This window comes from Nuphar pumila, chromosome 13 (genome assembly GCF_984573655.1).
Source record: "Nuphar pumila chromosome 13, dmNupPumi1.hap1.1, whole genome shotgun sequence".
Lineage (NCBI taxonomy): Eukaryota > Viridiplantae > Streptophyta > Magnoliopsida > Nymphaeales > Nymphaeaceae > Nuphar > Nuphar pumila.
The window spans coordinates 11,801,881-11,873,969 of NC_143261.1; the positions used below are offsets into that span (position 1 = coordinate 11,801,881).

Consider the following 72,089-nt stretch of genomic DNA (forward strand, 5'->3'; position numbering starts at 1 on the left):
TCGAGGGCTAAGTTTGGAACCCGGTAACAAAATACAAATTGTGTGTGAAGCTACCCCGGGAACCCTACTTGACCTCGGAGATTATACCCGTTTGGTGTATCCGCGGGCAATGATGAATTAAAAATAGGAACTTAAGGATTGTGTGCATTTAATAGGACATGCATATGGAAAGAGGAAAACTTAAATAGAAGATAATAAATGGTTCATGCATTGCACATAAATCATGCATATTCTTGCTCTACATTAGTTCATGCATGTTTACCTGTTCACTCGGTTGTTATATTTTGATCATTGTATGATGTTGATCTCTTTTGCCTTCAAATGCCTTTATTGATTAAATTATAATCACTGTTACTTACTTAGAGTTCTCTTATGCTTAATGTTCATTTTATTGTTGCATAACTGGTTAATTGCCTTATAATTTGGTTATAATAATATCCTTCTAAAATATTACATGGATCTTATTTATGCTCTTTTTCTTATTTGATTCATTAGGGAAACCTGTACGCAGAATTCTTCGGATTTCTGACCCTCTTATTTTATTGGTTTTTTCCAGGCACAGGTGATCAGTGAAGTCGACTCGCTTCTGAGGGATACGAGGGTCACATTTGTTTCAGACGACTTCACTTACGGACAGAGTGGCTCTACTGTTATTTTCTTTTAGTTCTTCTGATTTCCTGAAATTTGATATTTCACTTTTGACATGGAACATATTACTCTTATTGATTCATTAATAAAAGAATTCAGTGGATTGGTTATGATTGATAAATGTAAGTTGGTTTGTGGTGTGTGGTTATCCAACTGAAATTGGAACTGTAGGGACCCCAGGTCTCTGGGAAGTTTTTCGCGACTCTTAGAAAAAAAAATATTCCGCATTTTTCAAAGGTAGGAGTTGGGGTCGTTACAGTGTGTGTGTGTGTAGGCAGTGACGGCTATGTACACTTGCAGATCTGAACCAATCTGTTGATGCACATAGTGTGGACAGATATGCTCAGGCTACTTTAAGTGTGTTAGTTGAGTGCTTGGGGGTCAGTCCTCTAAAACAAACTACTTAAATCAACATTTTGGATTCTTGGCCTTGAGTTGACTCTTATAAGGTTTTCCCAGTATTATTATGCATATAATTATTTGCTATCAGTTGGTTGTTACAGAACAATGTTTGTTATCCAATGCCTTTGACTGCATGTTTTTATATGAGAAACACGCTGCCAACAACATACTAATGTTGTCATATGCATTGTGGCAGCTATATTATGTATCTCGATCAACGTAGTATGCCCAGATTTATTCTCTGAATGGCAAAAGTGTTTATTGATTATGATATAAATTGGATTATCATGCTTATGTCTTACACATGTTAACTTATGAAATTTATTACATCATGATCATGTGCATATTTGAAAGTTTATACATATGATGGAATTGAAAAATGCATGTTGCAAGCATTTGTTTGTATGCATATGCAATTTGTTTTACATATACATTCTTGTTGTATGTGTATGAATGTGTATTGTAGATATGTTTCAATATTTACGTGTACATGTTCACTAAAGATTTTGCATAAAATGCATTGGCGGTCATATGTGAATCATTGTAGGTCATGTGGGGAAAGAGCATGTGTTGCCCTAAGATTGTATTTATGCATTGCAAAATTCATTCTAAAATTATTAATTTTTTAATTTAATTACATTGTTAAATTGTAACAGGTCAGGTCCCGTATTTTGTTTTGCATGTTGATTTGCAAAATAGTTCTTGTGCAAAGAATTTTTGGTTCTTACCTAGTATTTTCAATATTTTTTTCAAGACCTAGAGTTTAGTGAAGGAGGTGACTACTACATAGAACCTGCGAGATTGCGTGACTTATTTATGTTATTCTTGATAGTGTAGCTATGAATTATGTTCTTTATTTTATTTCAGATCTATGATGTTTATTTATTGATTAATGATGATTGGTTTAATGTATTCTTTTCAGTTTACCATGTTTCATTATGTTGTCTTCTATATTATCCATCCTAGGTAGTGACATTTTTTTTTGGATTTATAACCCGAAGAAACCGCACTCGACACGAAGACCTGGTCACGCTGGTTCAGTCTGCCATACCTACAGTCATTGTGCCAGCAGCGTAAAACTCCGAGGCTAGTGCTATGTGTTGGCTTGCATTGAGGGTCGCGCCCATGGGATTCGAACCTTGACCACCCCATCTAGCAGCCAAGGCCCCACCCCAAGAATCACATCTCGCAATGGTCAGCATGGGGTTGAGTTACAGTTAAACAATAGCACAGAATAAGCCAAACTGCTTCATATCCTAACATCACATGTTCCTAACAGTAGTTCTACCACCCAAAAAGTCCATTTTCTAAAAACTAGATGCCTTATACATCATGTATTCCGGTCTTAGCAATTTCAACCAATACTTCCTTCAGTTAGGCACCTGTGCCACCTAATTAACAAAGCAAACCAAATAGCAATGTATGGCAGAAGGTTCTAACCTAGGTTCCTACAATCATATATTGCTAATATATATGATAATATGACCGTTTTTTCCCATTTTATAAAATTAAAGCTAAATTAAATCTGTATATATTGCTCCCAAATTGTTTTATAACTCATTTTTTATGTATTTTTTCTATCCACCTTAAATGCAAAACCTTTTAAATCGTGTTTGGCATTTTAGAATTTTTGTGGTTTCACATATTACTATCAATGCTTTGAGGCCCTGCTCACTTGGTAGGGGCGACTGGGACACAGACACGTCCTCTTAAATTCATGAATGCGATCACCAAGTTGAAAGATCGTTATGAAGTCAAAACTCACAGTCAAAGGGGCAACGTTTGGCATGAGGCTGAGAATGGATATATACTTGTAGTAGGAAAGGAGACTTGGGCCTCTTTTATTTCATGCAACTTACAATGAAACAAACATTGAATCATCATAGTTAGAAAATCCCATGCTGTCACAAGTGGACTCTCATTTTTAACACCACCTACCACTTTTTACGTTAAAGGGCACGTTTGGAAGAGATAAAAACTCTCATAGGAAAAGAAAGTTTTGCCTACCAGAGATTTTTATATGAGAAGTTTTTCAAAAGAAAGTTTTTCCCTTGTTTGTGTAGCATGAAAAAAACAGAAAGAAAAAAATGTGAAAAAATGAGAGAGAGGAGGAGGGTGGTGGTGGTGAGATGGTGGGTGATGAGATGTGGTGAGATGAGTAGTAATTAAAGAGTGTAAAAAATAAATTTTCTTTTGGTAGAAAATATACCTCCACCTCTCCCATGAAAGAATGTTTTTTTATCAAAAAATATACATTTTTAGAAAAACTCTTTAAAGAAGTTTCTATCGTTTGGAAGGGTAGAAAAATCAATACAGATTTTTCATTTAATTTGCATCACTTTTCCTACATCTTTCTCACTTCCAAACGTGCCCTAAATCCTTCATACTTCTCCTATGAAAGCTTTCACATGAAAAGGTTGAGCTGACCAAATTTTTTAGAAGTCCTTATTCATTTTCACTTAAATCCTTTCCTTTACATGGGAATGAAACAAAAAAAGTTTTAGGGTTTTTACACCAATGAGCTAACGAGTGAGTCAGGTAGACTCTCATTGATTATTCAAAAAAAAACATGCTGTAAACTTGGCCAAGCATGTGCATATGTGTGTGCCCTGGGCTCAGTCATGTGAAAGGCTCAACCCAGTGAATGACTTAATGAATCAATCCTAATTATCGCGATAGCGAAATAAACAGCATTATTATTCTTGATTGGGAAGAATCATATTCGTGGGAACAACAACATTTAAAACAGGTGGGGGTGATCTACCATGACATGTAAAGCTGAGACAGATAAAGGTACTGGACCCACTAGACAATTCTTACATGGCGGAACTCGACCCAATGTGCACTCAAAGGAGCTGTTTCTCTAGCCTATGTTAGACTCAGCAGTGGCAAAACCATACCGACCCAAGACCGACCGCTATGACTGTTTGTTGTTCCTACTGTCGAGTCATTTGACACACATCCAATTACAGGAAAGTCTTTTTCCACACGGAAAGAGCAGATAAGATTATAACCATCACTATTTTACCGACACAAAGCAGTAGGCCACACGGCTCACATACTATAGTCCGGCCAACCGTCACGATGGTGCCACGTTGCCCACCTCTAGATTTTTTTATCCATTCTGGGCCATCACTGTTTTACGGACAAAAAAGCACCGGACATCATGGCCCCACACGTGGCAAACTCTCATTCGTAAGATGGCCGGTAGGCCCCACTAGGCCATACGGTCTGTAGGCCCCACTAGGCCATACCTTCTGTCGTGGCAGGGGGAGGGGGGCCAAGGTTGGCATCTCTCTTTTTCTTCACCGCGTAGACAACGCGTTCTCTACATCCATTTTTGTGTCTATAAAAGCAAGGGCGATTGCACCGTCTTCTCCTCACCAAGTGGCTTCTGTGTGTGTGTTTGTCTCTTCACTATATTCTCTTTGTGGCAACTTAAAAGAGAGGGCTTTCTTTGATCACCTAATATGTCTGAAGGTCACCCCCGTAACAGTGAGAACGTTGTTACAGAGAGGGGCTTGTTTGATGCGTTTGGAAAGAAGGAGGGTGAGCATCACCATGATCATAATCACCACTATGGTGATGCCCCCCCAGCTGTTGTGCCAGAGGCGGTCCTTGTTTCAGAGGTCAGCCAAGTAAGTGTGACGCCTGTAGGTGAGGAAAAGAAGGGGGAGGGTCACCATCATGGTGAGGTCCTTGTTTCAGAGGTCGGCCAAGACCAAGTGAGTGAGACGGCTGTGGAGGAGGAAAAGAAGCAGGGTCACCATCATGGTTTGGTGGAGAAGCTCCATCCATCACATAGCTCAAGCTCCGTAAGTACCATGTTTTTTTCCTTTTCTTTTTTCTTCTCCTATCTCTATATTGATGTTTGAAAGACTGTGTCTAGATTGATGATTGGTAGAAGAAGTATCCAGCTCTCATTTTAATGTAAAAGGCTAAAGAATAGTTCGCTCTTTTTTCTTCTCCTATCTCTATATTGATCTTTGAAAGACTGTCAAATGGCGTTTTCAACCTTTTTTTTCTGATAATGGGAGAAAAAACGCTTTCATCATCAAGTTCATTAGCATAAAACCTCAGGTCCCCCTTGCCCACCATCGAGAACACCCAACTGCCTCGAGGCAAAGGAGTGTAGGTTTCGAACTCGTGGCATCTCATCGACTTGGTGAGTTTCACAGGTACCCCTACCAGATGAGTGTCTCGTGGGCAGTGTTTTCAATAACCTGTTATTTATTTTCTGTCAAACAAATAACTTTGTATTATTTAATAGGAATGATCCATTAGGGCGGTCAAGATCCCAACTCTACAACCGTTCAATTTACACGTTATTCTGTGGTCGGTTATTTTGTATAGGTTGAGATAGATGTGATATACATGGTTTATTTATTTATTTATTTTTCTTTGTCGCTTTTCAGTCTAGTGATGAGGAAGGTGGTGAATCAAAAGAGAAGAAAAAGAAAAAGAAAGAGAAGGGCATGAAGGACAAGATCAAGGAGAAGATAACTGAGTGGGAGAAGCCTAAAGCTGAAGCTGAATCGGTTGTTGTGAAAGAGGAGGAGAAGAAAGAAGAGGTGGTGCAAGATGTGGAGGTGGAGGGGCACCCCCCTGAGAAGGGCTTCCTGGAGAAGATCTTCTCCAAGGAGAAGCTGCCTGGTGGTCACTGTGCTCCTGCATCGGTTGTTGTGAAAGAGGAGGAGAAGAAAGAAGAGGTGGTGCAAGATGTGGAGGTGGAGGGGCACCCCCCTGAGAAGGGCTTCCTGGAGAAGATCAAGGAGAAGCTTCCTGGTGGTCACTGTGCTCCTGCACCACCGCCGGTGGAGGCGGTGCATGCTGAAGGCCACGGCCATGAAGATGAAGGGCCAGCCAAGGAGAAGAAGGGCATTCTGGAGAAGATCAAGGAGAAGTTGCCTGGGTGCCATCCTAAGAGTGGGGGAGAGGAAAGTGCCAGCCACTAGGAGTGCCTACTGCATGCTTTCTACCTAATACTGTTTCTGTTGCATTTTTGTTTGTTTGCTACCCTTTTGGCATGGTTTGATAAGGTTTTTTGTGAAGATGATGGTATTGTTGATTTTGCTTTTATTATAATACATAATGTTAGTTGAGTTTGTTTAACTTCATGGTCAGACTTATTGATCATTTCTATTGAGAGAGAGAGAGACAGTATGTTGAGGTTATAGTTGCCAAAACAACTACAAGTACCTATTTCTACTGGTACTCGGAGGTTTTAAAAGTTTCATGTACAGTTTTATTTGAAATGCACATTGATACGGCATCAAAAATTTTAATACAAGCTTTTATGATATGGTTTCTAAAAGTACTTGTACAAATTTCTAAATAACTGATACAAAGAATGCATTTTCATAAAAATACCTGCAAACTAAAATAGTTAAATATGCATGTTTAGTCGATCACTATTGTGTTATAATTTCTTTAATAAGTCCTGATATTTAAATGTCTTCACGAAAATGCTATCTTTGTGACAACGTCGTTGTGGTTTGTATTTATATAGAAACTAGTTTGATACTCATTCTTAATGCAACAGGCACACGTTTCATGGCAGCCCCGATTGGTTCAAATTGAACCAGGCTCTATATTTTGCTAGAAAGATACAGTGGACACTTGCTTGTATCTCATGTGACTCAAATCTCATGCGATTTTGAAATCATATGATTCCAAGATAAAGGGTGGACAATATAAGTTGCAATGACAAGAGAAGAGAGCAAATTGGTACCAAATGTGATTTCAAATCTCATTACCCCGTTTTCTCATGTTTGCTTTGAAGTGAGAAATTGGGCAAATGATAATAGCTCTCTCACCATTGTGTGAGAAAGGTTCTTCTTTGGGGCCAAGCAGAGAGGCCCACCAAAAAAATAAGAACCATCTTGTGCCCATTGTTACATCCCTTAAACAGAAAAGGAAAATGCACAATTTATTGCCTTAATTTATACAGAGGACTTTTTTCTCCTTTTCAGTAAAGTTGAACAGACATATATAAGAGTACAATCTGTACCATGGTCCACATACTGTCTTAAAACACTATGTTGTTAGAGGTAAGCATACCTGTGAAATTCCAGATCCCATACCAGCATATCGCTTAACAGCGAGTAAATAAATTGTTTACTGAATTTGAACTTGAAAAATCAATTCGAACAATTATCTGCTGCCACATGTTAAAAGGTAGTTTTCTCTCCAACATCAATCTTCAATTTTTATGTTGATTTGGAAAACAACTCAATGTAATTAGGTTAGAATGAGTTTGCCAATTTTCTAGTAATTACATGGTTATCTGATGACCATAAAAAATAATTTCTTCTCTTATATGGGCAAGATAAACAATCCTATCCATCAGAACAAAAAAAAATATGAAAGGAAAAATTTTCTCAAAAGTGTCCAAAGCTTTTCTTATTCAAGATCTGCAATTATGGCTTCCCGTGAAATTCAAACGCAGTTTTCCCAACATCATGTTACCATCCAACCAACAAAATTTCAATTCAACTTGTCTCAAGGGCTTTATCCATTTCTTTTATAAAGGGTCATACCCTCTGCAATCCTGTGATCTGAGATGCTATGGAAGTGCACTCCGGTCGGTCCTAACGTCCTGCTTTTCTGCATGATGTGGCCACTCTCATGACTCAAAGCTGCATCTCCATGCTGACAGGCCGAGAACTTATCATCACACCAAGGGATGACACTTCTTTTTATTTATCAACATCAGATTCTTAACAGCTTTTACTTCTAGTCTCTTTATCCTGTCATCAAGTTTGAAACAATTTCCACAGAAGAAAGATGGAATAATGTGGTAATTAAGCAATTTGGATTATCACAAAGCTTTTGGATGTCAACTAATGGAAAGATGGTGGACGCCAACCACATAAAGGCCATGGCAGTAGTAATATATCAACTAAAGAGACTTGCCAGTTGTTAAAATCTTTATCAACTTTTCATGTTTATGATGGAATATGAGCAACTGAAATTTGCATTTCTACAACTTGGCATTCTTTAAGGACTGGCTTTTTCCTCGTGTATCATCACCACCAAAACTTTTTTGTTCAAGGTAGTGATTGTTTTGACTGCTTTTGGTTGTTTCTTAACAGATTGTTGGGACCACACCCTAAGAGCATGGTTGTTTCTTAACAGATTGTTGGGGCCACACCCTAAGAGCAAAAAGCTGTTGATGCAGAAAAAATACATAAGAATAAAGAACCACGTTAGCACGTCCATAGAACATTTCAGCCAGAAGGAAACATCAGCTCACTCAATATGAAACTAGATAAGTTATCAAGTGATGGCATCGTTTCTAGCTCTTGGTTTAGCAGCCTGTTCAATTGCCTACCATGTATAGCTGAATTGGTATTTTGAAACCTGTCAGTGCATGTTACTCACGAGTCTGCTATATAAGCACTGGTTATTTTGTTAAATAGGACTCTCCCATCATACAGGGTAAATATTTGTTTTTCTTTTGAAACGTACCACATTATCCAAAAGACCTTATTAATTTTCTAGCAACCTATTGAACCAGTAGTCCCAAACCATCCTAGGAAACTTGTTTTGAATCATGACAAGTAATTATGTTTTTAAAGGAATCCAAAAGTCAACGGCCCACAATGTGCCAAAATTACATAACTCAAAATATCACATTTTTACATCAGAAAAGCACGATCCAAGGCTTGATCCTGAGCAAACAAACCATGTTGAACATATCTATGTGGTTAGATTGAGTCGATACAACTTGCATCTATGATTTCTAGCTCATTAGTTCCTTACCTTTTTTTAGTAGCAAATATTTTCCCTATTTAATGTGTAAGATAAGTTAGATAGTAGAACTTTATTCAAATTGCAACTGACCCGAATGAAAATTAGTAATTATTTCTTGAACCTTGAAAAGATAAAACTTGACAACAGACTGCTGTCACTTTCAACATATTGAATGTTTTCCCAAATTACCACCACCTTTTAATCAGTTTAATAACTACACTGGAGTTTTTCAGAATAACATCGATTCCTCTATACATTGCAAAAGTTTATAGTACCCTTGCAAAAACAACTATGATCATTGCACTTGTATGCAAATGTGAAGGTCAAGCAATTTGAGCTCAAATTAAAGAAAATGACGGGTGGTATTCATTGTAGATATTAGAGGACTAGATTTTTTCATCTCGGTAAAACCTGCTAGATGAATTCATGAAACAGATCCATCTGCAACGCATCTACCTGATGCTCATCCCCACCATGCCACCTACGAAAAATGTATGAAAGGGTTGCTTATACTTATCACAGAGTGGGATAGGCCACTTAAGCAATTTATGACACTTATTTGATAGTCAAATTCAAGGGGCAAAGCTCATGCCAATTTTTCCATCTTCAGCAATTGCCTAAGAGCATTCAAAAGTAACACGAGTACATTTGTATGATAGGAATCTAGGCAGCTGGAGCTAAGGAAATGGCATTTGACTTCAGCAAAATTACTAGTTTCTTCCAAAAGATTTCATTACCTACATTGAGCACATTTCAATCTTCTACAGCACCATTCACCACCAGGATAGCATCCCTCCTGTAGGAATCGATAATGCCATCGTTGCCTTTGTTGGTATAACTGAAAGATGGAAAGCTATCACGGAGCAGCAGATAGCATCTGCCTTCTTCTCAGAGTTCCCTACTTCCCCTAAACAAAACAATGTTGTTTCCTGTCGTGGAACACAGAATTAGTATTGGCTTGACCTAGGATTAACAATAACAACTCATATCTTTTTACCATCAACAAGTGTCACACTGAACCACTCTCTAGGGGAGTGACACGCAGAAACATAATGCTGTGTCATGCATTATCATCAAAATGTGATAGGAAGAAAAAATGCCTAGTAAACCATGATTTGATCATTGCATGCAAATTGTAAACACAGTAGCAATGCAGAAATCTAAGAATTTCTTGTTTCTATGAGCTCCAAGAGTGTGGTCTCAAAGAAAATTGACTGATTTCATCGATTAATTTGGGATATATACATGACTACTATCCATGAATGCAATTGAAATTAGAATTAAAATTATTAGAATATATTAGAATGTGGGCTGGATATGGATCCATTCAATAAAGGACCCATATCCGTTCCAGGTTTTGTATTTTAATGTAATATAAGTTACTAATACAAGGGCACTTTTGTCCATGTACACATTATTGTAACCCTATTAATGTTAATAGAGTATTAACGCAGCCTTAGAGCTGCCGATTCCCAACAACAGCAAATCTCTCTCCCTCTCTCTCTCTCTCTCTCTCTCTCTCTCTCTCTCTCTCTCTCTCTCTCTCTCTCACGTCTTTGATTTATGCAGGAAATCTGACATGGTATTAGAGCAGCGGCAGGTCTGGGCATAACACGCTTCCACCTCCTTCAGCCAACTGAGTCATAACACGAGGGCATAACACGCTTCCACCTCCTTCAGCCAACTGAGTCATAACACGCCTCCATCTTCTTCCGCCAGCCGAGTCCTTCTCTTTCAGATTCTTCCTTTTCAGCCGAGTCCTTCAGCCAAGTCATCTTCATCCTCTTCAGCCGAAACAAGTCAAGTTTCAGATTCTTCAGCCAAGTCGAACCTTACATCATCTTCTTCAACAGATCGTCTTTGGTTTTCTCTATTCTTTATTCTTTCTTTCTTTTATTCCCACTTTTATTTTCTGTTTCACGACAGATCTGGGTTCCTTTCAGATCTGGTTTCTTTTATTCCTGCTTTTAATCTACTTCTTATTACCATTTATTCTTTTTCTTTAAGGACAGATCTGACGTGCTGCATCTGGTGTTGTTTCTCTGGTGCCTCTTTCTGTTCAAAGAACAGGTCTGATCTGACGTGCTGCCTTCTGTCTAAAGAACAGATCACGTCAGACCTGGGGCTGTTTACTGTTATCTCTAGTTTCTGTCTCTCTTTCTAGTTTCTGTCGTGATATTGATCTGCCTATGATATTGATTAGTCTGTGATATTCTCATTTATTTTCCTGTGATACATATAAATATTCTTTTGTTTCATGTTGATACATTTAAAATCTATTCTTTTGATCCCTTATTCATCTTATGTCAATCTTCCATACACTTAAAAAGGGGGTATATATATATAAATATATATAGAGCTCCCATTTCTCTTGTCGTGACCTTGTGCCGATTTCTGTCAACTGTGTCAGTTTATGATAAAACAACCAAGTTTCTGCCACTAGTGTTTAAAAAAAATAAAATAAAAAAAAGAAGGTTGTCAATTAGCCTACAAATGGATACTTCAGCTAATTCGGGCCTTTCTTCCAATTTCCTGGGGCAGCTAGTTTCGGAAAAGCTAACTACAAACAATTATCTGACTTGAAAAAGGCAAATTGCTCCTTTCATTCGAAGTCAAAACCTTTCAGGTCACTTGGATGGCTCCATTACAATGCCTCCAGAATTCATCACAACTGAAGCCAAAGAGGATAGGGGATTGCCGAATATTGTTCGCAATCCTGCATTTGTTTCTTGGATGAAGCGCGATCAGGCCCTTGTCGCATACATCACTTCCACGTTATCACAAGAAGTACTGATCTCCATTCCTGATGATTGCACATCCAAAGTTTTGTGGGAGAATTTAGCTCAGACCTACTCTCAGATATCAGAGGCCAAAGTGTTGTTTCTCAAACGCGAATTTCAAATGTTAAAGAAAGGGGCAATGAGCATCATTGAATTCTTGAATCAAGTCAAAAGCATTACAGATCAGTTAGCCATGGTTGGATATCCAGTGTCAGACAAAGAAAAGGTGCAATAGACACTGAATGCTCTGGGGCCAGAATATCATGTTCTTCTGAAGTTTTTATTGTGCCTACCTACACTACTCAGTTTTGAAGAATTACGTGTCAAACTCTTTCAGTACGAAATGACTCTGAAAAGCATGTTTGATGCTTCAGCAGGACAACCATCTACGCATGAGGTTCTTGCCACAGGAATAATAACTGATCGTTCACGAGGAGGACGTGGCAGAGGCAGGGGAACTCTAACCCAGGGTGGACGTGGGTTACTACCTACACCAAGTTCAAATGTCAGTTTTTCAAGGAATGTTCCCACGTGCTACCAGTATAACAAACGTGGTCATATCAAAGCCAACTGCTGGTTCAATCCACAAAATCGGAATAAAACACAAAATAATAGAAATGCTGCTTCAGGAACTGCAGGTACATTTCGAGTCAGTGATGATGCTAAGGATCTTCTCTTATCTGCGATGGCCAACTTGAATCTAAAACAGAATGATGATGGAATATGGTATGTTGACTCTGGGGCAGCAGCACATGTCACTGGCAATGCAGGTAAGTTCTCTACTTTGACTCCTTATCTTGGTAAATCTAATATAGTAACTGGAGATGGGACTCACCACCCTATTTCAAACATAGGCAATGTTCTCATTCCCTTGTCTGAGTCATCTATTCCTTTATTTGATGTTGTTCATGCACCAAATATAAAGAAAAATATTATCTTTGTTTCTAAGCTTGTTGACTCTACCAATTCATCTGTGGAATTTACTCCTACTTCTGTCTTTGTCAAGGATCTTCAAACGAAGGACATGTTCGCTAAAGGAGAGCGACGTGGAAACATGTATGTCTTCGATGAAGATTTAGCCTCCAGTGTCCTGAAGCCCAAGTCTGATCATGTCTCCAAAAGCGTCTTAAGTATATCCAAATGTAATAAGCCAGATCTCTGGCATTCCCGTCTTGGTCATTGTAGTCAAGTCTTTATTGACAAGTTAGCATCCAATGGTTTTCTTTCAGAGTCTGTTTCACCTTCATTGAAGGATAAAATGTGTCCCAGTTGTCAGGTCTGCAAAAGTCATGTACTTCCTTTTCATCAAATAAATAAAAGAGCCTTCATGCCATTTGAAATAATATGTTATGATGTTTGGGGTCCAGCTCCCAATCCTTCCTCTTCGGGAAGCAAATATTATGTATCTTTTATTGACAGTTTTTCTCGTTTTACCTGGTTATTCTTTATGAAACACAAATCAGAGGTTTTTCCCATCTTCCGTCACTTTCATGCCTATGTTAAAACTCAATTCTCCCAAAACATTCAAATTCTTCAATGTGATGGAGGTGGTGAGTATTCCTCCAAAGAATTTTTAGATTTTCTTCAAGATAATGGGATACATCGTAGAGTTTCTTGCCCGTACACTCCGCAACAAAATGGAATTGCTGAACGTAAATATAGACATATTGTGGAAAGCGCAATGAGTATGATGCATGGTTGTAATTTGCCCATTACTCTTTGGACAGAAGCTTTTCATACTGCCGCTCATGTGATAAATCGTCTCCCTATGCCTATCCTTGAAGATTTGTCTCCCTATTATGTTCTCTTTGGTGCACATCCTAATTATGATGAGTTACGAGTTTTTGGATGCACATGTTTGTTAAAATGTACTTCATATATATATATATATATATATTAAATCAATACCCGATAGGGGTATTTTTGTAATTTCACATAGTTGTTTTAGAAAAAACTATTTTTGAGTTTTGCTAAAATGTATTTTTCTTTTTTTCTTTTTTACAGTTCTTTTTTGTAATTTTTAGAGACCAAAAGGGGCTCCAACCATAGAGTCGTTGGGGACTCCCAACGACTCCATGGGAGCCTCCTTTTGGGCTCTCCTTTTGAGGCCTTTTGGCCTTCCTTTCTCTCATCTCCCTCTTGTATAAATAGGGGTGAACCCCTTGTATATTTTCATTCTTGAGAGCTCTCTCTCTTTTCAATAAGAGGCTTTTTATATTGTTGCCTTCTTAAAGGCTTGTGCTTGTATTGTCCCTTAGTGGACTTGTGATATTGTCTCTTTTATTCATTGTTGTAAGTGCGTATAAGCACTCTTTACATTTCCGCAATATCTCATTACAATGTTATGTACACATTGACAAATCCATGAGAACTAAATTTCAGGACAAAGCCTCTATATGCCGATTTGTTGGTTATGCAGATGAACATAAGGGTTACAGGTGCTATGACCTTGCCAATAAGAAGATTAGAATTTCTAGAAATGTTGTTTTTGATGAAAATAGTTTTCTGAAAAGTAAAGCAAATCACAATCGAGAACATGATGACGCAACTGGTAATTGGTATGATCCATGGCTTAGTGCTGAACTTATTTCATATACTGCCGAAAATACTATTTTGCCTCCTGAGGGCATACATGGTGAGACAGTTTTAGATGATGCATCACAAACAACGTGTCTGAGATACAAAGGTAATGTGTACACCATGAGACCCAAAGAGCAAACGAATGCCCCAGCTGAAGAACACGTTGCATTGCCTGATAACAAAGAAGTACCAAGAAGATCAGGCAGGATAAGACATCCTATTGAAAAATGGGTTAGTTATGACAACTTTTCTATGGACTTTCAAATTTTTCTATTCAAGATTGAGAAACATGATGAACCACGCAGTTTTCATCAAGCAGTTCAATCCAACAAATGGATTAAAGTGATGAATGAGGAGATCGAGGCACTTCATGAGTGTCAAACATGGGAGATAGTTGGTCGTCCTCCAAATAAGAATGTTGTTGGTTTCAAATGGGTATATAAAATTAAATATAAACCGGATGGTAGCATTGAACGGTACAAGGCACGTCTTGTAGCCAAGGGTTTCACTCAAGAATACGGTCAGGACTACGATGAGACATTCAGCCCAGTGGTGAAAATGGGTACTATTCGCATCATACTTGGCTTGGCAATTGAACATGGTTGGATCCTTAGTCAGCTTGATGTTAAAAATGCATTCCTTCATGGAAACTTAAAGGAAGAGGTCTACATGGAGCAGCCTCAAGGTTACACAGAAGGAGACCCAAAGGATTATGTATGCAAATTAACCAGAGCCTTGTATGGTTTGAAGCAAGCTTTCAGGTCATGGTTCGAAAGCTTCTCCTTAGAGATTCAGAAGCATGGTTTCTTTCGTTCCCAACTAGATCATTCTCTGTTTATATACAGGAATGATACCACCCTGGTTTTCTTACTTATATATGTTGATGATATTGTGATCACTGGTAATGCTCCTGACCACATTCAACGAATTAAAGCTTTATTGAGTATGCAATTCAAAATGAAAGACCTTGGAGAACTGAGATACTTTCTTGGTGTAAAGGTGGATAGACGAGATAGCAAAATGTCATTAACTCAACACAAATACACTCTTGATCTTCTGGCTAAAGCAGGAAAGACAGATTGTAAACCTCTATCCACACCCAGTGTTGTCAACCAAAGGCTCAATATTTGTGATGGTGAGTTATATCCTGATGCAGTCAAGTATCGCAGTTTAGTGGGTATGTTGCAATATCTTACCTTTACTAGACCAGACATTGTATATTTTGTTAATCAAGTATCTCAGTTCATGCATGAACCAAAGACTGGTCACATGGATGTTGTCAAGCGCATCCTCCGCTATCTAAAAGGCTCGATAGGTGATGGACTTACATATACTCAATCTTCATGGAAGTCACCAAAACATAACATACTGGCCTATACAGATGCAGACTGGGCAGGGGATCCAGATGAGAGGAGGTCTGTTTCAGGGTACTGTATTTTTATTGGAAGAAATCTTGTCTCATGGAGTAGCAGAAAACAAAAGGCATTAGCAAGGTCTAGCACAGAGGCAGAATATAGATCTATGGCAGCTACCACTGCAAAAGTAACCTGGATTAGGCATCTACTTACAGAGATGGGGGAGGATATCTCAAATTCGACACTTATGTGTGATAATAAAAGTGCTATACAAATTGCATTCAATCTCATTCATCACAGTCGCACTAAGCATATCGAGATTGATCAACATTTAATCAGACAAAAGATAGCAGACAAAGAGATTGAACCAGTTTATGTGCCTTCAGAAGACCAAGTTGCTGATCTATTTACAAAAGGACTTACAAGTCAACGTTTCTGGTATCTGAAGAACAAGTTGCACATGGTTCATTCCCATGCTCAACTTGAGGGAGGATATTAGAATATATTAGAATGTGGGATGGATATGGATCCATTCAATAAAGGACCCATATCTGTTCCAGGTTTTGTATTTTAATGTAATATAAGTTACTAATACAGGGGCACTTTTGTCCATGTACACATTATTGTAACCCTATTAATGTTAATAGAGTATTAACGCAGCCTTAGTGAGAAAACAGAGCTGCCGATTCCCAACAACAGCAAATCTCTCTCTCCCTCCCTCTCTCTCTCACGTCTTTGATTTATGCAGGAAATCTGACAAAAATTGCTATTGTACATATATACATTCAATATTGAAATTCATTGAAATTGACTGATTTCAGTCAAATTAATTTGGATTACAGGATTCAGAATAGCCAACATCCTATATGCATCGAACTGGAACCAAGCATACCAATGCTTTTAATACTAACAGAGGAAGCGAATGAGTCGTTGAATCGAATGCATTTTCATAAATTCTCTGAGATTACTGTTGAAAGAAGCACCAAACCCTAGATAGAGAGAGATAGAGGGAAAGATAGAAGAGAGAGAGAGAGTGAGAGGGAGAGACGGCACAGAGAAAACACTTTTCACACTATTATTAGGGCTTCTCTCTATGTTAAATAGAGAGAGGCTAAAAGGAATAATTACATCTAAGCCCATTATGAAAAAAATAATTTCAAATAGCCTCTAATATAAAAAGACTTAACTAAAACCACCTATTCACAACAATATAAACTTAAAACTTAAAACCTCTCAATCTCAACACTCTCCCTCAAGCTGGAGCATAGATATCAATCATGCTCAGCTTGTCACAACATTTTGAGAAATTTGGTCTCGCCATAGCTTTGGTAAAAACATCCGCTACTTGATCTTCGGAAGATACATGATCGGTGCAGATAAACCCAGCTTGAACCAGGTCACGAACATAGTGACAATCAACTTCAATATGTTTAGTCCTTTCATGAAACACTGGGTTGTTGGCAATATATGTAGCAGTCCTATTGTCACACATCATCAACATAGGAAGGGATACTTTCTCCTGAAGCTCGGTCAAGACTGATTTTACCCACATAATCTCAGTTGTACAGTGCAGGAAATTACAGCATCACGGCAGAGATAAACTCAGCAAGGATCACGGCAGGGAACCACAGCAAGGAATCACGGCAGGGGATCACGGCATCACAGCAGAAAATCAGGGCAGAAAATCTCGGCAGGGATAAAAACTTGGCAACTGGGAATCTCAAAAAGAAAAGAGGAGCTACCAGAACTGCAGGGGGGACACGCATCTTGCTTCCTTAGATATGATGACAGGTCTCCAGATCTGTCATCAGATCTTACACAGAAACCTAACCAGCTGACCTTATTAACAAACGCTTTTCGATCACGCTCCCACGATAGTTTGATCACGATCAATCACGCTCCCACGATCGATGGCTCTGATACCATGTTGAAAGAAGCACCAAACCCTAGATAGAGAGAGAGAGATAGAGGGAAAGATAGAAGAGACAGAGAGAGTGAGAGGGAGAGACGGTTGCACAGAGAAAACACTTTTCACACTATTATTAGGGCTTCTCTCTATGTTAAATAGAGAGAGGCTAAAAAGAATAATTACATCTAAGCCCATTATGAAAAAAATAATTTCAAATAGCCTCTAATATAAAAAGACTTAACTAAAACCACCTATTCTCAACAATATAAACTTAAAACTTAAAACCTCTCAATCTCAACAATTACATCATAGAACATTAATCACCCCCTCTTAGAGTCTGTTGTGCAGTTTTGGAACCCAACAACCAACACATTCCAGTTCAGAGATCTTGAGATGACCAACACATTAGAGGACGTGGCACGAATCACCTGACTGAAGTGTCATGGTGAGCCAATTAGTGGATATTAATGGAAATTTGCAAGCACTTGTGTGATATTTATTTGTAAGCAAAAGATAATGTGTTTGAAGCCAATAAAATCAAATTTTCATAGATTAAGAGCTACTATGACCCTAGTAAGGCGAGGAGAATCAAGGCAAAACTACCATATGTTAGAGAGAATGACGGTAATAGGGTGGACAAGATGGTGAGAGCATTCTTGCTATACTTCTTTAGCTCATGCTTATTCATTAACACTGGTGAGAAGTTTGTATATATATTGTAATGAGATATTGCGGAAATATAAAGAGTGCATACAAGCACATACAACAATGAATAAAAGAGAAAATATCACAAGTCCACGAAGGGACAATACAAGCACAAGCCTTTAAGAAGGCAACAATATACAAAGCCTCTTATTGAAAAGAGAGAGGAGCTCTCCAAGATAAGAATACACAAGGGGATCACCCCTATTTATACAAGAGAAGGAGGAGGAAAAAGGAGGGCCAAAGGGCCTCAAAAGGAGAGCCAAAAGGGGGCTCCCATAGAGTCGTTGGGAGCCCCCAACGGTCACATTTGTGACCGTTGGGGGCTCCAACGACTTCTATGTTGGAGCCCCTTTAGGTCCTCAAAAATAATAAAAAAGAAATGAAAAAAAATAAAAGGTAAAAATTACATTTGTTCAAAAAAGAAAAAATAGTTGTTTTCTAAAACAACTGTGAAATTACAAAAATACCCCTATCGAGTATTGATGTAATAAACAGAATTTATATATATATATATATATATATATATATAATAGGTACATTTTAACATATATCGTACATCAAACTGTTAGAAGACTTGGATCATGTCGATTAATACGCATGGAGAGAAGCCACACTTACACACCTGTATGCAAGTTTGAGTAGCATGGAGAGCGGAAGAAAAAACCTTACCGAGATGTTGGTGTTGTTGAATGTAATTATTTATATTCCTATATTGTGTTTTGATACATACTGTGTATTAATTCTTGTTATGTTGGTTTGGATAGCACATATCCATTGAAAGACCCCAGATGCATGGCGTTGCCCATGAATTTTTATGTATCGTAATGTGGAATCCGTCATGCAACAAAGAGGGTCGTGATCGAAGATTAGTGGGTCCTTGCATGTCACATGCCGAATATGATGCATCGCTTCGCAAGCTTACTAGGACAAACACAAGTATTGTTGTTGATATTTCATATATTTTTTAATAAATGTATGCTTGTAAACCTAACCATAAAGAAAATGTAGGTAAACTGGTGCCCCTGTGAAGGCGCGTTGGAAGAGGAGAATGTTGATGTGGTTGTGTGGGAAGGATATTTGGTTGCACATGATAAATGAAGTTGAGCACCTAATGGCCAGCCCAGTCATTTGGCAGTTTGGGTTTGTTTAGCAACCAACCAAGCACCCTTGTGCAATTAGCAAATTTCTAACACATGCCATGAAGGATCGAACGAAGCATTACCCCACGATATTCTTCTCTAAACATCAAGATTGACGCGAGGACAATGAAGACATCGACTTGTCATCCATAAGACATGCCACCCGTGACGATTGTGTAGGTACCCAGTAGGTTGCATGTTCTTCAACGACAAATAGGGCCTTTTAGGGAGAGGAGAAAGTTGGAGAGAAGCACAAAAAGACTATAAGTGGATCAGAAGAAGAGTTTACTCTTGTACTTGAAGAAATTTGCATGCTAAAGAATATGATATGTATCCAATAGGATATAAATACTCAAGATAGTCTTTTGAAGAACGTAAATAAGGTCATCGAGGTGCTATGATCGTAGCAATCACAACATCCTCAATAATAAAAATTCTTTTGATTGTTTTTGGTTTTTGCTTTTATGTATGTATTCGACGATCAACATTGTAATTCATTGATTTATATATAATGTCATTTGAATGTTTATATGAATAAATTTTTATATAAAGTTATTTGAATGTCATTGATTTGTATATAATGTCATTGTTTAAATGATTTGAATGTTTAAACTAAAAGTGTAACGACCCCAAACTGACCTTCAAATAATGCAAAAAAAAATTAAATACTGCAAAAAATATTCCAAGGACACGAGGCACATTATAGATTTAATATACACAATTCTATAATAATTTTAGACATAGAATAAAATCAAATCATGAACTGAAATTGAATTTATTTAAATCAAATCATCTTCATTGAGCGTTCACATAGTTTGCAAAACAAAATCTCTTGAACACATCAGAACCCTGGCTCCCATATCATAATCCTCGATCCCTCCAGTAAGTTGGTCCCTCCATCTCTGTGCCTCAGTACCGAAAAGATTTTTAAAAATGGGTAAAAACCAAAGTTCTCGTACAAGACCCTCTCAAAATCCAACCGTAAAAAAAATTAGCATAGATTAAATCAAACATCAATTTAAGAGAGCTCAATAAACAACACATATTCAAAACAAACTTGCAAGACAAGTTGTTCAATTCAGACAACCAACAATCTCATGCTAAAATGCATATTTAGGGATGCATGAATCAATGTAATATGCATGAATAACTTTTTTTAAGTTCAATTATCAATATTGCTTATGCATGCATGTCCCTATTTAATGCACATAATTTAATTTTCACTTTTTTAAAACTTATGGATACTAAAAATGTGCAAAATTCTCGAGGTTCAAGGTAATTCCCAATAGTAACTTAACACACAATTTATATTTTATTTATTAGATTTTACACATGTTTCTTGACCGATATCAGGAATCATCATCATTAATCAGAATATTGAAAATCATCACCTAATGTCGGGATGACAAAAAAATCAATATCCATTGATGTCACTTTCTTAGTATATCAATAACTACAACTGGGTCTAACACCACCACCCCGAGGAAAAGTGGTGGAAGTTTCCTACAATCATGACCAGAAACATGAACCATACATCGGGTTCAATGAGAAAAATATGCACAGCGTTTAGTATCCTCATGGTGCTCCATGACAGTCATCCATGTTTCCCACCCTTTCAAAGGAACACCAAAAAAGAAAAGCTATGTTACAGGGATTCGGCTAGCAGGGTGTCGCACCCGCATCGACGCGACTTGACGCGGGTGCAGGTGCGGCACTGGGTGCGGTCAACCTGATCCTGGGTGCGTTCACCGCACCCAGGATCATTTAGGTCCTTTTTTTTTGGATTTTTTTTTTTTAAATAATTGCCCTATGAAATGGGCTGCGGAATTTTTTTTTAAAAAAAATCTGCTGACAGCTACTGTTGCTCCTGCCTTTTCAATCCAGATCCTTCTTTTTCGTAAAGGATTTTCTCTCTCCATAATAAATGATAATGATGGTGGTAACCTTGCTGATCCTTCTTTTTCGTAAAGGATTTTCTCTCTCCATAATAAATGAAAATGATGGTGGTAGCCTTGCTGATCCTTTTTTTCGTAAAGGATTTTCTCTCTCCATAATAAATGATAACGATGGCGGTATCCTTGTTGGCTATTAGTATTCATTGTTCTCCTGACGAGATGGGTGTGTTGTCGTCCAGCTGTATATAAAATGAAATTTGAAGAATCCTATGGCGTGGCAGTGGAGTCGTAGGCCTCATGAAGACTCTCTCTCCAACAAACCACATCAAACCATGCGCTTATATTTTTTTTCGTGAAGACCAGGGAGTTTCAGACATGATTGAATCATGACAGTCAGCAGAACGCAACAGGCTGTTGTTGGGTCGATCAGATTGTCAATCCTTTCGTTTCATCAATTTTGTCCTGTTGCCTCAAAGTACACAACAAGCAGAACGTGGGTAACGAGTCTTCAAACAAACACACCAGCAAAAAAAATTAGACCCCCAACCCGCGTTGGGGGAACCCACGGACCCCCTTATATATATATATTACATTTTTGCCCCTACCGCACCCCCGCACTCAGGTTTTTTGGAAGTGCCAAATCCCCGCACCCGCACCTGCACCCATGTGACATAGAAGAAAAGTTATTACATTGTTTGAACTATTTTATCAGTCTTAATTAATTAACAGTAATGCAAATCATCTTGCAATAATAGATTCAGGCCCTTGCCCTATCAAATCAACATTGTAATTAATTTCAAACAAAATCATTTTGCAATGCATTCACAGTTTACTCTCTCATGAGCAATACATGCTCCTAGCCTTCAAAGACCTATCGGTGATACACATATAACCACTATATAATTTAATAAGATTTAAATGATATTGCAAACTTCAGTGAACAGAAATCACACATAAATATTCAACTATTTATTCTCACAATAAAACCACAACGTATATTCACAGCAATTTAATGAATACACATTGAACCAAGCAAAACATATTTACCATGACAATAGAAAAACCAAAACTTTTATAACCATTCCAATTCAACATCTAAAATTCCTCAGATTTACTAATTGTCCAAGGCAGAACAATTTTAACTTTTTCTAATGAAAAACAAAGTTCTAAGCAGAGTTACCGGAAGCGCCTAGGTAAAAGGGGAAGCGCGCTTCCCCGAAGCGCGAAACGTCGCGCTTCCGAAGCGTGAGGGGAAGAGTCCCCCTTTTTTGGGAAGCGCGCTTCCCTTTTATGGGAAGCGTGTTTCCCATTTATGGGAAGCGCGCTTCCCCCACGCTTCCCCATTTTTTCCATTTTTTTCGCTTCCCCCTCGATTCCGGTTCGCTTCCTAGGTCGCTTTCGGTTCGCTTCCTAGGTCGCTTCCGAGACGGTTCGGAATTTTCTTCTAAGTAGTCCCACGCTTCCCCGCTTCCTAAATTTTTGAAAGTGCCTCGCTTCCCGTATCGCTTCCCGCTTCCTCGACTGGTAACTCTGGTTCTAAGCATATGAAAGATTTATATTTCAATTTGATTTTTCAGACAGAATTCAAATTTTTATGACATCGAAAATTAGATTTTTATAACATGTCAAACTTACTTTTAGAATCAGATTTAATCAAATCAAAATTTTCAGCACTTTCAAAACCTTTTTTCGAAATATGTTTTAGTATATATATACATATGTACATATATGGCTCGATATATATATATATATATATATATATATATATATATATATATATATATATATATATATATATATATATATGTTGATCAATTTGTATACATGATCTGTTATGCATATATATATATATATATATACCTTGTTTAGTATATATATGTGCTTAAGAGTCATATATATATATATATATATATATATAAAATTCATCAAGCCCTTAGTTGATCAAGATAATCAAGAACCCAATGCTTGGTGAATTAAAACAGGCATAGCAAAGAACTAAGATCATACATGCATAGATACATGCACAATAAAAGAATTTACAACATACATGCACAGAAAAAGAATTTACAGCATGATAGACAGAGTATGGAATTGATACATACAACAGCATGATGGTTGCTGAATCAGGAAAGAAAGTCAACTATACATGTTTTATATTGTTATACCAGGTTGTATTTATCATGTTTTGAATTTGACCTTTAGGTACTAGTTTAATGCACCAGCTTATTAAGTTGAACAAGATAAGCTATATATATATATATATATGATATACATATTTTGATCAGCATATATATATATATGTGTGTGTGTATTGGCTGATTCAAGAACCTGAATCTGTCGGCACAAGAATATGTCTTAATCCACAAGACTAATTCTTGATTCAATAGATTTCAAACTGGTGTAACATAAAGAAATTACAAGCAAATCAAAAATGCAGATTACAAACTGGTTTAACGTAGAAAGATTACAGGTTAATCAAAACACAGAATACAAAATGATTTAACATAAAATGATTATAGGTTAATCAAAACACAGAATACAAATTGGTTTAACATAAAAAGATTACAAGGTAATCAAAATGCATATTGCAAACTGGTTTAGCATAATAAGCATAAGATTTTTAATCAAACACAGATTGCAAACTGGTTTAATATAAAAGAACACAGATTAATCCAAAACGTAGATTTGCAAATTGGTTTAACATAATAAGCATACAAATTTTTAATCAAACATAGGTTGTAAACTGGTTTAACATAAAAGAACATAGATTAATCCAAAATGCAGATTTCAATCAGCAAAAAATATGTATATACCAAGGTAAAACAAGATTTGTATTTCCAACCTTAAACCCATGCCTGAATCAACCTAGGCTAAATCCCACCAAGCTGGATTGAGAAAATCTTGTACCTTTTCTTGTGATTCGAACACTGAAAAATAAGAGAAAGAAGGAAGCGTTGAAGAGGTGTTGCAGATCACATGATGCTCTCTCTTTCTCTCTCTTCCTCACAATATAACCCCCTTTCTCTTTTTTTTTTAGAATGCAGCTTACTCCCCTCTCTCTCAAAATAGTGAGAGAGAGGGCTCACACCCCTTTTTTTATAAAGCAACTAGGACTCCTCAATACGGTGGGGACGTCCCTTCTAGAATTAGATAGAGTTCTATTTCCTGAAGGAAATAGAATTCCTAATCTAACTCTTTAAATATATATATATATCTTATCTTTATTATATAGTTTTAATTTGTTATTTATTTTAAAACTTATTTATCTTATCATGAATGGACTATGGGTCTCACTAATGGATCCATGACCCATGTTCAAATTAATGTCATCCCCTATATATATATATATATATATATAGGGGTGGCAAAACCTGACACGACCCGCCAACCCGCCTCTTAGGCGGGTTCGGGTTGGGCAAAAACGAACCCGTTTAATAAACGGGGCAGGTTCGTGTTAGGGGTATGCCAACCCACCAACCCAGCTGACCCGTTTAATAAACGGGTTAGGCGGGCGGGTCAACCCGCCAACCCGACCCGCTAACCTGCCAACCAGTTTATTAAGCGGGTTGGCGGGTCGTGTCAGGTTAACTGTTTAATAAATGGGTCGGGTTCGTGTTTGTCACAGCCGACCCGTTTAATAAATGGGTCGGGTTCGGGTTGAGGTATGGTGACCCGCCAACCCAACCTGATTGTCACCCCTATATATATATATATGGGTCTCAGCCTATGTCACAGGGATTCGGCTAGCAGGGTGCCGCACCCGCGTCGACGCGACTCGACGCGGGTGCGGGTTCGGGTGCGGCACCGGGTGCGGTCAACCCGATCCTGGGTGCGTTGACCGCACCCAGGATCATTTAGGTCCATTTTTTTTTTGATTTTTTTTTTTTTAAAAAAAAATCCCTGTGAAATGGGCTGCGAATTTGAATTTTTTAAAAAAAAAATCTGCTGTCAGGGCTAACAGGCAGCTGCTGTCTGTCTTTAAAAAAAATCTGCTGTCAGGGCTGACAGCAGCTGTCTGTCAGGGCTGACAGACAGCTACTGTCTGTCAGCAGCTGACAGGCACCTGCTGTCAGCAGCTGACAGACACCTGCTGTCAGTTGCTGACAGCAGAAAAACCTGCGGGGAAACCCCAAAACTGTACTGGAAGCTTTTCCAGCTCGTATAGAGACCATTTTGCTCTAAATTAATAGTATTTGTCAGTGCAAGCTGTAATGAAATAAGCGGAAGAAACCAAGAATGCTAAAGCATTCACTATGTCCCACACGGACAAATGCAACAAGCACAAGAGAGAAAATCCACTAAGGGATATACAAAGGGCCTTATAAAAAGGCTACACACATGAAAAATAATATCACTATTATTGAAGAAGAGCTCTCAAGAGCAATACAACATACATGGGGGGTTCCCCCTATTTATAAGAAGAGGAGACCAAAGGGGCTCCCAATAGAGTCGTTGGGAGCCCCCAACGGTCACATATGTGACCGTTGGGGGCCCCAACGACTCCATTGTGGGGCCCCTTTTCGGTATCCAAAAAATACAAAAAGAAAAACAAAAAGAAAAATAAAAAATAGTGAAATACGAGAAACAAAATAAGTACCCCTATGGGGTACTTTGTGAAATGACCATAATACCCCTATCGGGTATTATGGTATTATTACATATGTTTTAACACCCCCCCTCAAACTTTACGGGGGAATGACCGAAAGTTTGCCAAGGAGGAACAAGAAGCGAGGAGCAGGCAGGGCTTTGGTGAAGAAATCAGCAAGTTGATATTCTGAAGTGACATATGGCAGTGTTACTGTCCCACGAAGATATTCATCACGTACATAATGACAATCCATTTCAATATGTTTCGTCCTCTCATGGAAAGTGTGGTTGCTGGCAATGTAGATAGCACTTTTGTTGTCGCAACAAAGCTTCGAAGCCCCGGTAATTTTGACTCCCATATCTTGAAGAAGACTTCGAAGCCACACCAGCTCCATTGTAGTGGTTGCCATAGCCCTGTATTCTGCTTCAGTAGAAGACAATGAGACTTTCTGCTGTTTCTTGCACCTCCAAGCAATTAGCGAATCTCCTAGGAATACACAAAAGCCAGTAGTTGAGATTCGATCATTTGGGTTTCCTCCCCAGTCAGCATCAGTATAAGCTAGTAAATCTAAGGAAGAGATTGAGGATAGGAATAGCCCTTTAGTCAAAGTATTTTTAATATATCGAATGATCCGGAGCACAGCACTCATATGCACAGATGTAGGAGCATGCTGAAATTGGCTTGCAGAGTGCACAGCATGAGCAATATCGGGCCTGGTGATAGTCAGATAGGTGAGGGAGCCTATGAGTTGCCTGTAGGGCGTAGGATCGTCCAGCAGAACTCCATCCTCCAGTCGTAGTTTAGCATTGATAACCTCGGAAGTCTCCACCTTTTTATCATCTGAAATCCCAGATTTGGAGCATATGTCTGCAGCAAGCTTCATCTGTGACAGTATATACCCTCGAGGAGAGTATGCAACTTCTATGCCAAGAAAGTACCTGAGAAAACCCAGATCAGACATATCAAAATTATGTTTTAACATATTTTTAACTTTAAGAATACCGCTTTCATCATTGCCAGTGATGATCATATCATCAACATAAAGCAGAAGGATGATGATACTATTACCTGCATTTTTAACAAAAAGAGCAGTGTCAGTATAACATGAGCGAAATCCCAATTGTAACATGATAGCACTAAATCTATCATACCAAGCCTTAGGGGCTTGTTTAAGACCATATAAGGCTTTTAATAACCGAAGGGTTTGACCTTGGTTAACACTGATTCCCGGCGGAGGATCCATATATACTTCTTCATTCAACTGACCATTAAGAAAGGCATTTTTAACATCTAATTGGAATATAGGCCATTTCTTAGATGATGCTACCGCAATTAAAGTTCTAACGCTTGTCATGCGAGCCACGGGAGCAAAAGTCTCCTCATAATCGATGCCATATTCTTGTGAGTATCCCTTAGCAACTAATCTAGCTTTATAGCGCTCTAGGGAACCATCACTTTTTGTTTTGACTTTGTAGACCCATCGACATCCTATAGCTTTCTTATTTGGAGGAAGGTGAACTATTTCCCAAGTTTTAGCTTTATTTAAAGCATCTAGTTCAACTTTCATTGCTTCAACCCAATGAGGTATACTTTTTGCTTGATTATAATGGGAGGGTTCATAGTAAGAATGCAAGGCTATTAGACAAGCTCTATATTTAGGTGAAAGAGTTTCATATGAGACAAACCTATTAGGTGGAATTGATTCTCTAGAAGAACGCCTAAGGGAGGTTTCTTCTAGGGGTTCATTAAGCCGCAAGAATTTTTCTAAAGCACTAATAGGTTGGGCTTCCTCACGCCGAGTGTATACTTGGAGATTGTCACCATTAGTTGGTGATACATCATCATCATGAGAATCATGAGTATTTTCTAAAATTTTCGGATGACTCAAAGAGTCATCATTTGAATCTTCTAAAAGATCATTGATAAACATATAATCAATTTCATTTGATTTTTCCAATATGTCAAATCCATTTTCATCTTCTAGAAAGGTTACATCTTTGGAGACAAATAACTTATTGTTTTTATGATCAAAGCATCTATAGCCTTTTTGATTTTCACCATATCCTAAAAATACACATTCTATTGCTTTAGGTGACAATTTATCTCTTTTATGTAAAAGAACAAAGCATTTACACCCAAAAATCCGAAGACGATTGTAGTCGGGTGTCATATTAAAAAGTTTTTCATAAGGAGAGATATTATTCAATTTTAAAGATGGCATCCTATTGATTAAATAGGTGGAGGTTAACACGGCTTCGGCCCAAAAATTTTTAGGAATATTTTTAGAAATGAGTAAGGATCTAGTGGTTTCCAAAATATGCCTATGTTTTCTTTCCGCTAGACCGTTTTGTTGAGGAGTTCTTGGGCAAGATTTTTGATGACAAATGCCATGTTGTTTTAGATATGCTTGAAAATCATTTGATAAGTATTCTCCACCCGAATCGGATCTAAGAATGGATATTTGACTTTGAAATTGATTTTGAATTTTTGCATGGAATTCTTTAAAGAAGTTAAAAACTTCCGATTTAAAGTTAAGAAAATAAATCCATACATATCTAGTATAATCATCAATAAAAGTAACATAATATGAATAACCACCTTTAGATAGAACCGGAGATGGCCCCCAAACATCGGAATGCACCAATTCAAAAGGTCTTGTTGTCACAAAGGATCTAATAGGAAAAGGAGTAGACTTCATTTTGCCAAAAATGCAATCTTTGCAATTGATATCTTTTTCTTTACAAAACTTGTGTCCAAAAGGAAAAAGATACATTTTAGAGTAACTTGGATGTCCAAGCCTTTTATGCCAAGTTTCAATATTTTTGTCTTGGACATAAGTACAAAATGAGGTATTTGGAAGCATTAAATTATCCATAAAATAAAGGTCTCCCTTCCTATGGCCTTGCCCAATCCGCTTCCCGGACCGGAGATCCTGCACAAAGCACCCTTGGGATGAGAAAGATATTTCACATCCATGGTCGGCTATTTGAGAAACGGAAAAGAGGTTAAGATTTAATTTTGGAACTATTCTAACTTTTGGAACAAGGAAATTTTGAACATTTTTAGAATCAAGAGTTCCAACACCATTTATTTTGAGAAAAGTTCCATCGGCCGTAGAGACACAAGACATTTTTGAATTGGTGTGCACATTGGTTAATGCATTTTCATGAGGGGTCATGTGAAAAGAAGCTCCGGAATCTAAAATCCAAGAGTACGTACCGGGAGGTGATGATGAGGCAATGGCGGCACCGGAGGTGGAAGAAGTGACCTTTAAGATTTGTTGAAGAGCCAAGGAGATTTGTCCAAGAGTGTCTTTGAGATCCCCGTTCTTGCCGTCATCTTCTTTGGTGGTGGATTCTTCAACGGAAGCCACCTTTGGCTTGAATGCCCCATTTAGCTTTGGGCAAACGGGTTTAATATGTCCCGGCTCATAACAATGGTGACATATAATCATTTTTCTTCCACCACTCCCTTGCTTACCAAAATGAGGTGGTTTGTATGTTTTAACATGATTGTCGGGTTTAGATACGGCAAGAACTTCCTCTATGCTTTTACCCATGCTATGCCTAGTCTCTTCTTGAGTAATCTCGGCAATAGCTTCTTCTAAGGGAGGAAACGTGGATCTATGGAGAAGTGAGGATCTCACTTGTTCAAATTCGGGACGAAGCCCAAATAAAAATTGAAACAATCTATCTTGTTCCATTTGTTTTTGTCTTAGAACCACATCCTCCATAGATACCCATTTAGGCTCTAAAAGAGCCAATTCATCCCACAAAGGATTTAGAGCACTATAGTAATCTTGTATGCTCATGTCGCCTTGTTTTGTGGTTCTTACTTTTTCTTGCAAGAAATAAGCTCTTGCAAGATCCTTTTGGGTAAACATACCCTTCATAAAGAACCAAGCTTCATTTGCCCGGCGGAATTTTGCAATATTTGCACATACCTTAAGTTCGACATTATTCATAAACCATGCAAGGATTTTTGCATGGTTGCTCTCCCAATCTTCCATTTGATGATTATAATCTTCAATGGCCTTGAGACGAGCATCGCCTTCAAGTGCTTTCTCTTGATCTCCTTCCATCTTTGTGAGCTTAAGTTGGGGTTCCGGAACGGTTCCCATTACATAACCCCAAAGCTTCTTGCCTTTGAGATTATTCTCCATTGCGGATGCCCACATCATGTAATTTTTTCCATTGAGTTTGAATGATAGATCGATCTTGACTTCCATTGCTACACAAGGAAGATGTGAGAAAGAAAGGAAGTAGAGAGAGACAAGATTTTACCTTTAGAAGATCTTATGGCTCTGATACCATGTAATGAAATAAGCGGAAGAAACCAAGAATGCTAAAGCATTCACTATGTCCCACACGGACAAATGCAACAAGCACAAGAGAGAAAATCCACTAAGGGATATACAAAAGGCCTTATAAAAAGGCTACACACATGAAAAATAATATCACTATTATTGAAGAAGAGCTCTCAAGAGCAATACAACATACATGGGGGGTTCCCCCTATTTATAAGAAGAGGAGACCAAAGGGGCTCCCAATAGAGTCGTTGGGAGCCCCCAACGGTCACATATGTGACCGTTGGGGGCCCCAACGACTCCATTGTGGGGCCCCTTTTCGGTATCCAAAAAATACAAAAATAAAAACAAAAAGAAAAATAAAAAATAGTGAAATACGAGAAACAAAATAAGTACCCCTATGGGGTACTTTGTGAAATGACCATAATACCCCTATCGGGTATTATGGTATTATTACATATGTTTTAACACAAGCATGCTAGAAGTGGTATATCATGAATGACATTCATCTTTGAGAAATACTATCTTTGAGAGATACGATGCATTATAAAAACCCTCATTTTACCCTAAATGTCTTATGAAACTTTTTAATGTCAAAATATGGCCTAACTTTGTATAAGCGGGAAACTCCATCAGTGGCATGATTTTATTATCTGGGAAGACCACATCACCACCTTCTCTTGTGATAAGATGATCAAAGTGATACACTTCCCTTTTTTTTATATATATATATATATATATATTTACATTTTTGCCCCTGCCGCACCCCCGCACCCGGGTTTTTTGGAAGTGCCGAATCCCCGCGCCCGCACCCGCACCCATGTGACATAGGTCTCAGCTAATGGATTCATGACCCATGTCTAAATCCCAATTGATGCCAACCCCTATATATGTATGTATATATACATATGTATATATATACCACTTCAAGCAGCAAAAAAGTATATATTTATTTAATAAAATTATATTTATTAAATTCACAATTGAGAAAATTCCATGAGATATTACATCTCTACCCCGTTAAAAGAATTTTGTCTATAAAATTTTTAATGTATCGAATAAGTGTGGGTAATATTTGTGCATATCGGTCTCAAACTCCTAGGTGTACTCATCCAGTCCATGATGTTGCTATCGCACTTTCACGAATGTAATCGTCCTACTCCCAATTACTTGATCCTAGCGATCCACAATCTCCACTAGCCGCTCCTCTGTTATCAAGTCCAGTTGTAGTTTGACTGCCTCATATTTGATAACATGTGAGGGGTCTAGTACATACTTTCTCAGCATCGAAACATGAAAGATATCGTAGATCTGAAAAAACTAAGGCAGAAGTGTCACCCGATACGTCGACTCACCAACCCGCTCAAGGATATCAAATGGTCACATATATTGATGACTAAGCTTTCCCTTTTCCCAAACCTGAAAATACTTTTCATCGATGATATCTGAACAAACACGTGTTCGTCCACCACAAAATGGATCTCCCTGCATCACTGGTCAGTGTAGTTCTTCTATCGACTCTGTGTAGCAATCAACCATTGCGAATCATTTGCACCTGATCTGAATAGTACTAGTTCGCCTCTGGAGACTCCACCACTCTAACGCCAACCTCATCACAACAAACTAGATATCTGCAAGATTTACCATACAGAGCTTCATACAGGATCATACCAATACTAGCATGATAGTTATTGTTGTATGAAAATTATGCAAGCTTCACATGTTTATCCCAGTCTCCAGCGTACATACTCTCAACATGTCCTTAAGAGTCTAGATCATATAATTTGTTTATCCATTGGTCTGCGGATGGAAAGTTGTACTAAACTTCAGTTTGGTACCCAAGGCTTTCTGCAATTGGTACTAGAAACGAGATGTAAAGCGAGGATCTTAATCTAACACGATCGAAAGTGGTACCCCTGGTAGTTTGACGATCTCATCAATGTATAAATCGGCTAAGCTCTCCAAGCTTTGACTCACCTTGATCGGCAGAAAATGTGTACTATTTGTGAGACGGTCCACTATCACCCAGATAACATCATGTTGACGGCAGATCCTCGGCAATCCCACTATAAAGTCCATAGATATGTCATTTCACTTTCACTTGAGGATGTCCAAAAGTTGTAACAGTCCACTAGGCCTCTGGTGCTCGATCTTAACTTTCTGACAAGTAAGACATCGAGACACAAACTCTGAAACATCTCGTTTCATCCTATTCCACTAATAAGTTTGGTGTAGGTCATTGAATATCTTGGTGCTACCAAGATAAATAGAATACTTTAACTTGTGGGCCTCACTCATTAACTCATTTCAAAGAGCCTTCAAAATCCACCATCTATCTCCAAACATAATGGTCTCATCCTCCTCACGATGGATAGTGTTGTCAGGATCTGCGTGTTAGGCTCCTGAGCACTCTCGTATAACTTCTTAAAGTCTAGATTAGCTGATTGTAACTCCTCAATGTGATCTATGATCTCAGGTCGCACGCTTATCCCTGCACAATGGATGTGTCTAGCTTTATCTGCAAATGGTTGCCACTTGACAAATTCCCCAAGTAAATCCCAACTTTGTCCAATCAAATTGGTTGTCAAAACTAAAGTTTTCCTACTCAGTGTATCAACCACCACATTCACTTTACCTAGATGGTAAGCGATGGTAAACTCATAATATTTGAGGAACTCTAGACACTGTGTTGTCTCAAGTTCAGATATTTCTTTAAGAAAATATACTTGAAACTCTTATGGTTAAGCAAAACCTCAAACTGCTCCCTGTACAGGTAGTGGTGCCAAATCTTTAATGCAAAGACAACAGCTGCTAGCTCCAGGTCGTGTGTTGCGTAGTTCTTCTAATACACATTTAGTTGTCAGGAAGCATAAGCACTAACCTTTCCGTAGTGCATCAAAACACAGACCAATATGGTTCGTGAGGCATCATTGTATACCCCAAACCCTTTTGATCCTGAAGGTAACGTAAGAACTGAAGTTGAAGTCAACCTCTTCTTTAGCTGTTGGAAACTCTCCTCACAATATGGTATCCAAACAAACTCCATCCCTTTTTTTAGTAACTTTGTCATTGAGGCAACTATACGAGAGAATTCCTGGATGAACCTACGATAATACCCTATCAATCCCAAGAAACTTCTGATCTCTATAATTGTTTTCAGCTGCTCCCAAGACAATATTTCTTCCACCTTTGTTAGATCTACTAACACCATTTTCTTATATGACATAACCGAGGAACATAACCATGTTGAGCCAGTACTCACACTTAGAGAACTTAGCGTATAACTTATGTTCTCTCAGTATTTGCAGAATAATCCTCAGATGCTCTCTATGTTCATCCCCACTCTCTCAGTATATCAGGATGTCATCAATGAACACAATAACAAGTTGATCCAACCATAATCGAAAAACTCAATTCATTAAGTTCATAAACGTTGTTGGGGCATTCGTGAGTTCAAAAGACATCACCAAAAACTCGTATGCCCATATCTGGACCGAAAAGTTGTTTTCGGGATATCCTCCGCCTTGATCCATAACTGGTGATACCCCGAATGAAGATTAATCTTCGATAACACTTTCGTTGTGCACAACTGATCAAACAGGTCATCTATCCTAAGTAAAGGATACTTGTTTTTTACAGTCATCTGATTCAGCATGCGATAATCAATGCAGAGCCTCATGGATCTATCATTCTTGACAAATAAGACTGGTGCACCCCAAGGTGACACACTCAGCCTGATAAAACCGTTATCAAGAAGATTTTGCAACAGATTCTTCAACTCTACGAGCTTCGCAGGCGCCATATGATATGGTGTTCATGATACAGGTGTCATTTCAAACATTAACTCGATCAAAAAGTCGATCTCACAATGAAGTGATAAACCTGGTAAGTTCTCTGGAAAGACATCGAGAAACTCACAGACCACATCCAACTACTCTAATGGTGTTTCTTGGCTATTTATAGCGAACACACTTGTCAAGAACACAACCCTACTTGCGGTACTTCGAGATCTTCAATGCTGATACTATTTTTACCTCACCAACTAGCCTAGTCACCTGAAAAACCAACGCTGACAGATCGAGTCACTTTAGGCAGGCCTTCTTACCTCAACACTGAAGAGTCATGTTATATCATGATAGTGAATCTATGCCCAAAATGACATTGTAGAATGTCATCTAGAGTATAATGAGATCATGTGACAATATTAAGACTGTATCATAAACTGGATCGGGTTTTCCAGTGTGGGTCGGGTTCTCCAATGTAACTTGTAACTTTATGTCTGGGTATGGATCCAAATATTTGGTCCAACCCAGTTACTGTTTTGTATATGTATATATAAACATAAAGTAGGGCACGACTTCAAGTGTGAAGTCCCCCTTTGATGTCGCAGCTCTCTCTCTCTCACGCCTCATTCTCACGTTCCAGCAAGATCGAGTGGGCCATTCTTACATGGTATCAGAGCAGGCTTCTGCACAGTGAATCGACCAGGTGTTGTTCTGTCTAGGGCTATCCAGCGAGATCAACGTCCCAGGTGTTTCTTCTTCCAGGTTCTTCTATCTGCCTTCTTTTCTATTTTCTATTTCTGTCTTCATCCAGCTTTTCCCTCTCTATTTAGTCATCGTTCTTTTTTGTTTTCTTCCAAACTATCGGTTCAGATCTGATCATAGATCTGTTCGATCTGATCGATAGATTTGACCCTGCGTGACTGCTGCCCTCTATATCTACCTTTTCTTCCTTTTGTTTATCACATCTGATTTGGATTAGACTGCCGAACCCAAAGGCTATCTGAAATCCGAATCTGCCCAAACGTGGGTTCTGATATCAGATTTGGTATTAAGCTGAAAACAACCATCAACTGTTTAGGTTCATATATTGTGCTTTGGTTGTTGCATCTGTTTCATTCAAGTCTGAAATCAAGATCAGATCTAATCCAAAGATCAGATCTGTTTTCTTAGTTGTTGTTGTTTCTTCGTCTGTCACGGTTAGATCTGAAGCGAATCAGATTTTTATTTCTTCCCGATCCAGTTTCACTCCTTTATTCTTGATTTCTGGTCATTCCTTCAAGATCTAAAATACCTATTCCTTTATTCTTTATTCTTGATTTAATCTGGTCTGAATTTATTTCAGATCTAAAGTCATTCCTTAAGTGTTTGCCAGCAGTCAGCTACTTTACAGTTCAGTTTTCATGGATTATGTTACCCTGCCATCTAGTTTTCTAGGACAACTTATCTCAGACAAACTGAGTAACAATAACTATTTAACCTGGAAGAGGCAGATACTGCCTTTCATTAAGAGCCTCGATCTCTATGGACACCTAGATAGAACGATCTCTGCACCACCGGAATTTATTGTGCAGGAAATTGTGGACGATAAGGGAGAGACTTCTAACAAGTTGATTCGAAATCTTGAATTCACCACTTGGAGAAAACGAGATCAAGTTGTTGTAGCCTACATTACCTCTACTCTTTCGCAAGAGGTTCTTGTAGGTATTCCAGATGAGTGCTCAGCAATGGAGTTGTGGGAACAACTTGTGAAGACCTATTCTCAAATCTCAGAGGCAAGAATTATGCATTTGAAGAGGGAGTTTCAACTCCTAAAGAAAGAAAGCATGACTATTACAAAGTATATGAACAAGGTGAAGATCATCACAGATCAATTGGCTATGGTGGGCTGTATGATTTCTGATAAGGACAAAGTTCAACAAGCGCTAAACGGGCTTGGATCAGATTATCATATGTTGGTAACATCTCTCTTGTGTCTTCCTTCACTTCCTAACTTTGAGGATCTTCGAGCAAAATTACTACAATATGAAATCTCCATTAAAGGAGAAGATGTAGGCAACAATTCAGGAAGCCAAGAAGTATTGTTTACAGGGACAAATTCAGGGAGAGGACGTGGCCACTTCTGAGGAGGACATGGACAGATAAGAAATAATCAAGGGGGGCGTGGATTGTTGCCCACGCCTAGCATGCCGTCAGGTAGTTTTTCGGGAAATCACAATTTCAAAAATGTTCCAACTTGCTATTTGTGCAACAAAAAGGGACATATCAAGGCAAATTGTTGGCACAACCCGCAAAACAAAGGGAAAAGCTGGAGGAACTCAATGGGATGAAGACAATGTCAAGAGTCTTTTAATATCAGCTTTGTCAGGATTGAATTTCAAACAGGGTGATCAGGGAACTTGGTATATTGATTCTGGAGCTGCAGCCCACGTGACAGGTGATATTGGTAAGATTTTAAAACCCATCCCTTATCATGGAAATGCAAGTATTAAAACTGGAGATGGAGCTCTCCATCCAATAACTTACACTGGAAACGTGAATATTCCTCTTTCCGATGGTTCCCTAAAATTGTCCAATGTTTTTCATTCCCCTAATATTGTCAAAAATATCATTTCTGTTTCTAAATTGGTTGATGACATTCATTCTTGCATCGAATTTACTCCTTCTGTCTGTGTCAAGGATCCACTCACGAAGAAGACGCTCGTTGAGGGAGAGCGAAAGGGAAATATGTATATCCTCAAAGAGACTTCTTCACTTGTTCGTAGAGCTGGATCAAAATCGTCAATTGGTCAACCATTCAAATTGGATTCATCTAAGAATTGTTTGAGTTTGTCTTCGTACAATAAGCCAAATATTTGGCATTGTCGTTTGGGTCATTGTAATAATTCTTCTCTTGAGAAACTTGTGTCAAGCGGTCTTATTTCAAGATCAAGTCCGTATAATAAGGTTGATGGTTTTCTTTGTTCTAGTTGTCAGTTGTGTAAGAGTCATGTACTTCCCTTTAATTCAATAAATGAAAGAGCGTCTTTTCCTTTTGAACTTATTCATTCTGATGTTTGGGGACCTGCTCCACAACCCTCTTTGTCTGGCAGTCGCTACTATGTCACATTCATTAATAGTTATTCCAGATATACTTGGATTTATTTTATGAAATACAAGTCTGAGGTATTCAAATTCTTTTGTTTATTTCATGCTCTTGTTGTCAATCAATTCTCGACAAGTATTCAACAATTCCAGTGTGACGGAGGGGGAGAATATCTATCAAAGCAATTTACTGAATTTCTTCAAAACAACGGGATAAGGCGTAGAATATCTTGCCCACACACACCACAACAAAATGGGGTTGCGGAAAGAAAACATCGTCATATTGTTGAAAGTGCCCTAAGTATGTTGCATGACACTCATATTCCTTTAAGTCTTTGGACAGAAGCTTTTCACTCTGCGGTTTATGTAATAAATCGTTTACCGATGAAAATGTTGAATAATTTGACTCCTTATTTCGTGTTGTTTGGTACCCAACCTCAATACAGTCAACTACGAGTGTTTGGATGTGTATGCTATGTTCACATTGACAGTTCCCAACGTAACAAATTTCAGGATAAAGCTTGTAGATGTCGGTTTGTTGGGTATGCTGAAGAGTATAAAGGATATCGATGCTATGATCGAGACACTCGACGCATTAAAATCTCACGAAACGTTGTCTTTGATGAGAACAATGTTCAGATCTTGAACAAAGAAGCAAGGGTTACTAAGGAGGAAGAAAGCTATCAGTCGTGGCTAGCGAATGAATTATTTGATCAGCTAGAGATGGATAACTCTGCTCCATGTCACACAGTGATAGATGAGTGTGAGCCCATGGAAACCAATGCAGAACCTAGTGGGAACGTGTTGACAGTTGCTCAGGGATCTACTGTGCCTCCCATCGCAGAAGAAACCCTGACATCTGGTACTGCTCGTCCAGATGGCAGAAGATTCAAAGGGGCAGTGTATGTCAGGAGAAGGGACACACCCCACATAACTAAGCATGTCAGACGTTCGGAAAGGATCAGACACCCTATTGAAAGATGGGTAAGCTATGAGAATTTTTCCACAGAAATGCAGTTATTCGTTGCACAGGTTGAAAAACAAAAAGAACCCATCGATTTCTCCCAAGCCTCCTTGTCATCAAAATGGGCAGATGCTATGAATGAAGAAATGGGAGCCTTGCATGAATGTAGGACCTGGGAAATAGTTCCTAGGCCTCCGGATAAGAATGTTGTAGGGTCCAAGTGGGTATATAAAATTAAGTACAAACCTGACGGATCCATTGAAAGATATAAGGCAAGACTAGTCGCTAAAGGCTTCACACAAGCATATGGAGAAGACTATGACGAGACCTTTAGTCCAGTTGTAAAAATGGGAACCATTCGACTTGTGTTATCCTTGGCGGTTCAACATGAATGGTCTCTAAGTCAACTTGATGTTAAAAATGCATTCTTACATGGCGATCTGAAGGAGGAAGTTTACATGGAGCAGCCTCTTGGTTATGTAGAAAACAATCCTGAGACCAAGGTTTTAAAACCCGTGACTCGGAACTCAACTCGTTCTTTATTGACTCGTGACTCGGCGGGTCAACTCGGTGACTCGGACCGGGTTTTGTTAACTTTTGATTTTAAAAGAAAAACAATATATAATTTGTCTAAAACCATGTTTTTGAGTAAACATAGTCTCCAAATGTCTGTAAGAATATAAAAACAACTGCAAAGAGCTATAGAGGTTTGCTTGAATAATTGAATTTGATATCTATACAAGCACTTTGACTAATTCATGACTTGAATTAGAGGATTTGGTCACCATGAGTTCAGTCTGCTACTACCTAAGGTTCTTAAAATGGCCAATCATATATGCTAGCTTGTTTTAAAAGTTTTGATTCCCTCTCTAACAAATCCATAAATGTAAAACAGGGATATATGTGCATATTGAAAGTTTACAGAATGCCCAATATCAACATAAATAAGCAATTTTCTCATGTATAAAACTATGCAGGAAATATATTAATGGCACAACTATAAAAAGACTACTAATATTTGAATATGTACAATGCTTGTTCACATAACAAATGGATGATGAAACCTAAATGTGACTTCCCATAGGCACAGTTGACCCGCCATATATAGTGAGAATCATTTCTTTAAAATATTCTGCTAGAATAAGTTGATAACACAGGGTGAACAGTAGTTCGAACAACATGGTGATTTTATTCTATAGATTTAAATGCTTTTTTATCTTTAAATGATTTTTATTTTTATTTTTATACAAAATCTGGTGGTAACCCTTGATAAAATATATGTACTTATATATTTCGAAACTGTAATTTGAAACTCAAAAAACAAATTTCAAACATCCCAAAACTCGCCCGAGTCAGGCCGAGTCAGGCCGAGTCAAGCCCGAGTTTTGGCAAACCGAGTTTGCCTTGCCGGGTTGACTCGCTGGAGGGGCGAGTCGAGCCGAGTCAACGAGTTGACTCGGCGAGTTTTAAAACACTGCCTGAGACATGTTTGCAGGTTGCGACGAGCTATTTATGGACTAAAACAAGCATCTCGGTCATGGTTTGACAGTTTCTCCATTGAAGTACAACGATATGGATTTGTCTGTTCTCAACTTGATCATTCATTGTTCATTTTTCGAGAACATCAGGTCAACACCTTACTTCTCATATATGTAGATGACATTATTATTACAGGAAGTTCTTGCAAGCATATAGAGGCTACAAAGATCCTATTGAATCTGAAGTTCAAGATGAAGGACCTGGGTGTCCTACGATATTTCTTAGGGGTTGAAGTGGATCGACAAAATACTAGCCTCTTGTTGACCCAACACAAGTACGCTCTGGATCTTCTGGAGAAGTTAGGAATGAAGAACTGCAAGCCGTTGAATACTCCTAGCGTGTTAAACCATAAACTCGGTGCTCAAGATGGAGAGATCTATGAGGACCCAAAATATTATCGTCGCTTAGTTGGGATGCTTCAATATCTTACTTTTACGAGGCCGGATATTGTATATGCAGTGAATCAAGTCTCTCAGTTCATGCACGATCCACGTACAGAACACATGAATGCAGTTAAAAGAATTCTTTGGTACTTGAAGGGTACTCTTGGAGATGGGCTTGTTTATCGTCAATCAAAGGCAAAAGGAGAACATAGACCACTAGAAGTGTATGCAGATGCAGATTGGGCAGGAGATCCAGACGATAGAAAGTCAATCTCTGGGTATTGTGTGTATGTTGATGAAAACTTAATAGCATGGAGTAGTCGGAAGCAACGTGCTGTTGCGCGTTCAAGTACAGAAGCTGAGTACCGATCCATGGCCTCTGTCACTGCCGAAGTTACATGGTTAAGACATTTATTAACAGAGATAGGAGAAAAAGTGAAGGTTGTGAATCTGTTTTGCGATAATCAAAGTGTCATTCAAATTGCTTTCAATCCTATCCACCATGGTCGAACGAAACACATAGAGATCGATCAACATTTTGTCCGACAGAAGGTAGAGGACAAAGAAGTTATACCAACAGAGGATCAAGTTGTTGATCTACTTACCAAAGGACTTACGAGTGCGCGGTTTTGGTATCTCAAAGGCAAGTTGTCCATGGTACAGGACCATGCACAACTTGAGGGAGGGTATTAAGACTGTATCATAAACTGGATCGGGTTTTCCAGTGTGGGTCGGGTTCTCCAATGTAACTTGTAACTTTATGTCTGGGTATGGATCCAAATATTTGGTCCAACCCAGTTACTGTTTTGTATATGTATATATAAACATAAAGTAAGGCACGACTTCAAGTGTGAAGTCCCCCTTTGCTGCCGCAGCTCTCTCTCTCTCTCTCACGCTTCATTCTCACGTTCCAGCAAGATCGAGTGGGCCATTCTTACAGACAACTCGTGTCCCTCAATAACTACTCGAACTGCAGAGAGATACTTAGTACATTGAGTAGACACACCCATCAGAGACATAACCTCTAATACAGCCTATAAGCTAGATGGTGCAATGTCAAGCAATCCAATAAAAGAAGATATAAAAGAGTAGGTTGCCCCTGAATCAAACATAACACGAGCAAGGTGATCAGCAATTATGATAATACCTTTGATCAGATCGGTTTGATCGGTCTGCTCCATGGTTGTAGCGGCGTACACCAGTCCATTGGTCTTCCTTTGCGCCTGCTGTTGTGGAGGTCGCTGGTGTCGTTGTTGTGACTGTTATTGGCTGCCTTAGGCTCCTGGCTTATTCGGAAAGTACTGAGCAATATGTCTAAGCTACTTGAACTGATAGTAGAGCTCAGTGAAGGGAGGACACGAACTGAAGGGATGTCTCTTGTTGCACCTCCGATATGTTTGTTGTGCCTCCCCCTGCTGCTGCTGAGGACGATTTTGGTAGTTTCCTTGTTAGGTCTTTTGCTTTTTATTTTCGGCACCCAGTACTTTACCACCAATAAGTGGATGCTTTAGAGCTCCACCATTATCGTTGCCACCCGACTTCTTGGATTGGCCTCACTTGAATCGCTCTCACTCCTCATTCAAGATAGAAGTTGACTCAACTGCATCACTAAACGTTGTAGGGTAGCTAGTCATCACCCGTACACATAACCCGTCCTTGAGCCATCTCATATGCTTTGTTGCCCTCACCTTATCATCGTTAAACAGGTCAGGGCAGTATCGTTCAAGGCTCCATAATTTGGTGGTATAGTCCACCAAACTCGTGTTCCTCTGAGGCAACTCAAGAAACTATTGTTGTATCCTTTCCCTGGTGAACGAGTAAAAGTAGGCCTCCAAGAACTCGTCTTGAAAGGTCTTCTAGGGAATGGACTCCATCGTGGTGTACTTCACCTTTCGCACAGTGTCCCACCACTTCTTCATTTCACCCTTTAGATGGTAAGTGCTAAAATCAGTCTGACTATCCTATGGTACGGGCAGGACATGGAAAGCACGCTCGATCTCCTCGACCCACCTCTCAGCAGCTTTAGGGTTTGCCTTTTTAAAAAAAATTGGTGGATCTAACTTCAAGAATTTCTCATACGTCACCACACCAGTGTGAGGGGTCACAACTGATATAGTGCAGGTTGAGCAGTTTATGTCTGCATATGCATAGTAATTGCTTCGGCTAGACTGTTGAGGGCATTCATCAAGAAATCTCTCTATTTTTGCTAGTTCTCAGAAGCGTGTATGTGGGTATGAGTATATAACTAAAAATCAATTAAACTTATCATTAAATTTATACCCCTAGATCAAGCCTACCCCCTTAGGATTGATCCCGCTAAAAACACATAATCACATCAAGCATGCAAATTAAATCATCATACACTGATTTAATTATAATAGTCCATATTGTCAAAATAATAATTTTATAATTTTAAAACAATAAAAAAAATACAAGATATCACTTACTAGTGATGTGGAAACTGCTTCTGGAGTGCGATTTTATGACTTTATAGTGGTGGTTCTGACTAGCTCTGATACTAAATTTGTAATGACCCCAAACCGACCATTGAAATTTTATAGAATTTTTTTTATAAATAAATAATTTTAAAACATTCTTAAAAATATCCCAGTGACGAGGGCCACATTGCAGATTTAATATACATAATCCCACACTAATTTTAAACATAGAATAAAATTAAATCAACTAAAATTGAATTTATTTGAATCAAATAATCCACTTTGAGGGTTCATATGGTTCCTAGAATAAAATCTCTTGAACGCGTCAGAACCTTGGCCATCATATCATAATCCTTGATTCCTCTAGCAAGTTGGTCCCTCCATCACTGTGCTTCAATACTTGAAAAGATTTTTAAAAATAGGTAAGAATCGAAGTTCTCGTACGAGACCCTCTCGAAATCCAACAGTAAAAAAAATGAGCATAAATTAAATCAAACATAAATTTAAGAGGGTTCAATAAATAACACATATTCAAAATAAACTTTCAAATGTATGAATCAATGCAACATGCATGAATAACTTTTTTTAAGTTCAATTATCAATAATGTTTTTACATGCATATCCTTATTTAATGCTCATAATTTAATTTTTACTTTCTTAAAACCTACGAATACTAAAAAATGGGCAAAACAATTGAGGTTCAAAGTAGTTCCTAGTAGTAGCTTAACACACAATTTATATTTTATTTAGTAGGTTCTACACCAATTCCTTGACCGACGTCAAGAATCATCACCATCAATTGGAACATTAGGAATCATCACCTAATACCGAGACAACAAAAAAATCAATATTCATTGATGCCACTTTCTTGGTAAATCAATAACTACAGTTGAGTCTAACAACATCACCCCTAGGCAAAGTGACAGAAGTTCCCTACAACAGTGGTAGGGAACACAAACCACACATTGGGTTCTTAGAAAAATAAATGCACATGACGTTTAGTATTCGCATAGTCTCCCATGATCGCCATCTATGGTTCTCACCCTTTCAAAAGGACACCAAGGAAGAAAGGTTATTACATTGTTTGGTCTATTTTACCAATCTTAATTAATTAACAATTATGTAAATCAGCATGCAATAACAGATTCAAACCTTTGCACTATCAAATCAATAATGTAATTAATTTCAAACAAAATTGTTTTGCAATGCATTCACAATTTACTCTCTTATGAGCAACACATGCTCTTGGCCTTCAAAGATCCGTCACTAGTCCACACACAACCATTGTATAATTTAATAAGATTTAAATGACATTGCAAATTTTAGTGAACAGGAATCACACATAAATATTAAACTATTTATGCTCACAATAAAACCTCAATATATATCCGCAACATGAATGCACATTGAACCAAGCATAACAGATTTACTATGCCAACAGAAAAACCAAAACTTTTATAACCATTCCAATTCAACATCTAAAATTTCTCAGATTTACTAATTGTCCAAGGCAGAACAATTTCAACTTTTTCTAATGGAAAACAAAGTTCTAAACATCTGAACGATTTAAATTACAATTTGATTTTTCAAACAGAAATCAATTTTTTATGACACACCGAAAATCAGATTTTTTATAACATGTCAAACTTACTTTTAGAGTCGGATTTAATCAAATCAGATTTTTCAGCACTTTCAAAACCTTTTTTCAAAATATGTTTTAGTATATATATATATATATATATATATATATATATATATATATATATATATATATATATAACAGTCATATATATTTATATATATAGAGAGAGAGAGAGAGATTTCTGATTCATCAAGCCCGTAGTTGATCAAAATAATCAAGAACCCAATACTTGGTGGATTAAAATAGGCACAACAAAAAACTAACAGCATGCATGCATATCAAAGGAATTTACAGCATGACAGACACCGTAAGGAATTGACACATATAACAGCATGTTTGTTGCTGCATCAGGAAAGAAAGTCAATTATATGTGTTTCACATTGTTACACCTGGCTATCTTTATCATGGTTTTGAATTTGACCTTTAGGCACCTGTTTGATGCACCAGCTTATCAAGTTGAACAGGATAAGCTATATATATATATATATATGTGTGTGTGCTCATTCAAGAACTTGTCCTAAATCTGTCAGCTCAAGAATGTGTCTTGAATCCACAAGATCGATTCTTGGTTCAACAGATTTCAAACTGGTGTAACATAAAGAAATTACAGGTAAATCAAAAGGCAGATTACAAATTGGTTTAACATAGAAAGATTACAAGTTAATCAAAACACAGAATACAAACTGGTTTAACATAAAAAGATACAGGTTAATCAAAACACAGAATACAAATTAGGTTAATCAAAACGCAGATTGCAAACTGGTTTAGCATAATAAGCATACAGATTTTTAATCAAACACAGATTGCAAACTGTTTTAATATAAAAGAACACAGATTAATCCAAAACGTAGATTTGCAAACTGGTTTAACATAATAAGCATACAGAATTTTAATCAAACACAGGTTACAAACTGGTTTAACATAAAAGAACACAGATTAATCCAAAACGCAAATTTCAATCTGAAAAAAAACATGTATAGACCAAGATAAAACCAGATTTGTATTTCCAACCCTAAACCCATGCTGAATCTCACAAAGCTGGATTAAGAAAATCCTGTACTTTTCTTGTGATTCGAACACCCAAAAACAAGAAAAAGGAGGCGTTGAAGAGGTGTTGCAGCTCTCTCTCTCTCTCTCTCTCTCTCTCTCTCTCTCTCTCTCTCTCTCTGTACAACCCCCTTTCTCTTATTTTTTTTTTCAAAATTCAGCTTACTCCCCTCTCAAAATCGTGAGAGAGAGGGCTCAAACCCTTTTGTTTTTTATAAAGCAACTAGGACTCCCCAATAAGGAGGGGACGTCCCTTATAGAATTAGATAGAGGAAATAGAACTATATATATATATATAGAATTAGATAGTATGGTCATTTTCTGAAGAAAAAAAACTATGTTTCTAACAAATCAACTATGCCGAACACATCTGCCAGGTCAGATTTGCAGAAAACCACCTCAAAAACCAGTGTTTGATCACGGTAGGCACCTAATCCCCACTCTCAAAATAATTGCTAGGGCTTTTTCTGTTTTTCTTGAATTTTGAAAGTAGGAAATGGTAATGCATGGCTCTGCATTTGCATGAAACCTCCCAGCCATGAGCAAATGACATGCATTTCACATAATTTATAGCACAATCATGGAGACGCTCGTGAGCAGTTTCTGCCAACTTTAGTTAAAACTTTCAGGCCCTTTTGCTTCACAAAGATTTGTAGGAAAATGTGCATTTACATATGAAAGCAGTCACCTCGATTCAGTAGGAAACGCACCTTTTCCTAAAAAATACTTCGACCTCCACAGCCAGCACCTCTCGTCAATACCATTTTCACCGGGGTGTGTTGGAGTTCTTCAAGCAACACAACTTTCAGACGAAACAGGCTTCCCTTAAAACAAATGAAAGGCCCAAGTTTGGAAGTGGGAATATGATAGAAAAATCATGTACGAAATGTGAAAAATGGAATCATCCTACGCTGTTCCAAACTTTTATATTTATACGTACACATGAATTTCCCCACCTAAAAAAGTGGAGAAATTTCGCTAAGTATAGAATTTTTTTCTTATAGCAGTCTGCTTTTATATGAAAAACTTTACACTTGGCACTCAACTCTCAACGCATGAATACCAAAAACATCAAATGTAATAAACACAACTAAATTCATCTTCTTGTGAGAGATTTTTCTTGAACATAATGAAGCATAACACAATTATTGAAAGAAACAAATAGAGACCAATTGCACTTGAACAAGCTTGACATGGCAACTAAGGAACAACGTTGTGGAGTAATGGCACTTGCTTTGTATAGGCCCTTTCAGAAATACAGATGAAGTTGGTACACTATTATGCAGTATGGCCAATTGCAACATCAAGCCTGAGATCAGAAATCCAAAGACCCACATGGTTTACTTTGAAAACTAGATTCCCTCTTGTCTGTCTCCAACAATGTTTCCTTCTCCCTCTGCAAACGGCAGCGGCCTCCATTCTTTGAAATGCCCAACTTTGGTAAACCTCGATTGAGGCCATCAAGCAGAACACAAGCTTTGCATAGTTTCTACACACACAATCTTAATTACACCAAACTGCGCATGTAGCAGAAAACTATAATTTACTAAAACATATGCTCCACAATTAGAACAAAAGGAAAAAAGAAAAAATTCAAATAACAATATCTTACCACCTATATCAACTGCTCTATCAATTTTTATTCTACCAAAATTTCAGATGCATCTGTAACAGAGATTAGTTCATTACCAATTTGCATTTCTTCAGTCTCACATATCCTTCTCAGTTACATGTGCATTTAGGAATATGAGAGTCGTAAGAATACCAACCTAACATGGATGACATAGATGCCATCTACAATGGAAATGGTTTCATTTTATCTACATTTTGATCAGGGGTGTATGCCAGGCTTGATCACATGGAAGCAGGAAGAATGAACAGATATGGCTGCAAAAACTGCCATGTACAAGGACCAACAGATTATTAAAAGTTGCATAACCTTGACATATGTAAGAAATTGATTTCCCTCAGATTTTACTGGTGCAGCAAATGATCTTTACATAGAGAAAAAATAATAGTTTTCGATAGAGTCCTAATCAAACAGATTGTTTTCTAATTAAACATTTAAACGAGAAACTTATAACCTAAATGAGATTTATAGTCGAAAAAATCATAAATGACCAGATTAATGTATTTGAACTAGTCACTGGTATCAGCCATGCAACAAACACTGGCAAGATTTTTTTTTCTCATGAGAATTCATGTAAAAGTGGTTTTCTTTGGAATATCTTGGGAAAAACTTGGAGATTAAAACGTTACATTAATTTTTTTAAAAATAAAACATATTTATAGTAACTGAAGTTCTCAGAACATATCATGATGGTATCACATTACAAATATGATAGTTTGGTGACTATTATTGCAATTAGATTTTTGTCACTAAAAATACAAAGCTTCAAGAATATAGTAAAATGGATACATCGACATATCTCGTTTGAATTCTTGAAATAGAATTTTTTCCGTTGTCTCTCGTCCATTTTGACAAAGGATGAGCCAAACTCAATTTTTTTTCTTCTATAAAATACAAACTTCTAAAAAACACAGAAGTACCTAACGTGCAAATGTCTATCAGCTGCCCACATGCCAACCATGATACCTGGTTTGAACACAATGCTGACAATATTTCATGGGCTTGCACTGCGCCTACACCTTGAATCTTAGCAGAACTTGCTCAAATGCTTTAATGTCATATTAACCAACCATAGCCTCAAGTGATTAGTTTTCAGACACCATGCAAGAAGTGTAACATACTTGATGCTGGAAGGTGACTAAGGGAGGAATACAGACACAAGTAACATTGAACAACTATCCAAAACATAATAAAAAAACACCCACCAAACCCCTCTTCCTTTCAGGCCCTTCTGAGCTCTATCTACTAGGAACCAGGAGTCATCCATATCAAAGATGTTGTTTGAAGAACCAAGAAAGAATACAAGCATAGACAGACTGCAAAGATTGCTCCCCAACCAATCGATTAGAAAAAAGATAGAAAAAAAAGAATAACAATTGAGGAACAAATTCTTGCTTGAATTCTGTCAAGGATTTTGAAACTTTGCTTACTTCATAAGGAATAAAATCAAATTGTTCTTTAAACAATAATGCATCAGAAGATTCATTCAGTACGGTTTTTACGGGCATAAAAGCAGTTATAACTTATACAAATCCAACAGATTATATTCACTAGAAATCTGAAACAATGATACAAATATGGACACCAATTCGAGACAAGGTTCCTTAGTTTTTCAACAATTAAGGTACAAAGATGCGTACAAAAATAAATAAATTACATATACATCTTTATTTATATTTATATATAACTGGCATTTGTAATATTATTAATATATTCAAATTTTAACATTTAGAGTTATTTTTGAAAGTTCTCATAATATATTTTATTTTCAAAATTCATTGACATGACAAGAATTAATCTAGTGTCATGAGTCAAAATTTCTTAAGTGTTCGTTTTTCCCTCATATAAAATATCTTATTATGTTCATTTTGTAACTTTTTCAAGAAAATGTGCCGTGGTGTATGTTGTTTGCTGATGATATTGTTTTGATTGGTGAGTCTAGAGCTGGGGTTAATGCTAAGTTAGAATTATGGAGACAGACATTGAAAGCAAGAGGTTTTAAGTTGAGTAAGAGTAAGACAGAATACATGGAATGTCGGTTTAGTAAGCAACGAAGTAGTGATGGGAGTGTAATGAAGCTTGGTGAGCAACAAATACCGGTGGATGATTGTTTCAAATATTTATGATCTATCATTCAAAAGTATGGAGAAATTGATAGAGATGTAAATCATAGGATAAAGGTTGGGTGGATGAAATGGAAAAGTGCAACTGGAGTATTGTGCGATCGTAGAATGCCATTGCGGTTGAAGGGAAAGTTTTATAGGACGACTATTAGGCCCGCTTTACTATATGGTACGGAATGTTGGGCTGCCAAGAGACATCATATTCAAAAAATGAGTGTAGCTGAGATGCGTATGCTGAGATGGATGTGTGGAAATACAATAAAAGATAAGATTCGGAACGAGGAGATACGTAAGAAGGTAGGCGTTGCACCCATTGAAAATAAGATGAGAGAGAATCGTTTACGGTGGTTTGGACATATTCGGCGAAGGCCTAATGATGCTCCAGTTAGAAGAATGGAGAAATGGGAAAATATATTAGTTAAAAGAGGTCGGGGTAGGCCTAGGAAGACATGGATGGAGGTGATAGGAAAGGATATGAATGCTTTGAACCTCACCGAGGACATGGCATTGGATAGAAATGATTGGAGGAGAAGGATTCATGTGGAAGACCCAGAATGATTTTCTTTTTTGGTTCATATCGCCGATCCCAATTGTTTTGGAATGAAGGCGTAGTTGTTGTTGTTGTTGTTGTTGTTGTTGTTGTTGTTGTTGTTGTTGTTGTTCATTTTGTAACTTTAAAACATTAGACATACAAGGAGTTTTTTATATTGGAGTTTAAATTTTAAACCCCTTCCCTCCCTTTTAGTGTTCAGTTGAAGCAGGAAGATCCCATGTCAGATACTGCAGTAGTGGGGTTAGAGGCAGCAAGAACATATGAATTTTTAATACAGCCTCTCTCTCTCTCCAACATTTTGATTCTCTTTTTCGGATGAAAAGGAGATACTAGTCATCATGTATGACGCACCGACTTGCATAAAATGTCAATAACAAATAAAAGACTGATCACGTTCTGGAATTTGCTTCAAAACAATACCTGGCTGGAAATATAACCACAACGCTCACAAACTCCTTGCTCGGGCATCTTTGTCAAAGTAGATATCCTGAAATTCTCCCCTGACCTAATAATATCCAGTATTGCTCTTGGCCTGTAACATACAAGCAACTCCTAAATATAAGACCTTTACATGCATAAGAAATGACAATGACAAATAAATAAAATAAAGCACAATATACTGAAAAAAACACAGAATAACTAAAATACAGATATTAGGGATATCCAGTTAGCTACCTCATGCGTTCTAGATCTTTGATAAATTCACGAGCAAAACCACGATATGCATTAGGTGAATATATGCCTACGACAAAAGACAGATTTAAACAAGTGACTATAAGAAAGAAGAGGACCAATTGAGTTTTCAGAGTTATAAAATGCTATCAGTTCAAAAAGCCGATCAACTAAACTCGAAGAAGATTGGGCAAATGAAAGAATTACATTCTGTAGAGAAGTAGTCGAGCTTTTTGAAATATGCATACGTGACACTTGTTAAGGTTTCCAATGCCAGGGGGTAACATTATGCCAATCCTTAAAACACTGTTAGAACAAATGCAAAAATACAAAGGATATATGACAATCTCCTTCTCATATGAATACTTGAATGGTTTGCATCTAGGAATAGGTCCATCTTCTCCAGTTGTTATCAGTGTACATCTACTCAACCTACACTATAAACAGTATTAAAAAGGGAAAAACTCAGATAACTCACTGCAACAAGAGGCTTACATGAGGATATGCTCGAAAAAGACATGTACTACCTGGCTATGTCTCCTCGCAATATATTCAATAAAACTGTTTCTGCTATGTCATCAGCATTGTGACCAGTTGCAATCTTGTCTGCTTTCATCAATGCAGCGCCTCTATCAAGAGCCTGCAAGCATCATAGTATTGCATATTAAACACCAATCTATGACCCTTGAAAAGTTTTATAAGGAAAAATATAAGCACAAAACAAAGGATGAATCTCACAAACAGATTAGGCTGAAACGCAAGTACACTCAATGAGAATAAAAAGAAATAGAAATATCATTTTATTTGTGCAGATAGTGTGAAGCTGTACACTTTGCTCAAGTTGTTGAGAGCATCATTTATTCACGCTGTGCTAGGTAGGAATCATCCGCAGTGGATGAACGCCTCAAGAACTCTTTTCTGCCTTCTGACAAGCAGCATTGAAATCTAAAACTTATAAGCATAAGCTGAACAGAAATAAAGTACACAAATTTTATAAACCAAAATCATCCTTAAGTTCCAGTGAATGAGAGAACTATAGGCTTTAGGAATGGACAATATAAAAAACATGGGACCAAGCAGATCCGTTCAAAGGGTTGACTTAAAAGAAAAAGAAAATTCAGTCCTCTATAATGCTGACACCATGAAATTTTATCACCACGAGTATTCCTATTATGGGAATTTTGACCACATTGATTACTATATCAAAGTCATATGCCTAACAAGATGGCACACTATAAAGGATGAAATAACATGTAAACTTTCCTTACCTGACGGCGGAAAACACCACAAAATGTGCAGTTGTTCTTCAATCCTATCTCCTTAACAATTTCATCCATCGTCCAACCATAAAGTGACTTATACGAAAGAACTTTCAGTGGAAGGGCGTACTGAGAATGAACAATTACAGAAGCACATGTCAGGTCTACTATCCAAAATAACAACAATTTTAAATGTGATGTGATTGAACTCCTATTTCAGATATCTTATATTTCTCAACCCATTCATTATAGAAAATTATCACGTTATCTGAAACGCATACCGAAATTTACATGTTTCTAATTCTCAGATATATTCTTGAGGAACAAGGCGCACATGATACTAAAATGTAGGAGCAGGGAGTGGAGGGTGCAGTTATGTACTTGATGGCTTATTGAGCATCTATTTCAGCCTCATGAACAATGTTCACAATATATTGTACAATCTAAATGAATATAGGGCACAGGATACTAACATGTTCGAGCAAGAGTGGAGGGTGTGGTTATGCATTTGAGGGCTCATTGAGCTTCCATTTGAGCCTCATAAACAAATGTTGATAAAATATATTGTAGAATCTAGATGAATATGATATTAATTTTGACAAAATAAGAAAACAAAGGCATTGCCAAATACTTGTGGCAGAATTCATTTTGCAATAGAAAGACTTATTTTATAACGGGATTCCAACTATACTGGCACCAGGCACCTTTACTGTATTGATCCATCACCTGGCCTCAATAAATGTGTGGCAAAGCACTTTTACTCACGCCATTAAAATTAGCTCATATAACCACATTTGAATCAGGTCCAAACCTCACCACACCAAGTCAACTGTATCCCACACTGCCAATCCAACCTTGATGTGCTACATTGATTTAACTTTGCAAAAACTTTGTAATCCACCCATATCTAGCCTATGTTGGCTCAGGTACATTAAACTGACACTGTATACACATTATTGTGACATCAACCTAATTCATTGCCCAATGTCAAAGTCAATCAAAACACCAGATGCTTAGATCATACCATCATATGCTTTTATAAAATGGTCTTGCTACTATTTTAATGGTATTGGTCCATGTCTCAGTTTAAGGGATAAAAGTATTAACCTAGATAATAGGTCGAGCAACTTTATTGGTATGGATCAGAGTTACCGGAAGCTTCTTAGGTAGGTGGGAAGTTCGCTTTCCGGAAACTCGCTTCGGAAGCGCGATACTCCTCGCTTCCGGAACTTCATGGGAAGCTCGACTCCCCCACGCTTCTTCTATGCTTCTCATACACATGGTCTATGCATACTATATGCTTTTCTCACGTTTCTTTTCATCTTTTTCATGTATTTTCTCTCATGCTCACTCACTTTCCATGTACTCTCTTTAAATTGGTAACCATCATTGTTAGATTTTAACAAAAAATTAACTTTTTTACAGAAAATCATGAAATATAAGAATGATCAATTTTATTTTAGTTTTTATTTGTTTCTTGTTTGATTCCATATTGCTTCATTTTTTATTCATATTTTGCTTTTAAATTGAAACTTTGATTCCCGCTTCGTATAAATTTTAAAATGCCTCGCTTATCGCTTCCGCTTCCCGTATCGTTTCCCGCTTCGGCTTCCTAGTTTGGCAACCTTGGTATGGATCATGCAGTTTAATATCCTGTGCAATCATGTTAGCCATTATATAGTATTACAAGGTCAGAACACATGAAATCAAATTTACATGGACTCAGGCAAATATGGTTTGCATCTGAGTCAAGTCATTTGTGTAACAGTAGGGTTGCATGTCCCAATTAGTTTTGATTGTTTAAGGTAGATTGTTCATGTTTTGTTGAGGTAAGATGCAGATAGGATCATCCAATTCTTGCACATGGATCAAATCACTTAAACATACAGACATATGGCATCATGTAGTTGGCTAACGATAATATCAAAGGTATGAGTTATGCCAACTGTGGAAGATATGATTTTCATATTTTATGTGTATTACAGTCACAACACATGTATTACCAATCTTGTATTTTTAACTACATCATGGGTTTTTTTGTCATTTACTCTATTGGGTATTAGAGGGTCCTTATAAAAAGAACATCACAAACCTCTAAGGGTTGAAGCTTGGGACTTTCACAAGCTGTTATGCTCTCTTTCTCCTCTCTTTTCTCTTCTTTCTCATACTCCTTATGTGCAGGCATCGAGGACAGCAAGGCACACATTAAAATCTGGCATGCATATATACCCGAATATCAGATGAATCAATCATTTGGAGCCTCTCTATTAACTCCTTGATTTGGCCTGGTTTCAGTCAAGTCTCTTTGCCAATGCAACCCAGGCTTCATAGAATATGTGGGTATCTTCTGGCACCACTGCAAAGAGTTTGCTCACAACTTGCTCAAATAGAGAAAAAAAAACATACTGCTGCACTTGATCAATAGAACTGCTCCTGCATTTAGTCCAGACATGTCTAATCCAGCTTTATCAATGTCATTGCTCATGCATGTCCTTCAACATCTTCACAAACCAACGCTCCAAGGAACAACTTAAGTGGGAAAGGCTTCAGAGACTTCCATTCAGCTTTTGTAGCAGTCTGGCTTCTGATTAATCAACTGTAGTTTGCTTAGGTATATCTTAGCATCTAAATTCTGAAGAATCAAATACATGGATTAAAAAAGAAAGTCTATACCTTTTCTGGAAGTTAGGTTTCTTACTGGGAAGACGGAAACAGGAAGTTTTTCAGGCCAATTATTACCATCAGTTGAAAAATGCATATTATGCAGTGAAGCTCAGTAAAAAATCTTTAGCCCTTTGCTTTCTAAACTTCCTGTGGTCTAGAAAGAACATTATGAGGGACACTAGGTCTCTGCCTTTAATGAAGGCACCAAAGAAAGTTCTTGAGTTGGAACTTGCCTCTTCACACTGTATTTTCTATAGAATGACAGGTAACAGAATCATTGTCCCTCCATTAAGGCATCTGAAAGATGCATGTTCTTCTGCATTCAAGAGTTGCACAAAATACAGCTACCCTTGGATGCACCTTCAAGGGTTGTTTTCTACTCGTTAAATTCTTTTTTTGTTTTTGTGTGGTATAGACTCTTTATCACTGAACCTTTTGCTTTGCAATTTTGTTCTGAATCTGGTGTTCCATAAATTTACCTTGCTTTTCCTTAAATATGAAATGATGCAACAAAAGCTTAAAGTTTCTAAGGTTACACACTTGCAATTTAGTCACTATCACAAGAAGAAAGATGTATTAGACTGGTCATAGCCACTGAATCTTAAACTGAACCAAAGAAGCAAGTTATAAAAGTTCTAGAGATGCAGAGTTGCATTCTGGTCCCTATTACAAAAAAAATGTATCAATTAACAGTTTAAATAAAAAAAGGATCCATAAGATTACACTACCTTCTCTCCATTTTGTAAAATGACTGCTAGCAACACATGCAATAAGTGGAAAGACAATAAAGGATAGAAGAGGGCATGCATTTAAAAATGAACATGGTTAACATTTAGTGCAGATTTTGGAAGCTTTGTTGGATATATCAGACTCAACCTTGCCACATTAGGACCTTACAGTACCTGAATCTCATTTCTCTTGACAGTTTCTAGTGAGTCATCCCTATAACCTGTAATTCCCTCATCAATGGATAACAAAAAGAGATCTAGACCATAATTGTGACGACAGTTCAGAGCTGATAATACGTAAGCAAGAACAGTGGAATCTGCAGAAAGGAAAAAAGACCATAATAAATAACAATGCTAACATGCACTCACTGAGGATGAAAAGAAAAGAAGAATGAAATGACAACATTTTGCAGGCTCACATAGTTTCCAAAGAAAAGATTGTGAAAATAAATTCTTAATAGGAAAAAGGGAAGATTATGCATCTAATATTTCTACATACTATACAGCTCTGGAACTTTTAACATCAACTAAGACAAATTCTTGATTAAGAAACAACTTTTTAAAAGCAATAACTCACTCATAAAGCATACAACTGGCAGAGACAGCAATCTAATTAGATGTCAGGAAGATTGCTAAGTTATAAAATGGATGAACAAAATGACTGACACCATGATATTCATCAGATAAAGCTCAGTTAACATGATCAAACATTTTTTTTCTATATACAATATGCAAAAACTTTAATTCCTTTACAGTTCTACCTTTCCCGCCAGAAGCTGCAATTGCAACACGTTCCCCTGGCTTAAATAACTGATTGTCCACTATAACATTGTGGATCTCCTCCTCAAATGCAGAGTAAAAGCACTCCTTACAAATCTTGAGAATGTTAACAAGTTTCAGTAAAAATCCAGAACTGGGATTGAACAAAGCATACAAATAACTCATCACTTGTATAAAGTCTAATGCCAGTACCACATCATCCATGAGCCTGATATAATGAACAATTTATGCATATCTCAAGTCTCATACAGACAATTGCCAAAAAAAGAAAATAATATATAGTTACAGTTCAGAAAGCATAAAAATTAAGCATCTTGAAATGCATAATCTATTCTCGGTGTCAAAAATGTTAATTGCTAAATACATATTTCTCGATCACTACCTGTCAGTTAACTATATGCCCTTCACAGAATTTTACATAATATATACACCATCTTTTTGAAATGCTTTCCATGCCGTACCCTTCATGCCCACGCTGCACCCTATACTTGCACCCATACCCATGTTACATATCATTAATATGGATACTTGCTCTTGCTATTGTATTTTCCAATCCATACACTAAATTGTTATTTAAAATCATCTGGCAAGGACTGCTGTTGCCTGTTGGCTTAATTGTTTGCAGGTGTGTCTCTCTATCATTCAAAAGATTTGGTCGAATGACAAAATTCTGATGGGCAAAATAGGCATCACATCCCATGAGATAAGGAGAGCCCAAATAACTTCATTCCCTTCTAAATCAACATCAATTCATCAGATATGCCATCATAAACATATAAAAAAGCTACGGAAGATGTGACCTTATATCTCTTACATTTTCTTTTCTCTAAATAATACTGCATTCCATTTGGGTTGGTGAACATATATCAAATTGTCCAGTCTCCCTTTAGTGGTTGGATAAATTCCATCAAATTAAAATGATTAAAGCAGGGCTCCTTCTCAGTACTTAGTAGGCATTTTCAACAACATATTTATTATGAATATATGCATGCAGCCTATTGATAAGATATAATTAGATAAACAAGGTGTTAGTAAAATGTTTTTTTTATGTACCTTGCTTAATGAAACGTGACTGTCACCTAAGGAGATGCTAATTTTTGCAATCTCAAACTCTTTGTCTTGTAGCAGTACATGTGATATAAGGCACATTTTGAGGCACTAAGTAGTTCCGATGTATTTCCTAATCAATAAACTCTCATTCATTGTTCGAAGAACAATTAACTTTGACACTGAATGAATAGCAGTCATTTTGTTAAATTACATGGTGGCTGAGAGCACCACCTCAATTTCATCAAAAGAACTCATGAGAAATAGAGAAATCATCCCATGGCCATGTAACCTTACACCATGTCAAACTAATTTTTTCCTACATATACAAAGGGATCAAAAAAGAAAGGTACACCAGCTGACAATGCCCATCACTGAATCTGCTAGTTTAGCATGTGATGATACAAGTCATACTGTCATACATGATCGACCAAATACTTGTTTGATGCATACAAAAAATGGTGAATCCAACAATATCGACTATGAGTACTATCATCTCCTTTTGCTAGTAAAGCTTTATAAATTCATAGAATCAGAACTATTGCATCCATACAGCTTACCAAGCTTCCCGCTTAGTTTCCAGTATTAAAACATATAAAGGGAAGAAAGTGATGAAATTTTTTCAGTTTCTGCAATATACCTTACTAGAAGTAGATTTATACACATGCTAGAAAAAACTAACAGGAATTGTGGTCCATCAAATAGCACAATCAATCTATTGGAAAGAGTATTTTCAAGAGAAATAAATAATGATAAGCATAATAAAGTTCAACAAGAATGAAACATCAACTGCCAAGCTTGCTTAATAGGAACTTTGAACATGGGGTCCGAAGAGAATTATGCATCAGTACAAATTTGCAACCAATCACCAAACTCGTTGGTTGATGCAACCAATGGACAACAAACTAAAAGAAAGGATAACTTGTTGAGCTTTCTGTCAATCACCAATCACTATTCTACAGTGGACATCAAGAGTAACGTAAAGCGGGAAAAAAGGAATGAAACAAGTATAAAGGAAGCTCATTGGCATCCTGAAAAGCCTACAAACCAATCAAACCATGTTTAAGATGATCTATCTCCGCACGACCTAATAAACATGAAAAAACGCATATACTATGTCTGCAAGACCAACAAAGACTTGGAGGGATGTTTCAAGGGGCATCACCAAGAGGGTAACTGGATGCATTCTCTCCACAAAACTGGGACACGTTTCAACACAAAGGTATTGAACTCGATATAATATCTCACGTTATCTTGTTCACCTAACAAGGTGGAAACATCCGAACATTTCTTAAGGAACACATAATCCCTCAAGTTAATCACATAAACCGCCAAATCTGAACCCATAAAAACACTACAAAGTTCTATATGAGAAGAAGATGGTGATAAGATCATGACAGAACAAGGATTACAACGAGCTTTCTTATTAAACTACCAAGTACCAACATGATAACCACCGATCCATCAAATAAAACAGAAAATCGATTACCATTATGACAGAAAAAACTCGCCTAAAGACTCCAAAAGAAATTGGGCACACGTTTTTTTAGTATAACACTCGCTTCGATTCCAAACCCTGTAGAGATACCGACAACTTCATGATTCAATTAAACCAACACGTTTATATTTCGTCTAATGAAGAGAATCCATTCGTTAAAACGGGAAGAAGGCAATAGAACAGAGGGGTGGGACCTGTTGGTGGGTTTTCGGGCGTTGGAGGGCAGCCCTTGAGAGGTTGCACATGTGACAGAGTCGGATCCCCGCCTTCCTCTTACTCTTCACCTCCGCCTCTGCTTCGCCCTCGCCCATCTCTCTCTCTCTCTCTCTCTCTCTGACGAGGCTAGACAGAAAACGATAAGAGGGAGGACCGCCGGAAGGTCGGTATTTTGGAGTTCCCCAGACGCAAACGCACAACCCTGTGGTGAACTGTTTCCGAAGGCATAAAAGGTTACTAACAATGATTATATACATGAATTACGGTAAATATGAGAACTAATATGTGAACCAAGATTTCATGAATTTTTTTTTCTTTTCTTTTAAATTTATCCGTACTGATGTGATCGAGATGGCTGGCTTTATAAAAAGTCGCTCTTGGATCATCTAAACTAGATTTTATTTTTTTAAAGCTTTAAAATCAATCGCTCATAATCTTTATGAATATTAAAACATTAAAAAATCATATTTTTTTAATACGCGATCCGACAGGTAATTTCTAAACAAATTCAGCTTATCAAGTCCATCCAAATTGCTGAATTTGCAAAAGAAAGGTTGAAAATGCTCATATTTTTAATTCTCATATATATATATATATATAATATCTTCAGGAGGCACCTGCACCCACCCACTAATAGGGGTGGCAAAATCTGACCTGCCAACCCAACCCGCTTCTTAGCCGGGTTAGAGTTTGGCTTAAACGGGTTCATGTCGTAAACAGGTCAACCCGCCTAACTCATTTATTAAACCAGTCATGTTTATGTTAGGGATATGCCAACCCGCTAACCTGTTTGACCCGTTTAATAAATGGGTTAGGCAAGCGGTTCTACCCATTTACATAAACCCGTCAACCTGCAACCCGTTTATATATAACCCTAACTCCTGTTTGACTAATAGTCTGAACCAAACCAAATCGTAAATAAAAAATGTTTATGTTATCGGATTGACCTGTTTAATAAACGGGTCACCATGTCGTGTAATTGTGTCGTGTCAACCTGACATGTTTATTAAATATTGTGTAGTCATGTCGGGTTACTCGTTTAATAAATGAGTCATGTTTGTGTTTTGCCACATCCGACCCGTTTAATAAACGGGTCGTGTTCTAGTTGAGGTATTCTGACCTGCCGACCCTACCCGATTACCACCCCTACCTACTAGAATTCGTAGGTGTATTTTTTTTATAATGAACTAGAATTCATAGTTGATAAGTGTATTCAACATAGTTTATTTGATAGAAATCATGTATTGGATGATGTTTTTTTTTACATAAAAATAGATTTTTTAGTCATAAAATTTTGGTACACATTGGGCTGTTGATTTTTTTAATATCTTAAAAAACCTATATTAAAAAACCTATATGTATGTCATAATCTCATTATCTAAAACTGGTTTTCTACTGTACAGAGATTGTAAATCATGTCTATGGGTCTGATCAACAAAATAAGTTTAAATTTTTTAAATTTAAAGCTTTTGTTAGGTGAGAGTAGGTGCTCTGTAAGCACTTTATCATTAAAAATATATATAATGAACAAGATTCAATTCAATGTGATCTGTACATGTACAGGGGTGTGATTCATAATGACTTTTTGGAAGATACAATTTTATTGCTCTAAATTCCCTTTCAGTCAAGTGGGTTTCTTTGCTCCGCTTGTCTCGCAGGAGCAGTTAGTGCACGTCACCTTGTGTTGGGATGTTGCATGTTCGACCCCAAACGTATAGTTGGGTCTGATTAACCTCAGCTTTCTCTGTAAAAAAAAAAAAGTGTTTTTTCAGGTTTTATTAAAAAAATGTGGTTTGAACTTTGAACAAAGGTTTGCTGACTGCAAATTCGATAAATCAGGTTAGCGTGGATGTGAGGCGGATTGATATCTAGGAATTGAATTATGTTTTCTACTGGTGCTAATAATACTCGCTAAAGATAAGTGGCTCGGTGCAAAAATAATTTTACGTATACGGATCATAAATATGACATTGAACGACTTTTAGCTACAGTATCATTTTTAAAAAAATTGAATTAATGGCGCATTTAGATGTTAGTAGACTTGATTATTTGAATGTTGAGAATTGGCAATTTTAAAAGCTGCAGGCTGTCTGGAGGAGGATGAGGGGTTTAACCGCTTGAGGGTGGGGCCTCATTCTCTCTTACACCTTGCCATCTCTTACAAGGTTGCCCTTATTGGAAACGGTGAAAATATTAATTTTTTTTTCCTTTAGGGCACATTTGAAAGCGAAAAAAATGCTAAAAAATTGTAAGTAGAAAAGGAAAAATGATAACTTTTTCAACCATTTCAAACCAAAGAAAAAGTTTTTTTTCTAAAATGTGTGGGTTTTTTTATGGAAAATATTCCCCCCATCCCTTTCTTATCAAAAAATCTTTTTGATTAGGGCAACCATTCACCCACCATACATCTCATTCCATGAGCTGCCACAACATCTTCATCTTTATCCCACCGACCACCATTTTGAGGTCTCTCTCTCTTTAGAAAGAGATAAAGGATCCTATAAAACACTGGGCAGCGATTTACAACCACAAAACCCACCCTTCTGTGGGTCGCACTTTACTGAGCTACAGTACAGTGGGGTAGGTTTTGTGGTTGTAAATATTGGGTGAGATTGCTAATCTCATCCCGCGTAGGATCCTCTCTCTCTCTCTCTCTCTCTCTCTCTCTCTCTCTCTCTCTCTCTCTCTCTCTCTCTCTTAGAGGGAGCTAATTGACTTTTTCTTTCATTTTCTCACAATTTTCATTTTGTTTTTTTATCCTACACAAACAAGTGAAATTTTTTTATTTATAAAAGTTTTCATATTAAAGCTTTTCATAGGCAAAATTTCCTTTTATTATGAGAATATTTTTTTACTTCCAAACGTGCCCTTAGAATTGCAGGGTTTGAATTTGCTTTTTTATTCTAAAGTTCTAATAGTCGTGGACTTGTGCCACGTTCTTTATTCTTAGGATGGTTCGGTGCACATTTTGTTTCAATCTAATTAAATATTTTAAAATCCTGACAAAAAAACTTTATATTGTTCTCTAGTTGCATATTCACACGCGACCAAGGCAAGGTCTTTGGAATTTGATATATATATATATATACATGGAAAAACCACCCAGGATAAGAGACCTAGCAGTGCTACCTTTGCCTGTTATGGTAGCATGAAAGTCTATTGGCTTACCCCTTGACTCCAGGGAGTCACCACGCTTTGGCCTTCGCAGGGGGTGATGCCCATGGGATTTGAACCTATGCCATCTGCCTATTAGTAGGGATGGCAGTGGACCGGGGGAAACCGGGGCTCCGCCCCGCCTCGCCCTGTTTGGACCGGGGATGAAGGGTATGAAACGGGGATGGAGGCGAGGATGAAGGTTAAAATTCATCCCCGTCCGGGGGTGGAGGCGGGGATGGACGTGCACTTTTCCCCGCTCTGCCCCGTCCCCGCCACGATCCCTGCCTCATCCCCGCCCCGACCACTTTTCCCCGCAATATCCCCGCCCCGCCCCTCCTCATCCCCGTTTGAACCAGGGATGGAGGACATGAAACGGGGATGAAGGCGGGGATGGAGGATAAAATCCATTCCCCGTCGGGGATGGAGGCGGGGGTGGAGGATAAAATCTTGAGGCGTGGAGACCTTGTCGCCCGCCCCACTGCCATCCCTACCTATTAGTTATATCCCATCCTACTATGCCAAAACCAAACCCCATTGGGTTATTGGACTTTAATACTTGAGAAACAACACCAACAACAGCTAGGAACATGTGTTCTATAAAGAAAAGAAAAAACTAACATAAAAATAAATAGGAACATGAAAAATAAGTTTATAATCATGGTTGTTGCTAACAACGAATACATGATCAGGTCTTAGTGCTCAGTGTGGCTTCTTTGTGTTATAAATAACAAAAAAAAGAAAAGAGCATGCTATTGATCAAAATGTTTAATTTTTTAGTTTTGAAGCTTATATATTTGATTTATGCTACCATAAGTTACGGTGGTTCAGTGCCAATGTAGAAGTTTACACACACACAACATTTGTACCTAATGTCGCCATTACCAAATGTTATTTCCATATACATGTATTCAAAAAATGAACATCATTTGGATTGAGCTTTAAATTTCAATATAAGACTCTACTTGAGAGAAGGGTATTAGAGGAGTTGGGAGGGTGTCCAATACAACTAAATAACATAGATAGGTCTAAACAAATTTGGAGTGTGTTTGGGAGAGGAAAAATGAAGGGAAGCCTAAATATCAGGTGGGAATAAGCGAACTTCAAATACCAAAAAAAAAAAAAAATTAACTCTAATAAACAAATTTACAACTCCTTGAATCACAATGATTCCTGTGAGTTCCTAAATCTTTAATGATTCGAAATTTCACTCCATTTTACCTTAGAAAATCATATATTCACCTATTTTACCTCATTATTAACTACAACAATGATGCATTTAAGAGGCTAACAACTAGGGATGGGCAACATGCCACCGGTCCGCTAATAGACCAAGCCAATTGGGCCATTGACCCAACCGGCCTGATCAAAGCCCGATCCATAAATTGATGGGTTGGACTAACAATCCAGTTCAAGTTGACCCATTGGAAAAACCTCGTCTCACAGCCCACCTGTTACGCCCGTGGGCCTAATCAAGTCAAGATAAGCTTATTATATTATATAATAATAAATTATATATATATATGGAAGCTGTGCAACCCTTAGGTTGCATCTATGTGGGCCATCCACAAAAACACAAAAAATGCACATTTTTTGCTCGTTTCTTCACTTATAGTAGTTTTTGGCTGCAGCTAAAGGTCTCAGTGAAATCCAGAGCCTTTAGACAGTCAAAAACCTGTTACTAAAGGCTCCAAATCCCCAATAACCCCCACCCCACCACACACACACAAAAAAAAAAGGCTCATAAAGAGTTCAGAAGCCTCACTAGAACAAAGCAAATATAAATGAAGAACTGAAAAAGCAAAAACTCTTGGGCACCAGCACCACACCACCAATTCACCCCTATAAAATCTAGAGAAAAAAAAGATCTAGACCTGGGTAAGATCTGGATCTGACCTACATCCAAACCTGATAACCGACCTCGACACCCAGCTCCCTGCCTCCTCTCACCCCCCTCTCGTCTCCTCTCTCACCCTAGCCCGACCCTCTCTCCCGCTCTCACCTTCCTTCCGGTCGGCAGACCTCCGATGAGCTCCTGTTCGACGAACCAATTCACCCGCAGCTCCCTCTCTCGTCGGCCCCTTGCAGGTAACCCCCAACTCCCCCTCTATTTCCTCTATTGTCTTCTTCTGCTTTCTTCTTCTTCGTCCCCCTTTTCTCTTCTTTGGTAGGATGGTAGGGGCGATGACCCCCCATCGTCTGCTTTGGGTTGGTCGATAGAGGCTAAAGCCCCTGCTTGACATCTTTCAACAGGCCAGCAGGGATGACGCCCCCTACGGCCTGCGTTTAGTCGGTCGGTAGGGGTTTTATCCCCTGCCTCTAGTATTTTGGTAGGCCGGTAGGGGCGACACCCCTTGCCACCTGTGATAAGGTTTTCAACAGGGGGTTTTGGCCCCTACCTCACTTTTTTTGGTAAGTCGGCAGGGGTCTTGCCCCTGTCACCTGAGTATTCTCGGCAGGCAAGGATAGAGCCCCTGCCCCCGATCCTTTCTATTTTCGCAATGGAGGGGCCGAGCCCTCTCCCTGCTTTCTTAAGTTATAGGGGAGGGGCTTGGTCCCCTCCTTGTCTCCCTGTTGTGTGAGATACGAGGGAGGGGCTCGACCCCCTCCCTGGTTCCCCTTTTTTTTTTGCCATGGAGGGGCTGAGCTCCCTGCTTGTCTTTTTGTTGTACAGGTTACGAGGGAGGGGCTCAGCCCCCTCCCTGTTTCCTTTTTCGCCAGGGAGGGGTTGACCCCCCTTCATGTCTCCTTGTGGTATGGGTTACAAGGGAGGGGCTTGACACCCTCCCTGTTTCTCCTTTTCGCAAGGGAGGGGCTGAGACCTCCCCTTGTCTCTCTACTCCTATTAGGGCCTAGGGTTGTGTTCGACTTATCAAGCTGGGCCCACTCTTTGCTTTTGGGTACTACAGGCAGGGTCGGGCTCAGCCTTACCACCGAGCCCCCACTTGCCTCCCTTATACTAGCTGGTAGTGCCAGGTTCAGCCTCGGTTGCTGACCCTTTGCCCCGCCCCCTTGCACGTTTTCTCTTCATATTTTTGTGCAGCTACTTACGTTTTATCTTTCACAGCTCACACGATAGATCCTGCTCGTGCCTCGCAGCCTGAGCCCTTCGTTACATACGCATGAAGGCTAGTGCAGCCCCGAAACCCTCAATATAAGGAAAAGTTGTGCAATGGACTTTGGATGAACTGAACTAAGCTAAAATATTTAAAAATAGAAATTAAAGTAATTAAATATATATATATATAGAGAGAGAGAGAGAAGTATGCTTTTGAACTCAAAGACGTGATTTCACGATCCTTGTCCTTTACTTTCTGTCATGTCTTTCTTTTGTCATCGCGCATTACACCTAGGCTTTGCTTACACATTCCTGCTTTTAGTCTTTCCTTTATCACCATGCATTGCACCCAGGCTTTGCTTACGCATTCCTGCTTTCAGTCTTTCCTTTGTCGCCGCACATTGCGCACAAGCTTTGCGTTTGCACTCCTGCTTTCAGTCTTTCCTTTGTCATCACGCTTTACGCACAGGCTTTGTGTTTGCACTCCTGCTTTCAATATTTACTTTACCGCCGTGCATTGCACCTAGACTTTGCTTACGCACTTCTGCTTTCAGTCTTTACTTTGTCGTCGTGCTTTACGCTCAGGCTCCTACTTTTGCAAATGTGTCGCTACCGCCTTGCCATTACACATGATGCTCATATTTTTGCTCATCGCATGCACTATTAGATGCATCCTCGTGAAGTATGCACATGCATTTACCACTCTCCTTCTTACGATAAGAGATAAGTCAGGGGCTTAAACGATATATCCTCGACTAAGGAGAGAGATCCCTAGTAAGGATCCCAGCTTTTCGAGTGAGCAATCATGAAAGAAGGTGTTTGTCTATTTCAGTTTGTGCATCCGACACATCTCGAATAACCCTGAATTGGGGCTCAAACGAACTTCTTGGCGGGAGTTTTGTTGAGAAACCTGTATCCTGTTCATCAAGGCTAGTATCGAGCCATGCGAGGCATGCAGACACTTCGATAACGGATGAAAGATTCTAGAAAATCTCATGTCATATGTTGGCACGAGTTGTCGACTGTTTTCAAAGATAAAGAATGACAAAAGTAAAGTTTGAGAAACATTACATCTTTGTGAAACACTTCTGTTGAGGCTCCTGTTAAGGAACTATATCCCTTTCATCACAGAGTACTTGTAGACGTGCACTGCTCGTTAGTACTACGATGATCAGATAAGACGGTCATGTGACATCGAACAGTGCTAAATGCACAATGTTGTAATCACATAAAATGGTGAACGCATTTACATATAAGATGCTCGAGTAGTTAAAAGACCAGAGATGTAGAATGAGTCATCGATTAAGCAACGTCTTACGCACCCATTCACCTTTTGTTTTTGTCAAGGGAGATGATGAATCAATACAAAAACTCCAATGGACAAGTTATTAACAACCACCCCACGGGCAAAGATTCGGCTTCCCCAGTCATCAGAGTTAGAGAAAAAGAGCTACAAAAGTTAGCTCAACACTTCTGCAGAAGTTGGATGCATCCGTTGGCAAGTAACTGTCTTTGGGGAATCTTCTCTCGGCCAAAAGTCATCCCCTTAAAAACAGACTTAACTAACTATTCGGGTTATTGAAAATACATAGAATAACAGACATCCAAACTAGTCTCAGTTGTTTATATGATTCGTGTTTGTGCGTACCTGCAGACCAGCTAATATTGAAACATGAGTCTGTTCACACTAGTTGATGGATCATAAGACTTGCTAGTTGTAAAACCCGTAAATTTTTATGAAGAATTCACTGTTTGCATAAAGTTGAGGTGTATACTTTCGCATGTTTATGAGGTTGTAGCACGTAATTAGATATAATTTGACTATGCTTTGAATTTTGGTTCATAATAAGCGAGTTTTGAAATCGCGTAAGTATAATATATGAGTAAGAAGAGCCCAATTCCGGATGAATTAACTTCTGAAAATTTAAGGGTAAGTTCATAATATATATGTATAGTTTGTCCCTGAATTTGAGACCTATACGATGTAAAAACACCGTTAGTGCATGTGAATTATAAGAATTGTTTATCAATAGTACGTGAGTCATAACGAGTGCATTTCTCGCAAACGATGAGAAATTTCTCAAAGGAGCTTTGAACACTTTATGCCAATCAAGAATTTGAAAATGAATATATTATGTGTTGAGGTCAATTTTTATTTTAAAAGCATTAAATGAGCATTTGTTTTTACAACATTTAATTATCGTTTTTGGATCTGGAGATTACCCAGACCCATGGGATGACCCAGACCCTTTTTGCACCCCTATAGGTGGACGTTTGTGGCCATGAGGACCAGCTGGTAAATGGTTGACCAGCTGGGCGGTGGCAGAGGTGTAAAAACCCCAACTTTGATTTAAATCCCAACCATGGGTTGGCCAAGTGGGCGGCAACCCATGGCAGTTTTGAAAAGATTTTTGTGCAGCCTATATGGAGCACTTCTAGAGGCTAGAAGGGGGCGGCAACCCTAGGGCGTCCAGTGTAATTTGTTCAAGCATTGAATGGCATTTCAAAACCTCTTTTAATGGCATTTTTGAAAAGAGTTTTAATGATTTCAAATGAGAGGATTCGTATGGTGGAGTGGGCGGCTAAGGGGGGCATGGAGCACCCCAGCCCTCCATCTTCTCTAGGCTAATCTTAGTCACCCATTTGTTTAACCTAGGTATTTATACCTTCAAGAAAGAGAGAGACCCATTTTGGGCGATTTTCTTGGAGTCTCTCTCTCTCTCTTCTCTTGCTTTCCACTCTCTTCTCCTCTCATTCTCCCAATCGTGGGACTCCTCCACCATTGGAGTCATGCTCCTCCCTTGAGCTTAGGTGTAGTAGTGGCTACCAAGTCGGGACTCCCTCCTACACCACGAGCTCGGTTGAGCCCTTCCTTCTTTTCCGATTCCGCACGCTACAAGGGTGAGTTTCCTTTTCACAATTCCATGGTTGTGGTTTTCGGTTAAGCAAATCTTCATGTTTTTCCTACATATTTGTAAGTTTTAATTTTCGTATCTTTTTCCCTTTGAGCATTGGTAATGGAGGGATAGCAAGAAAACATTTTTACTTCCTTGCGTTTTCCTCAAATATTTCCAGTTTTCATTCTCGCATGGCTTGAACCGTGGTGGACTTTGAACCTGCCTTGTTATGGAAGAGAATATGGGCTACAAGGGTGTGTGTTCGGATGGCGAGGAGGTCATGGATCGGCTCTAGTCCAGCAACCCTACCTAGTCGGGTTAGCCCCTTTGGGATTCGGGTGTTGTTGGCCTAGGTTGGTCGGGCCGAGCCCCATTTATCCTTCACTATTTTCTGTTCAGTTGGACGTCCAGATTTCTGGACGTGTCTAGCATGTGGGAGACCCCCAGGCCGACCACCAATGGGTCAGCCTGGGCGCCTTTCTCTTTTCCCTCTTTGGTTGGGCGTGACCCATAGCCGAACCCACCAACTCAGGTGGTTGTGAGTCTGGTTCCCTTTGGCCTGATATGGTCTGGACCGAATCTGGTCCAGACCTGTCAGAGGCCCTTAGCCGAGCTGGGTTCGGTTAAGGGCACTTCGCCCTCTTGCCAGCTAAGGCTGGTGCTCTTTGAACCTGCTGCAACCATGTTGCCGCAGGTGGGCTGCGACCGGGTGCAGGCGCATGGGCCTGCACCCCTCCCTTTGGTGTTGGCTGAGTCCAACTCGGGTCTGGACATGTGGTCCAGACCTTGCTCAGGTCTGAGCACACCCATTTGTGGGTCTAGACCAGTCAGTCTAGACCTGGGCTATTTCCCTGGTGTCCGTGACCCGTGCATGTGGACTTTCCCCCTGACTAAGCTCTTTTGGTCCAGGTGGTTCGGCCCCTGCAGCAAGCTGCTTGCAATCGCCTTGCAGTTAGGATGATGCCCTCTTTTGGTTCAGCAGTGCCGCCCAAACTGGGCCCTGCTGTGTGTTGAGTGTGGTGCCCCATGGCGTTGGGTGACTAGTGAGCTGACGGATCCAATCGGGCCAGGCCCGTGTTCAGCCCACTAGATCTTTCCCTCTCTTGTTGAACTCCCATTTCGAGTTCTTTAGTTGCATTGTTAGCAGCATTGGCAGGCCTACGGGCTGCAACTTTTGGGGCTGCATGTAAGCATAGAGCGTGGTTCCCAATTGCTCGAATAAAATTCATATATTTCAGCTCATCGAGTCATGGGCAATGTGAATGCTTGCCAAAGCAAAAACAAGCATAAGGCATGTGTCTACATAAAGAAATGACAACCGGTAGATGCGCGTAGTGTGGTTTCACACTCGTACATTTCTTTCCCTTATTCGATATGGAATGCATATTCAATAAAATGAGATAAGCCTTTTGTGTAATTAAGAAGCTTACGTTATAGGTTGAATCGTAACACTTAGCTCGAAATGGTGTATTTGCGGTGTTGTTTTTGTGGCACACTCTCGCACGAGAGCATGTGCACGAATGAATATATGCATCTGTTCATATCTGTTGGACACGAATCACTTTGGCTCTCAATGGGTTCCCTAAGTACAAAGGGATCTTGAGGCACATATATGGAGATTTTAGTCTCTTGAGACTTATGTGATATTTGGAATGCCTTAGCGAGTTTTGGTGTGGGAGATGGCCCCATCTCGTGAGACGAGCTCACTTATGTTAGAGATACATAGTCTTTATATGCTTTTACACATCTCGTGATTCGTTTCTAGAAATGTCTTACCTGAGCTAAATGTTTCTAATTGTCTCATCGTGATGCTCATTGTTTTGTATCGTCACATTGCTAGTTCTCGTACTTGTTGCACGATGCACATATATGCTCACTTACACCTATGCTTGGATTTCATATTCCTGTCTGTTCCATTATGTCAGTCATAGTTCTGCTTAATTGTCTCGTCGCAATGCATGTAACCTTATATTGCTTGCTTCATTCGCTTAATTGCATTGGCTTATATCTTAAAAAGCATGTTATTACTAGTTGTCATCACTTACTGCTCCGCTTTCAGTTTGCTTACTGTCTTTATACTTGCTTATGTTATACCTGTGAAATCATGGTGAATGAAGGATGATGCTATGTATTGCATGATAGCTTTACTTTCGTTTTTCACAACTGGCATATTGTGATTGATTTGTCTCACCAGCTCGCAAGAGTACTGACCCCGTTTTATAGGGGTGCAGGTGTTTGCTTATAGGTGTGCGATGGAGCTCGATGTGCGGCGAAGACATGAACCCACACTTCTAGAACGTCGAAGATTTTAATAGTGTTTTTGAAAAAGGGAATTGCTGTACTAGTTGTAAAATGTGATAAATAAAAGATGTTTCATGTTTTTGTTGCTTCTCTCTGTGATCCGCCCAGAGTTTTCCACTTGTTTTTCCTTTCTGGTTTTTTTCGCTTTACGCACTGTATTTCAAAAAAGAAGAAGAAGAAAGTTTACCCTAAAATCTAAAGGATTTTTTTTTTCAAGTCGGGAATTCTGGGGTGTCACACTAGTTGCTTGGTAGTTCACAGCTTACGATTGAATGAATCGTTATGCTGTTTTTTACAGTTACACTGTTTATCTGCTTTAAACTGCTAAGCATGATAGAATTAAATGTAAGTACTTAATTCTGTTCTACATTGTCTCACTTGTGCACCTACTAGTTTTTCATAAAATTGACCAATTTTATGGGCGCAGGTCATGATTAAGTCTGTACGAACTGCGATGACACTATGGTGTGATAAAATCAAGATAAGACTCTTTCCTTAACGTTTCGTTCCTTAGGATAGTTTGATAATTTTGCATAAAGACTTTCTAGAAAACTCTTTCTTTGTACAAGTCTTAAATTATTATAAAGTGTATTTTAGAATCTATTTGGTTTATTAAATGTATGGAGTTTCAAATCCATCGCGAAAGAAAGTTTGCACTATAATGCGCCCAAGGTCCATTAACTTGCTATTTCAAACATTGTTTTTCGCTGAATTACTACTTAAAAACTCTGATAAACGAATGATTACAAAGCTTTCGAACTTTTCATAAAAAGTTACAAGTCTTGGATTTTGGGGCGTTACAACCCCTCTCAATAAAAAAAACAGATAAAAACAAAAACAAAAACAAAAACAAAGAGATGCTAAAAGCAATAAGTTGATGAGAGAAAAGGAAAAGCCAAAAATTTAGAAGCATCATAAAAAATCACATCCTAGTCAGTTTCTACTCAGTTTGGCAATTTGGGTCGAACACGGACCTAATTTATAAACCCAAGCCCGACCTATGATGGGCTGGGCCAGGCTGGTCGACTCATTGCTTACAACTATACTCAAAAGTTGGTGAGAAATCAAAATTGAATTTTTGAAAGAGTTACTAATGCTTAAAAACAATAGAGAAAAACTACAACTCCTTTAAATTTCATTTTCCTTCAAGTTCAGTTTTTGTTATTTCCTGGTACTCCTTGCAAATCCCTCCTCAGCTTAAGCTAAAACTAAATGAGTTTTACTAATCATATATATAAACTCGGTACGTTGACATCCATATTCCACAAGTAAACCTATAGAACCATAATGATGAGAGTAGAGATCAGAGGGATGAATGGATTCAGATTAGGTGTGCGGTGTCTCAACCTCAGTGACAAAAGTTTTTATCGGCAATTTCTTGTTTTTCAAAAACTCGTGAGAAATTGAAAAAAAATCATAAATCTCACATTTTTTTAGGCAAAATCTCGGCAATAAAAAAATTAATTAAAAAATATATAAAATATTTTTATAGGAAACTATTGATAAAAATTATTTAAAAATAAAAATACATGATTTTTTTCGCGATAAATAGCCATTTAAATCATAAATATTATGTTTAAATCACAGTATTTGTGTTTTTTCATAATTCTCGCGAGAAATTGCCGTTTTAAACTTTCAGGCAATTTCTCACGATATTATCGAGAGATTTTCATAAATCTCGTGACATTTATCACTATGGTCTCAACCCGACTATGAAGTCCAACCCAAATCCAGTAATTCTAGATCGAAGTGGTGGTGCAAATGGATCAGGTCTGGTGGGACCTCTGATTCGAATCAGACACGTTTTTTGATAAAGTATGATCTAAAAGGGTATTTGAATTGGTTCGTGTTTACAGATTCAGATCATTTTGGATTCAGATATGATTCAATTTAGTGTTTTATCTCGGATATATGTTCAGACTTGGATCTAATCCGGTGCTTTGGCAGACTTTACAGGTAAAACCTTGATTTTCGTCTATTTTCATCAGATCCAGCATCATCATACATATTTCTGGGATCCAATCTTGCACCATTAGATCTTATTGGGGTCGTGACTCAGATTCGGATCAGGAAAGATGTAATCTGTACAGATCCATTTGCAGCCTTAGATCCAAGGTCGGACTTGGGTTGGGTATGGCCATAGAACCCGACCCGTTCGTTGGTCTGCCTTTTCTTCCTGGTTTGTTCGAAGAGAGAGAGAGAGAGAGAGAGAGAGAGCGATGATTCGGGCTCTTCTGCTCCGTCGGCTCAAAGGGAGAGACCTCCCAACCTTGGGTGGCGCCCATCGAAGAGACGCCATCAATTCTCACGCCCAACCAGTGATCCACGTACGCACTCCTCTCTCTCTCTCTGCGTTTTTTTAACGAATTTTCTCCTTTTTTCATTACATTGGTTATGATTCATACATAATCTTAACGTAATACAAATACTTGGATTTATAGAAAAAAATAGGTTTGTTATGTCATAGACGAACTGAAGAATTATGGAAATTGTTGGAGGAAGGCAAAAGTATCTTGTCCCAGTATATGGGTTCCTTTTTGGGGGAGTTTTGTGGATTCACCCACTTATC

General features: G+C 38.3%; 3 protein-coding genes across 5 annotated transcripts in view; 2 read left to right on the forward strand and 1 right to left on the reverse strand.

Moving 5' to 3' along the window:
- Positions 1-4,429: 4,429 nt before the first annotated feature.
- Positions 4,430-6,162, forward strand: LOC149817767 (uncharacterized). Its single transcript, XM_089985139.1, has 2 exons — positions 4,430-4,865; positions 5,466-6,162. The coding sequence occupies exons 1-2, from the start codon at positions 4,521-4,523 to the stop codon at positions 6,003-6,005; spliced, it is 885 nt and encodes a 294-aa protein (XP_089841265.1). The 5' UTR covers positions 4,430-4,520; the 3' UTR covers positions 6,006-6,162.
- A 39,859-nt stretch (positions 6,163-46,021) lies between these two features.
- Positions 46,022-58,323, reverse strand: LOC149817768 (cytoplasmic tRNA 2-thiolation protein 1-like). Of its 3 annotated transcripts, XM_089985142.1 has the most exons (12): positions 58,090-58,323; positions 55,332-55,446; positions 54,745-54,887; positions 51,188-51,307; positions 50,447-50,559; positions 50,259-50,351; positions 50,127-50,167; positions 49,923-49,989; positions 49,668-49,779; positions 46,711-46,837; positions 46,554-46,606; positions 46,022-46,430 (listed from the first exon to the last, which is right to left on the reverse strand). In XM_089985142.1, exons 1-10 carry the CDS (start codon positions 58,204-58,206, stop codon positions 46,796-46,798), a joined length of 963 nt encoding a protein of 320 aa, XP_089841268.1. In that variant the 5' UTR covers positions 58,207-58,323; the 3' UTR covers positions 46,022-46,430; positions 46,554-46,606; positions 46,711-46,795. The 3 variants fall into 3 exon arrangements, with proteins under 3 accessions (XP_089841268.1, XP_089841266.1, XP_089841267.1); XM_089985140.1 differs by lacking the exons at positions 46,554-46,606; positions 46,711-46,837; XM_089985141.1 differs by lacking the exons at positions 46,554-46,606; positions 46,711-46,837 and having other exon boundaries at positions 46,264-46,458.
- Positions 58,324-71,713: 13,390 nt separating this feature from the next.
- The window catches only part of LOC149817769 (MICOS complex subunit MIC60, mitochondrial-like), a 12,105-nt gene continuing 11,729 nt past the window's right edge, over positions 71,714-72,089 (forward strand). Inside the window, exon 1 of the mRNA XM_089985143.1 lies at positions 71,714-71,847. Within this exon, the coding sequence (XP_089841269.1) occupies positions 71,740-71,847 (108 nt within the window). The 5' untranslated portion in view covers positions 71,714-71,739. The remainder of the gene's footprint in view (positions 71,848-72,089) is intronic.

What these genes read in the sequence shown, in the direction of transcription:
- LOC149817767 (XM_089985139.1), top strand. Translation starts at nt 4,521, where the DNA reads ATGTCTGAAGGTCACCCCCGTAACAGTGAGAACGTTGTTACAGAGAGG. An exon ending in CATCACATAGCTCAAGCTCC is followed by an intron (nt 4,866 to 5,465) that starts GTAAGTACCATG and finishes GTCGCTTTTCAG; the next exon opens with TCTAGTGATGAGGAAGGTGG.
- LOC149817768 (XM_089985140.1), bottom strand. Translation starts at nt 58,206, where the DNA reads ATGGGCGAGGGCGAAGCAGAGGCGGAGGTGAAGAGTAAGAGGAAGGCG. An exon ending in GTGGTGTTTTCCGCCGTCAG is followed by an intron (nt 50,560 to 51,187) that starts GTAAGGAAAGTT and finishes TGATGCTTGCAG; the next exon opens with GCTCTTGATAGAGGCGCTGC. An exon ending in GTGGTTATATTTCCAGCCAG is followed by an intron (nt 46,431 to 49,667) that starts GTATTGTTTTGA and finishes TTGTGTGTGTAG; the next exon opens with AAACTATGCAAAGCTTGTGT.